Source organism: Prunus avium, chromosome 3, assembly GCF_965620075.1.
Source record: "Prunus avium chromosome 3, drPruAviu1.hap1.1, whole genome shotgun sequence".
NCBI lineage: Eukaryota > Viridiplantae > Streptophyta > Magnoliopsida > Rosales > Rosaceae > Prunus > Prunus avium.
Window position 1 is genome coordinate 36,408,527 of NC_142286.1, and position 70,393 is coordinate 36,478,919.

Consider the following 70,393-nt stretch of genomic DNA (forward strand, 5'->3'; position numbering starts at 1 on the left):
GTAAGTTACTGTTATTTTGTTATGCAAGCATGAAATCATGATGTCTAGCTCAATTTCATCTATTTACCGAAAGAAAATACTAAATAAAATTGTTTTTTACTTATTAGTTGGTACAACTGAGGTAGCAGTAGGTTGTAGTAAGGTGAGCAGGGAAGATAGTTCTTCAAGTTTACTCGTTGCTAATTTTCTCAACAATAATGTATTGTGTATGAGTGTTTGTGCCGCTGTCTCATGTGTCTATATGAACCAATAGTGTGTACATTTGCTGGAAAGAAGAAAGATCAAAAGCCACACATGCGGCTATTTGCCCCCAAAAAAGAAATTACCAGTAAAGCTTCCCAATTATGATGCAGAATGTGTAAGTTATAAGCTATGAAAACCCAACAGCGTGTATGTTGTGCTGGAAAGAAGAAAGATAAACATACAAAGACAAATGCCAACTATGAGTAGTTCTGCCGCAGATGTGCAAGCACAACAGCAAAGCAAATACCAAATATGGGCTGTCCTTCAACTTCAAGAATATTGTAGCACATATAAAAACAGAATCTGTCATTTTAAACAAAATCTGTCTGCAGTTGGATATTGCCCCAGTTTGTAAGAATGAGAAGAATGTTTGGTGTAGTTTTGGAAGTAAAATAAAATGACCAAATGATAAATCTCAGTCACTTCTAACTACATAAACCAAATGATATATCAACAAAACCAAATAAACTTTTTTTTTTTTTAAAGTACAAGCGATAGTCTAAACTATAAGAGAGGGAGATTTCTCTCACACACACACAACCAAGATGCCAAGATGCCAAGATGCCATGGAGTTTCGAACCTGAGACCTCTCGTCTACAAGTCAAGGCCCTTTTTCATTGGGCTAGACCCCGTTGGGAAAACCAAATACATTTAAATGGGAAAGAAGAATAGCTCTTCCTGCAATTAACATCTCTTGTGATAATAGATTATCAGGAGAAGTTAGGAAGCAGATTTACAAATTCTTTGGAGAAATGAGAACTGAATTTAATAGAGAAACTGAAGAACATGTCTCTTAGCCTTGCCTTTTGTCTTATTATTCATCTAGGTCAACACCAAGGATCAGATCTTAAAAAAAGTATCCCCACCAAGAGATTCTTGTGGTACTTTAGGATTTGGGAATATGGTTTGTTACAACTGAAGGCAACATGAATACAAGTTTTGACAGGAGGAATATAGTTCTTTAGCTTAGAGTCAACCAAAGTAGAGCATGGGTGGAAAAATGTTCAGGGTTGACAACCAATTTAGGCTTTCTGGGCCCTAATGCACAGCTGTGGTAGGTAGCTCACCATATTTGGTTCATTTAAAGTGAATTAGCACATGCCAGCCACATTATTCAGATCGTGAAACTCATTTACACCCAAAAAGCAAAGTAAAAAAAGCTGTCAACAACGGAAGGAAAAATTACAAAGAGGAAAAAAAACACCGGCAGAACATTGAGAAATATAAGAAAGTTTCTTCATTGATTTTCATCTTCCAACATTACAGAGTTTCAGAGTGCTACCCCACAGTCCTCCACAATGACTAGAATTATATCTTCCAAAAATGAAAAGGGGCTGTAGGGGGGGCAGATCTGCCAAAAGTACAAGCAAAACAAACCAAATCTAGTGCACACTCCCCGATTTAAAGAAAATTGATAAAAGAGTTGGCAGAAGCTCTGCCCAGCATAAAATCGTCAGCAGAAATTATTGGGATAAAGGAGAGTTCTGCTTAAGTAGAATGCCAAAGAAGATGGACTTAAATCTTTGACTGTTTGGCAATTTTGAACCATTCAGTATGGAAAGCACCTTCTACATCAGTTCTTTCATATGTATGAGCACCAAAGTAGTCTCGCTGAGCTTGGACCAAATTAGCCGGCAGTCTCTCCCTTCTGTAGCTGTCAAAATAAGCAAGACTAGCTGACATACCTGGGGTGCTGATGCCTGAGTTGATAGCAAGGCATACCACCCTTCTCCAGGCAGACTGCCTCTCAATGATCTCCTTCGAAAACTCTGGGTCCACAAGAAGATTTGCAAGATCAGCATTCCTATCATATGCCTGCTTAATTCTGTCCAGGAACACTGCTCGAATGATGCAGCCCCCCTTCCAAATCCTAGCCAACTCCCCCAACTTCAAGTCCCATCCCTGCTCAATACTCTTTGCACGGATAAGATTCATCCCTTGTGCATAACTGCATATCTTGGATGCATAAAGAGCTTGCCTCACATCATCGATCAACTTTGCCTTATCCACCTCTGGGGCAGTCAAGATATCACCAAAACCAGCTGATTTGAACACTTTAGCTGCTTTAACCCTCTCTTCCTTTAAACCACTGAGGAACCTTGCATCCAAAGAAGATTCAATTGTGGGAGCTGCAACTGATAGTTCAGCAGCTTGCTGAACGGTCCATTTACCAGTACCCTTCATGCCAGTCTTGTCCAAAACCTTGTCAACCAAATATCCATCTCCCTTATCATCCTTGATTCCAAATATATCTGCAGTGATTTCAATCAGGAAGCTCAGAAGCTCTCCCTTGTTCCACTCTGAGAAAACGCTTCGGAGTTCCTCATTTGACAGCTTTCCAACTGACTTCAGTACATCATAAGCCTCTGCTATCAGCTGCATATCACCATATTCAATCCCATTATGAATCATCTTAACAAAGTTACCAGACCCACCTTTGCCAATGTAAGTCACACAGGGGCCACTGTCTGGAACTTGAGCTGACACCTTAAGAAGAATGTCTTCAATGTACTTATAGGCCTCAAAGGATCCTCCAGGCATCATAGAGGGCCCATATCGAGCCCCCTCTTCACCACCTGAAACTCCCATTCCAAGGTAAAGAAGACCTAATTCAGCCATGGCTTTCGCCCTCCTCTCAGTATTCTCATACCACTCATTACCCCCATCAATAATGCTGTCACCCTTCTCCAGGTAGACGGAGAGGGTCTTTATGGTCTGGTCAACAGGTGCCCCAGCCTTGACAAGCATGATAATGACCCGAGGTTTCTGGATTGACTTAACAAAAGATTCAGGATCATGGAAGCCATAAAGGGGAAGATTTCCTTCATTTTTAGCTCGCTCAACAGTCTCATCAACTTTGGAGGTAGTTCTATTATACACTGAAATGGGGAAGCCTTTCTCTGCAATGTTGAGGGCCAAATTTTGGCCCATGACAGCCAAACCAGCAAGGCCTATTCTTGTAGGTTTCGGTGGTGCAGCCATGTTTTTCTCTGAATGACATTTGGAATTGTTACTTAGTGTCAGATGAGACAGAAAAATATGAAATACAGATCTAAGAAACCCTAGTCCGGAAAACAAAATGTCAGGATGATTTGATGAAATCCACAAACTGCGAATAGATCTTAAACATAATTTCACAGGGAATCAATATGTATCTGGAGTTCACTGATAAAGAGTAATCATGCATTCCTAGCATTATATATAAGATCAATGATATTAAACAACATATGAAGCTCAGATGGATTATACTAAAATAACAAATCTAAAGAACAAAGATGATACTCCAGTAACAATCCAGTAAACATTCAGTTATACAGTACAATTGTTACGATCGAGTCTACAGAAAAAAAAAACAAAAAACAAAAGGCCAAACTTTACACTAAAGTATATCCAGTAAAGCTAACCAAGTTAAACGAGACTAACTTATTCTTTCATTCTAGAACCCATCAACCAAGTAAAGACAAACACGCAAGTGAGAAGGGCAGAATCTTCAAATTCTAGAACCCATCAACCAAAATGAGTGGACGAACTAAAAAAGCTTGATCTAACAAATCTGAAAAGTCCCAAAAGCCACAGATCAATGCGAAATCATATTCAGAGTTAAGATTAATGAGCAAATCGACAACACAATAGTAAAACTAACATAGATCAACAATGGGAGCAATAAAAAACAAACGCTCTGCTTGATCAGAGAAAACCAATTGAAAATTTAGAAAAGCTAGAGTCTTTAACTGCTGTAATAGAATATAACGATTCAATTGCATTTAGAACGAGTTTTCAGCAACCAAGTAAGTATAGCAGAGTAAGCGACCATTTTGATCAAAACCCAGAAAGCAAAAGGATCCAAACCTGAAAGTTTTCTTCTCTGACGAAAGAACTGGATTGAAAATCTGAGCAAAACCAAGAAAGCGAAGATCTGGGTTAGGCAGACAACAATGATTAATAATTGTGGAAAAAAATATATAACGCAAGAAGGAAAGTATTCACCTTTTATTCCACAAAAGGTTTCGTCTTTGAGAGAGAGTCAAGATTGGCCACTGGTTGGGTAGGTGAGGTGAGGTGGACAAGCCGTCGTTGAAGATGCGTTAGGTGAAGAATTGAAAGTCCAATTACCAATATATCACAACCGTTGGTTTACTGGTGCAAGAGCAATTTCATTCTTACGTGTATTATTATAACTTCATTCAACATATGTCACCCATTACATCATTAACCATTGCTAACATATAACTCAAGAGTCTTGATTCAATTAAGATGGGAAATTCTTTTTGGGTGTAATGGTTGCACTACGAGTGTTATAATATTAGTGGATTGATAACATCACGTAATTGTGTGATCATATGAAAAAATTTCTCGAATTCAATACCCTCATTATGGTATGAACATACTTGAGAAAAAATATATTTCCATTTTTAACATAATTTTGGAATTATATAAGAAAATAAAATTATTTTATGAGATTTCTAAAATAAAGAATTTGAAATGGTTCTTGGAAAGCAAGTGCATCTAACCTGGGCATTGTTTGAGTCGATGCCTTTGCTAACTAATTAATAATCCGACTGTAAAGTATATGCATTAAGCATGCACATTTGTCATGTCAACAGGATGTCATTGTCACCAAAACTAATAATAAAGGGCATAACATTCTAACTTTCTATTGCATTCTAAACTCTCAACATTGTAGCTTTTCATGGCTGATTATGTTGTTTTACATATTATTGATGGGAGTGTTTGGTTGGGTAGAGAGAAATTGAGATCTTCAACCAAATAAAACTTTACATGATCGATGAGAGTGTTTGGTTGGGTAGAGAGTGCTTGGTTGGTTATGACTTATGAACTTATGGCTAAAGTAATAAGCAGGTCTGAATCTGTCAAATTACATGTACTGCAAAGTGCCAAAGAATCATTGCTACGTATACATTCCCAATCTGGCTGTTTACAATCCATGGTCGACATGAATAACAGATACAACATTAACACGAGCATAACAGACAGCTTTTCCAAAAGAGAAAACAAAAGGACATGACTTCTCACTGAGCTTCGCTCTGAGGTTGCAACTAAAGAAGGAATTCATAACTTGTGAGAATTAGTAGATAGTGACAGACAGTAGCTGCAGCTGACCGACGAACGAACTTGGAGCAGTGATGATGGTTTGGTTATCTATAAGCCAAAATTGCACATCTGAACAAATTCCATATCGTTGTCCAGATAATACGTCCAGAGTTTCTTGTATTGGTTCATAGCAATGTCCAGCCAAGGTTTCATGTTTCCATTATAGTGAATGACTGCAGCATTTCTAATCTCATCCATGCTAATACTAGGATTGTACCCCAGCCCTAGGACATGCCAAGATTTGTCCAACGACTTTGTCGTTGAGTAGAACGTAATCAGCCCCGGTGGAAGAGTCCCTAACTTCCACAGAGTCCGGTCCTCATTCTGCAAAATTCATCGACAAGAAATATTCACTCATGTATGATGTATCCCACAGTCAAACTAGTAATAGCAAAATTGTACTTCAACTATATATATGGCGCCATTTGGGTAGCAATTTTGAAGCGAAAATCACATATTTTGATATTTAAAGAAAGATTATGTACTTTGAAATGCTAACCCAAATGGCACTTAATCTTTCGAAACACAAGGAATTTGTGCACAAGGAAAAAAAGCACTTACCAAGTTCTGCCAGTAATGGTACTGCTTTGTGCATTTCTCCTGCCTCCAAGCATCAAGATCAAAAATATTCATCCCATATGCCCAAGCACAAGCCCTGGGATTGAACCTCTCTCTAAGAAGAGGGTGTGAAAAATTCAAATATTGGGCGTATCGATGGAAGGACCCAAAGCAGGTCTCAACAGCTCCATTCACCTTCCCATCCAAATCAATCTTCCATAATCCTGTCAAGTCTTTTTGAACCACAACATCATCATCCAAAAAGAGAATTTTGTGCAGTTTTGGATACATCTCGGGCAAATAAAACCGAAGGTGATTCAACATTGACAAGTACTTGGGGTTCCTATATTTCATGTTATGTGTATCCGTGGTAGCATTCTCTGCCCGATTCTCAAAGTAGAACTTCTGCAACTTTGCTGACTCAAGTTGCCTCAATACTGGCACATACGAAGAATTCAAGAAAGTAAAATCTTCTACTGCATTCACCTCCACATATGCACCCCGTTCCACAGGCCTCATCTTAAACCAAACCTTCATCGGTGCAAGATTCATCCTATCTGTGACAACATGGAAAACATGTTTCCACGGTTCATCGGAATTATTCACCACAGATCGTATCACCACCGAGACAGCAATCACATTATCTGAAAAGATCGCATAATGGTACAAACTAGGGTCCTCAAATTCGGGGCTTGGTTCTTCTTCCTTGTACTTCTCTGGATGTGAAATTCTTTCCTCAACAAGCCTCATGGCCAAACAATGCAAGCTTTTCGGTATTGATTTTGCAGCAATCGAGCTTGCAAATGCCCCATTCTTCTTTGCTTTTATAAGTAACTCATTAACAGCAAAAATGGTATCCTTCAACTTCTGAATCTTGAGCTGATTATCATAATTCTCCTTTGACTCCGCAATCATTAACCGAGCAACTTTGACCTTATCCTTTATCTCCTTCTCAAAATGCCTCAAAACATCCTCATCCAAAGGACCGTCTGATTCAAACAACGCAGACCGGTAACTCGGTTTCATTTGAAGATTGGAGAAATTCGACGCCAAATCATCAAACATTCTCATTTGTCTAGATATCTCAAGCTTAAGCTTCCTGGCGTACGCAGCATAGGCATTCACCAGAGTAACATGATCATTCGCTTGCTTATATATCAAATCTAATCTTGTTTTCAGAGGGTCAGAATTTAAAGCTAAAAACGTCCTACGCATGTACGCGTTTCCAGTGGTTGGAAGCGCCTGCATTAATTAAACACCAAGATTAAAACTTGAATTATGTCTAACAATAACAGTAAAAATTGATATGCGGGTTTTGCTTTGTTCTAAAATTTCTAAATGGGAATTTCTTTTCAAACGCTAGAAAATAATGAAATTTGGGTATTGCTTCAATCTGAGATTTGTTCAAAGGTAAAATCAGAATTTGGGTTGTGCTTAATCGGTGAAATTGACATCTGGGTTTTGCTAAAGCTTTAGCATTTCAATCTGAATCTCGCTTAAGTACAAAAACAAAGAAGAGAAAATGGATAGGGAAGAGGACATACAGAGTCGTGATGTGGAGTTGAAGGGTTGGTGGTGAAGAGAACAGAGAGCGTGGCAATGAAGAGCAGAGAGAACATAGCCGACACAAAGATCCGATACGAGAAGAAGCTCCGGAGGCTGAACCCACCAAACCCTGACCCTCCTCCGCCTCGGCTACCTCGCACGGCCACCGCCATTGGAGCAAAGCCGTCGACGTATCCAAGGACCAAGCTTGGATCAGAACGCGCTTGACCTCAAAACTAGTAGCAGAGTTTCTGCTCTCAGCTGATTGGAAAGTGAGTGATGAGAAATCTGAAGCTGATCGGAAGTGTCTGACTGTGTGTTTGCGTGTGAGATCTCTAAGCTGGGTGTGATGTGACGACCATGTGAGAGTGGAAGAAATCAAACTTCCAAGTTCGAAGAGATCTATAATCCGTGTCGGTGTTTGTTAAATTTCTTTAATAAAAATATAATTGTAATAAGATGTTGGAGTGTGACTGTGTGTAGTTAGCGGAACTAGGAAGGAAGTGGGACCACGCCTCCTTCATGGTCCATAGAAGATGAGAGAGCTTCGTAGTTTCCTCCACCAAAAGTAATTTGTCCTCTTTTTTCTCTTACACAAAATAATTTAGACCCAATAATTCCATTTGTTCATGAACACAAAGTAACTTGTAGACAAAGTAATTTAATTTGTTCATGAGTTATATAAAAAAAAATGCATAGTGAAATAATGGAGTTGATAGTTGGGTTGGGCTAGTGGGTTGAGCTGAGCCCAATTGATCGAGTTAATCCAACCTCAATCCGTCGGGTTGAGCTTAGATACATATATTTTCAACTCGACAGTAATTGAAGTCTAGTTTAAGATTAAAAAAAAAATTCAATCAAAAGTTTAAGATCTAAATTGAGGGGAAACATATGTTTTGTGGAATTGTAGCTGCTCATAGGGGGGCCATCTTCGACATGCTTGTGTATTAAGTTATATATGGTCCTTAGGTAAGGTCTTATCTCTTAGTCGTTGGATCAAATTGATTAGTCGTTGGATCAAATTGGTTAGTTTGATTCAACGATTAAGAGATTAGACCTCACCTAAGGGCCTATATTAAGCCCTCACTATAGAATGACTCCACACAACCAATGATTCTGGAATGACCTTCGCTCAAGTTACCACCCTAATAAGAATAAGGTCCATAAGGCTGCTGAGACAAAGCCCATTATCTTTTTTGGTAACAATGTGCCAGGCCCATGCAAATAGGTATCAAGATCATTTTTACCAAAAACCCAATGAGCCGTTGAAGTTTGTAAGGGGCCTGATCCAATGGATCGTCAACCTCGCTACTAAATAATGGTTAATTTATTTTCTCCAATATTCACTGAAAATTAGAAGTATAAGTAACCGAAGTTTGAAATGGAAATCTGGCTAGCCGTTAAAGATAACATGCATTGCTCAAGCCTCTCTCTTCCCGCTCCCGCCAAACTCCCATTGCCACCTTCTCTCAGACCTCAGGAAAGCCCCAATTTTGATTCCCTCAATAACCGGCTGATCAGCCACATCAATGTGGGTCATCTCCGCAAAGCAATCACCACCCTAGATCTCATGGCCCAGCGCGGGACTCACCCAGATCTCCCCATCTACTCCCTCCTCCTCAAGTCCTGCATCAGGTCCCGGAATTTCGACCTGGGCAGACTCGTCCACGCCCGGCTGGTTCACTCACAGCTCGAACTCGACCCGGTCGTTCTGAACTCATTGATTAGCTTGTACTCAAAATCTAGGGACTGGAAAAAGGCAAATTCAATTTTCGAAAATATGGGAAATAAGAGAAATTTGGTTTCTTGGAGTGCCATGGTGTCTTGTTTTGCGAACAATGATATGGGATTGGAAGCTATTTTGACATTTCTTGATATGCTTGAAAACGGGTTTTACCCGAATGAGTATTGCTTTGCATCGGTGATTCGGGCATGTTCGAATGCCCAGAATATTCGGATTGGGAATATAATTTTTGGGTCAGTAATCAAAAGTGGGTATCTTGGGTCTGATGTGTGTGTTGGGTGCTCATTGATCGATATGTTTGCAAAGGGTAGTGGAGAGTTGGATGACGCATATAAGGTGTTTGAGACAATGCCTGAGACGGATGCTGTGACTTGGACTTTGATGATTACTAGGCTTACACAAATGAGTTGCCCAGGAAAGGCTATTGATTTGTATGTGGATATGTTATGGAGTGGGCTCATGCCTGACCAGTTTACACTAAGTGGCGTTATATCAGCTTGTACAAAGTTGGACTCATTGTCCTTAGGGCAGCAATTGCATTCATGGGTTATACGGTCTGGGTTGGCTTTGGGTCATTGTGTTGGGTGTTGTTTGGTGGACATGTATGCCAAGTGTGCGGCTGATGGATCGATGGATGATGCAAGGAAGGTATTTGATCGGATGCCAAACCATAATGTTAAGTCATGGACTTCAATCATCAATGGATATGTGCAGAGTGGAGAGGGTGATGAGGAGGCAATCCAACTCTTTGTTGGAATGATGACGGGTCATGTTCCACCAAACCATTTCACGTTTTCTAGCATTTTGAAGGCTTGTGCAAATCTTTCTGATCTGCGTAAGGGTGATCAGGTTCACTCCCTGGCAGTGAAACTAGGCCTTGCATCAGTTAATTGTGTGGGAAATTCACTTATTAGCATGTACTCAAGGTCTGGCCAGGTGGAAGATGCCCGGAAAGCTTTTGATATTTTGTATGAGAAAAATTTGATATCTTATAACACAATCGTTGATGCATATGCCAAGCATTCAGACACAGAAGAAGCCTTTGGACTTTTTCATGAAATTCAGGATACAGGATTTGGGGCTAGTGCTTTCACATTTTCTAGTCTCTTGAGTGGAGCTGCAAGCATTTGTGCAGTTGGTAAGGGTGAGCAAATCCATGCCCGGATTATAAAATCAGGATTTGAGTCAAACCAAGGCATTTGTAATGCTTTGGTTTCCATGTATTCCAGGTGTGGAAACATAGATGCTGCTTTTGCAGTGTTCAATGAGATGGAAGATTGGAATGTTATATCATGGACTTCAATGATCACAGGTTTTGCAAAACATGGATATGCAGCTGCAGCTGTGGAAATGTTCAACAAAATGCTTGAGGCTGGATTAAAACCGAATGAGATCACGTATATTGCTGTTTTGTCAGCTTGTAGCCATGCTGGTTTGGTTGCTGAGGGATGGAAACACTTCAATGCAATGCAGAAGAAACATGGTATCGTCCCAAGAATGGAACATTATGCATGCATGGTAGATTTATTAGGCCGCTCAGGATCCCTTGTAGAAGCCATTGAGTTTATTAACTCAATGCCTTTTACAGCTGATGAACTAATCTGGCGAACATTTCTTGGAGCCTGCCGAGTACATGGTCACATAGAGCTCGGGAAACATGCTGCAAAGATAATTATTGAGCAGAACCCACATGATTCGGCAGCATATAGTTTACTGTCAAATTTGTATGCTTCCAGTGGTCTTTGGGAAGAAGTAGCCAAAGTAAGAAAAGATATGAAAGAGAAGTTTTTGATAAAAGAAGCAGGTTCTAGCTGGATAGAGGTGAAAAATAAGATCCACAAGTTTCATGTTGGAGATACTTCACACCCTAAATCACGGGAGATTTATGATGAACTGGACAAACTGGGTTCAAAGATAAAGAAAATAGGCTTTGTCCCCGATACAGATTTTGTACTTCATGATGTGGAAGAGGAGCAAAAAGAGTATTATTTGTTTCAACACAGTGAGAAAATAGCAGTGGCGTTTGGTCTTATTAGCACATCGAAATCGAAACCCATTAGAGTATTTAAGAATCTCCGTGTCTGTGGAGACTGCCACACTGCGATTAAGTATATTTCAAAAGCCACTGGGAGAGAAATAGTGGTAAGGGATTCAAATCGGTTTCATCATTTCAAGGGTGGGACATGCTCTTGCAATGATTACTGGTGATGGTGTGGTATATTTCAAGCTGTAAATGATAGAATAATCTTTTAGAGGGAGATCTAAATTATTTGAGAAATCAAATTTACGGTTTCCAACATTCAGTTCATAGCCCCTGCTTTGGAAGCTCTTGGTTGCTCATTGAGAATCTTTTAAGATTTGTCTGTAGACTGTACAGTTCAAATTTTCCGATCTGTATTACTATTGATGTATAAACTATTTCATGATTGATTTTAATAAAACTGTATGCAGTTTTGTCCTACATCTCACACTCATATTGGCTACAAATGATGAATAATATAGTTCATTAAAATCTCTGGATTAGGGTGAACGGCTAAAGATGAAGAATGGTGACTTGAACAACCTATAGATCATTAAAATATCCAGATTGAGGTGGACTGAAAGAAGAATGAGATGCATTGAGATTAAGATGGCAGCTGCTGATTATTTATTAATAAAACCAACAATTCTATCTGTTGAATAGTTGCAGCACCGCCGTCACACCTATCTGTCCTAACAAGTTAATCTGCAGCTGTTCTGTTGGCTGCTGATGCTGCACACTTAGGGGCCAATTCAAGCTGAGAATAAGATGTTTCTGTAACTACTAAAATTTGAGTTTTTTTCTTCCAGAAGTTTTACAATGGACAAGTTGGAATATAAGATTGGTAAGATAAAAAGGGCTATATACTTGGAGAGGCCCTCTCTCATTTAAAATACTCTTTCGTGGTCTTTTGGTGGTTAATTTGAATGCAGTGTCTGCTGCACAGGACTTCACAATTGAGGACTTAAAACAAAAGGTGGGATTGATTCTTCAAATCAAGAAGAATATAAAAGTACTGCAACCCTTTTATTTTATGCAAAACGGCTATGGAGATTTTTGTTCTCTTTACATTCATTGTATTTAGAAGTAAAATATATTTGAGAAAGAGCATCCTAGGACTTTGAGATGGAACCTTTTGCTAGAGCTTTCCCCATATTCTGCTTTCCGGAAACTTTTTACTGGAACTGAGCCTTGATTTTCTCTTTTCTGCTTTTGTCCTTTATCTTTGACTCCTATTTGTGCACCTCTCTTGGTTTCTATTTCAAATAAATTCAAGAAAAAAGGAAAGTGGATAGACTGTTTGTGTGTGTAATATAATACAGTTCAATTCAGAATTATATTGCTAAACAAAAATCTTGATGATTCACTCTGATGAGATCAAGTTTGAAATACTGTGGATTTGAGCTTCAGTTGGAGTCGGGATCAATTGCGTGGCGATTATATGTTCAGTATCATCAGAAGTCTATAATGCGCATAAAATGTCTAACACCAAAAACATTTGCCATCAAAACCAACTTGAAAAGATAAGAAACAAACAATGATCACTTGAAACGTATATAAATAAAATATCAAGACTCGTACGTTTGCAGATCTTCCTAGGCAAATAACTCATCACAGGGAAAGAGAGAGATGGAGGCTCTGAGCAATAGCCAAAAACAAGAGAGAAAATTACAAACAGTTCCTGGATTGATACGCTAGTGGATAGCTTTTTCTAAATGTCTTTCTTTTTATAGTAATTTTAATATGACGAACCAACTCCCATTTCACCACCTTTATTTCTGTGTCATGTCCAACTCTCCCCCACCATTGCCACTCATTGCTCCACCCATTGCATTGCCACTCTTTTTTTTTTCTCCTCCCTTTGCTCTAGTACACCTGACATAATTGCTACTTTCTACTTTCTGCAATAATCTTATTTTCTTCAAATATATATTTATAAAAGGCCTGATAAATATCTGGTTTGTCAGGGTTTTCTTGGGAATTGTTTGATGATCAAGATTTTCTTGGAAAGTTTCCATGTAAAAACAAACAGTCTTTAACTTCATGCAGCTAGTTAATTAGCATGAGTTTACATGATTAGGAAACTCATTTAACATACAGATAAGAAGAATCTATAGCTAAGAGATTTCCAATTTTATTGAGCAATGGTTAATGAAAATGCTCAAAACATGTTATTGCCAATTTGCTTGGATCCTGATACATATTAAAAGTGAAGCAAGCACTGGTTGACTTCTATACAAACAGAAGATCACCATACATGGAAAATGGGAAAATTGGGAAAATGATAAAATTTCTCCTCCATCAATATTAGCCTAGTAAATCCATTGAACTTGTGATGGACTGGTTCGAGGACTCGGATCTCAGATAAGCTGTGTTGCAAGGAACATCCTCCAGGTCTCTAAGTGATGGATGGTAAGGACTATGCAGTTGCAGATCAGTGAGCATTTGGCGAAGCTCAGAAGCTTGCTCTTTGAGCTGAGCATTCTCTTGCAGAACCTTGTCATGGGACTCTGAAACATGGTTCAGCTTATCCACAAGTTGGTGATTCTCATTTCTGAGCCAAACCACTTGTGACCAGAGTTCATCCAGGTGCTTCTGCTTGCGCATACGTGATCTGCGGGCAGATTCTCTGTTAGATATCATTCTTCTCTGTTTCCTTTCATTGATGAGACTTAGCTGATGCTCATCAGCTTCATCAGAAGTTGAGTTACTGCTGAAGGAAGATGGTTGCTGTGGATTATTAATTTCTTGAAGATGGGAGTTAGGGAATTGTAAGTTGTATAATGGGCTAGAAAACCGGTTGAATTGAAATGGGGTGGTGTTGCTTTGAGTGCTCATGCTAAAATGAGGAGGGTAGGGATATGATGAACTTGAAGGAACTAGATAATGGAGCCCTGTGACCTCACCAGGCTGCATGGCTTCTTGAAGCTTTGAGTGGATAAATTCAAGGTCTTAGTGGTGAAGGTGAGTGGAGAGTACTGAATTTGGTTGTGTTAGAAGGGGGGAGAGAGGCTCGAGGAGAGGAGGTCTTTTATAGGATGAGAAGTGTGGCAAAGTGCCCTTAAAGGCTCAGCTGATTGGAACATCATGCACATCATATCTCTATTTTATGCAGCATGCATCACATTCATCTATGTGTACATGAATGCATGCAAAAGGTTCATTTATGTGTTCCTTAATGCCCAATACGAGCATGAATGAATGGCTTCATGCATGTATGCATGCTATGGTGTTCTTATGTACATATATACACTTGTAACATGGGGGATTACAAGTAGTGTTTGTGGATAATCATTTTTCAAATCAAATCTCTGCTTACATCAGAGAGAGAGAGAGAGAGAGAGAGAGAGAGAGAGAGAGAGAGAGAGAGAGAGAGAGAGATCATATTATATGGGGAGTACAATTATTTTAATGGAGGAATGTTTTGGCAAAAATAATACAGTGCAGAGAAAATGGTTCAATAAGTCAATCTTAAATTTGGTGTGCCATTGTCAAGTCTCTGCGGATGGATACTTGCTATCCAATAGATCCAATAGAGCCCTTGTGACGTAAGGAATGGAAACAAATTAAAGAGGATTTGGAAAGGCAAACTCTTTTATACGTGCTGGCGATATTAAATAAGGAGTTTAGTGACTCATCAGACACTTAAACCCTTTAAAATATTAATTAATCAAAACTGTACTCGAGATTAATTGGTTTGATTGATTGTTAACAACATCTGCCCTCTGAGGCATTTTCAGGTACTAATCCTGTTTGTCTGTTTCATGGTAGAGAATGTCAAATTTCAGAACAGTTGGTTTCATGTTTGTCTCTGTGTCAAAAAGAGATGTACAATTATGGATCTCCTACCTACTCTGGTAAAATACAAAAAAAAATATACGAATAATAATACGTAGAGGACATATAAAGTGAGATAGACAACAATCTTCTTGTCCACTTTTGCAAGCTGAGCCACAAAGGTGTAAGAATATATTCTCCAAGAAGCAAGTGCAATATGCAACTCAATTATTAACAATCTGTGTTAATTACTATATTGGCCAGTTGAGGACAAATTGTCCTGAGCCAAGTTAGGGTTGCCTGGTTAAATATTTAAGCATAGTTAATGGTGCACTTAGGGTCAAATTATGTCATCTGTATCAGAGAACAATGAGAAAAGATTAGCTTTTGAACTAACCATTCAAATAAGTAGAAGTTACTGAGTGGAAAACTCTTGTTGTATAGTGGTGGGAATGGATATAAGGGACTTGTATGGATGTACTTTAAATTGCAGTCTTCCACTAACTGAAAAGCTTTTAATGGATGCAGAACCAAAATCATACTGACCAGCCAAATGCTATTCTCTCTCTCTCTCTCTCTCTCCCTACACCTGAGGGTTGGGTTGGGTTGGGTCAAGTTGAGTGGACTGATTGGTCAACAATGTCATGAGACAGGTTTAGACTGCTCTATCTTTTCCTGTCTTGCAATTGTCCTTCCTCTGTTCCAACTTTTTCTCCATTTCATTTCTTTGAGGATTTTTGGAGTATAAAGGTGGATCAGTAGTTGAAAAACCCCACAGCAATAGTTGTACTTTGTAGTGTACATTGTATACATAAACTGCATTTGGTTGGTCAATGTGTGTTCCTGTTATAATGGGTTGGCTTGTAATTTGCTGATGAGAATAATAAATACTACATCAAAATTTAATTTAAGTGAACCTGTCTAAGGGGTCAACTTAATTTCCCATCATTTCCCATCACACCTCTATGATTGAGTTTTCTACCCTTATTTCTAACCTTGAAAATTTCTCAGTCAAGGATGCCAGGAAAAAGCAGCAAATTTTAACTATAAGCATGCCAGGCAATGTGTAATGCGAACATCTAGCTTACATCCATGCGTTTCACCAATTTTGGTATAGTGAAGGTAGATGCATGTTTGAATTCTGCTTTAGAAAAGAGCAAAGGACAACTGTTTATGGATGCGTGCGTGTGAGTTTCATAATAGGGTCTACAACGGCTTATAGTTCTTCACATGTGCGTGAGCGTGTGAGCTAATATCCCTAACAAAACTCTTTTACTTTAAGTATTATAAACATATTAAGCAATGTGTATAATATGCATATACAATCAAATTATGGGAATACACCCTAAACGAAACTTTCCAGCGAAAGCGCATGTGAATGAATGTACGCCTAACAAAACTCTTTTGCTTTAAGTACTCTAAGCATACTAGGTAATGTGTGTACTCTATGTATACAACTAAATTAAGGGAATACATCCTTAAAGAAACTTTCCGATCGACCTCAATTTTGATTGCCACTTTGCCCTTCAAAGCAAAACATGAATGAAAGTGATGATAGAATCCCTTTTTTCCCCTCACTCAACTTACATATCTTATCTACTTCTCAAAATCGTTCCCCGTATCTCGCCATTGTTTCCATATTACCCTTGTACTTTGTTGAAGATTCAACACAATCCAAGAAGGCCACAAGGGCATTTTGAGAATCTAATGTCCCAACTTGGGACACTTGCCCTACAATGGCGGTCAGGGTTGTGCATGGACGGGTACTTGATTTAACTGCTGCCCTTTTCCTTTTCGTACCAAGCAGAAAAGAAACACTCAAATGAAAAGAAAAAAAAAAGGTAAAATCAAAATCAAAATCAAAATCAAAATATATTTACAAGAAACAATGATACAAGGACATGAACAAAGATAAAGACTAAAGTAGGGCAGACGAGAAAAACGAGAGCGCACGATAGATGTCATACGTGGGCCCTAGCTAACAAGCGCGCGTGGGTGCTTAGTGCACCACCCCCTATCCCTATTGCTTGGCTTGTCAAACTCAAAAACAAAACAAAACAAAAGGCCTCTCTCTCTCTCTCTCTCTCTCTCTCTCTCTCTCTCTCTCTCTCTCTCTCTCTCTCTCTCTCTCTCTCTCTCTCTCTCTCTCTGAGATTTGTGTGCCTAAAATTACAGTCCATCGATCTATGTGACTCTCCATATGGGATTTTTGTGTCTAGGTCCCTCTAAATTTGGTGGCTTTTTCAGGTTGCTCAACCAATCAAGGGGGGTTACAAGTTTTTGAGCATTGTCCTTTGATACCCATATAAACCATATGTGCACCCCACTGAGGCAACCTTTGTCATTGCAAGTTTTGTTTTTGTTAAATGGTGATTGCATGATGAAGTGGCTAGCTAGGGTATAGGGTGTGGAGGGTTTCATCCAACCAGGCCAATTCATCAAATGCGGTGGCTAAATTTGTTTGCTTTTTCAACCCCTTTCTCATATGTCTGCATTATAATTGTACTATAATTGCTTGCTTTGATGCATGGTGGTGGTTTATTTCCTAAATACTATTGGAGTCTAGTGGTTGTCGACATAGTATCGAAGTCTTGGTTTGCAGGAACTCATGTGTTTGAAACCTACGCGAGTCTAATATTTTAGAGATATACTCATTCACAGTTTTCCCATTCAAAATCATGTTCTTCTTTTGATACATGTCATTTTTAAAATAAAATAAAAAAAATCAAGTTTTGTACTTTTTTATAGACCAATGAAAACAATTGAATCTCTCACAATAACATCTTCCTTTTCATACATTTTTTTCTTTCTTGAAATTCAATTCCTAATAATGCATATTCATCCCAATTGTTGTTAACTATAATATGTTAATGCATACATGAACTTAGCCAAATTGGTTAGAGCGGACGTGCTCCCCACTCTGCACCCAAGTGCGAATCCCCCTCCCCGTAGTTTAGATTAGATTGAAATAGAATATCACTTATATAAATAAAAAAAATCCTATAATATGTTAATGCCTATGAAATGAATTGTTAAGAAGGGAGGAGTCAAACATTCTTCCCTTTGCATGAGTTTAATAATCTTTCGAATTTGTACGCTTGTCAGATTCTTAACCCAAGAGCACGCATATTCTGTACCACCTATCCTCCTCCTTTTTTCTAATGAGATCATCTGATCTCAAGAGATTGGTTAATAGAGGATAAACCCATCATGAGCTTATATTAAACGCGCTTAATTATTTCTTCTTTCCAATTCCACTTTTGTTTAAGCAATTAAACTAATCTCTCTCTCTCTCTCTCTCTCTCTAGACTAGTTAGTCCATCAAATAATCTTTGTTTAACTAATACTTTAACAAGATTTGGCATCTATGGTGCAATGCATGTATGCATTTACTTAATTCTTGGTGGTGCATTTTTGAGTAAGACTGACTCACACGCCTAATAGCTACATGTGCTTACGTACTTGTAATAATAAAGCTGCAGGTTTATTTTAAGCAAATGACATTTGTTTTCGGATTAATTTAATTTGAGTGCTTAATTACCTCCTCAATATTGTTTGTTTTCTTTGCTGTTGGTTGATTCTGCTACTAATTATATATGGTGATTTCGTAGTACAAATGTCTTAGATTATCCAAGCACTCTTCAAACTTTTGGATGGTGCCCAATTATGCTAAGCCATAAAAAAAAAATAAACAAAATGCTGGTCTATTTTGTTATAATTTTTATAATGGTTTTGGTGGCTGGTCTGATTTTGAATTAAATTTTATATAATTATTGGGTATCTCTGTCATCAATTAGTGGTGCTTAAACATTGCGTTTTGTTTTTGAATTAATAGCTTTTAAGCCCTGCCTAACTCAATTGGATGGTGAACCTAAGGTGGTGATATTGGAAATGAGGGGAAAGTTTTTTGTTTTTTGTTTTTTTAGAAAGTTAAGAAAGTAACTCCACCTTCATGCATATCACAGTTTGACATATGCAAAATTAATTCATAAAAAACATAAAAAGAAAAACTTCTGCACATATGTTACACTGCTATTGGCAAGAATGTAAGAGCTCATACTTACCTGGTAAGGAGGGAAGTATTTTCCTAAAAGTAAAAGGTGATTTAAAGCATTTCGTATTTTAAAATTAAACAAGTTGGCCTTTGAGTTTTTTGTTTTTTCGGGGTCTGAAAAGTTGGCTTATGAGTTTCGTTTCTGGTAATGCTTGTCCTTATAGCTAGACTTGGCTTTTATGCCTACAAGATTCTCAAGTTCTAAAACTTTTCCTTAATAAATTAAAGCCCATCTGGATAATTTTTAGAGCCTTTAAACCTCTAGCCACAAATTCAAGGAACTTTCCTGTTTTCTTACCCTCCTCAAACATTATGTGTATAATCTTTTGCCATTGTCTCACCAAATTGTACATAATCCATTGCTGCTTGACCAATATTTCTTATCAATTTACATATACCAACACACAATATGATGGCCATATCTAGCAGAAAAGAGAGGAAGAGATTGGTTTTTGGTTGTATTCTTTGAAAAAGCCAAAACTGCTTGCATAGGCATTCATAATTAAGCCATTGGATAGGGTTGCAATTTGTTGTAGGCTAATCAATACATCATCCTTGTTTTGCCTATAAATTCATGATCAACCAGATTTTTTAGCACACAAATTGAAAATAAAAAGGGGAGTTGCTGGTATAGGTTCTGAAACAAAAGCATATATATAATGCATGTTTGGTGGGCTAATTGGTTGGGCCAGCAACAACAAATGGTAACTAAAAATGACCAAGAAGGCAAATCATAATGGAAAGTGAAAACCATAATAAAATCAGAACAAAGAGGCAGGCAAAAATATTGCTAGCTGCAATATTATCCTCTTATGACATCATTTTCAAAGCCAAAATGATTGAAGTAATAATTCCAAAGTCCCCACTCCTTAAAAAAAAAATAAAAAAATCCTCTCTGAATGAGAAGGTGACCTTCAATTTGAAGAATATTGAACCAATGGCACTCCCAAAGGCCACATAAATTGTAAAGTTTTTCTAGAGGGATTGAGTGCTCTTTTTGTCTCTGTGGACACTACAAGAGCCACACAAGGTTATCCCCATTAGTGAAAATGACTGGTTTGTTTTGTTGAGCTTCTCTTTTTGTTATGTGTTTTGATAATGATGTAACTCCAATTCATGCATAGTTCAAACAGATGGGTTTGGAAGTGGGGTGAATTAATTTATTACCCTATGGTTTAGAGGACCCATTAACTCATTTGGAGAAGCAATCAAATCCAAATTGACAGATTAACTGCTGCTATAATCTTTGAAACTCTATATATTCAAAAGGAAATTTTGAGATTATACTTGAACTCAATAAACAAAACAATACAAGAATAGAGATCTTGATCATAAAGGTGAATGAATGAAGTAAGCTGTTACTTTAATTCATTTAGAGTTAAAGTAATAGTAGTTCATGATGTCACAAGTGACTTGGGGTGATTTGGGTGTTAAAAAGTGCATGCCATTTTCTATTAGACAAATACATATTGATGGACAAGCACATGAAATTTATTTTTGGATTTTTTGGGGCTGAAATATGTGATTACTATATCCTAGGTAGGAGCTAATTAGTTTATGCCAAGTTCCTAAAAGACCAAAGCATATGGTTGAATTGTTCTAGGCAAGTGTAGCAATGTGTGGTATAGCTTGCTTGTCTTGTCTAGGGAACCTTTAATTTTGGATATGGTTTATGTCCTGGGCTCGTTTGGTGGCTAGGATTAGATTGATTACGTAATACACTAGATTATGAATTAGAAATAAATGGAGAAAATGAATTACTCATGAAGGAAACTTATCATATCTAACCCCAACAAAATGATATCCACACCTTTTAACTTTTCCTCCTACTCCCCAAAATTGAGAAATCAACATCTACCTTCATTTTCTCCTTCAACATACCTTAATGGCATGTTTACTATAATCAGATTATGTGGAATTGAATTGAGGATGAATTGAATTGAGGATGAGTTGGATTGAGGAGAATTAGATTCTGGATTCTTATTGAAGTTGTTTACTAAATCATATGGATTGAGGAGAGTTAGATTTCGAATTCCTATTGAAGTTGTTTACTATAAACTATATGGAATTGAGGTAGGAGTGATGATAATTACTAAAATGTCCTCGTTGTTGGGTTAAAGTAGATGACAAATTTTAAAATTTTAAAATTGTGTGAGGATATAATGGGTAAAAAGATGGATTTCTAATGAGTTAGTTCTACAGGAATTAGAATACTACCTCTCACCCAAGAATTGAATTCCTCCAAAATCAGGAATTCACCCCACTTACTTTTCTTCCTTGATGTGAAGTAGACACATGAATTCTCTATAATTGAAATTCAATTCTTGATTTCAATTGCAATTTCTGATTAGTAAACAAACCATAAAATAAATTCAATCAAATCCAATTCTAGACACCAAACGAGCCCAATAATGCGTATGAACATCGGAGGAGACCTAGAGGATAAGAAGGCCCAAACAGGAAAACATATCAATGCGAAAATGTTGTGGAATCCTCAACCAAAAGTCTTCTATAATGTGGACTTTTCAAATATGCATTGGCCAAAGAAAATCCCCCAATCTTAGTTTTTACTTTATTTTATTTTATCAAATAGCAAGTTTTTCATTAAACAAATCCCAAAAGTAAAACCAATACGTCAATTACTACAATTACATTGACCATGTCTTGTTGAACAAGTTCAAACTCGTTGTGGCACTCCTCTGACGGGGAAGTGTGTAGGAACTGGGGTTGGCCACAGAGGGTGCAAAATCAATGGTAAGAAGGGAGCACCACTTCGTTTCCAAGTTTTTTTGGCTATCTTTGACCACGTTTTTGTACGGATGTTGCACTTGACAAATATATGTCTACTTTGATAGAAATACAAAATATCCGTATTATTTGGGTCCAAACCATACAGTATCCGGTCCATGTATAATTTATTTCTTGGATCCATGGGAACCCTGTGTTTCAAAATCAAACAGTTGCTACCTCCATTGACCATCTGATCATCAGCTGGTTCTGGTAATTTGAAATCCCAAACTAACAGAGAACCTGTCCTCAATTCGAAGTTGAACATCCGCAGACAGCCTTCGCACACACCTAGACACTCAATTTCCGACACATCACCACCTAGGCCCTCAATTGCCGGCTGCTCAACAAATTCAATGAAACATTTCTTATCAATTGTTTCGTGATTATTCTTCTTCGTGTCGAATGGATCGAACCCAATAAGAAAGGCACAACCACCTTTGTCTCTATGACGGCCCAACCAAAACAACATTCCCTTGTACGCAAAGCCAGTACTGGGATTGACTCTATGGAATGCAAATTTTTTGGGGAACGAAATATACATCGCTCTCCATTCACCAGTCTCGGAAGAGAAGATCTCCACGTAGTATTTGAAGGTATGGTCCTGACAATGTGAAAATTGAGGAATTCTTACAACCCTATGTCTATATATATACTCGGCAGCATTACGCTGCTGGGTTGCTTCTTTTCTATGAAACTCAGCTTCTTCCCCATAGTAGCTATAGTAGGGAGGATCACAGATGAACCCTAGTGCCACTACTCTTTTGTGGCATTGAGGCGAGGGAGGAAGAGCCACCCATTTCTGGGTGTATGGATTGCAAATGTAGTAATCGCGTTGATAATACTTGCCTGCACAACACAAAACTAAGTCATTATACGTCTCTAATACAACTGCTTTTAGATCTTCGTGGCCAAAGACGGGTAGTTTATCCTCGAGTGGTCTCTCAATAACCAAATCAGTTAACTTGGAGGACAAGGTAGGGAGGAAACCCCTCAAAGACTGGAGTGACCTCTCCGCCACTGGATCAGTAAACTCGGACGGCGCCGTCAACGCCATCTCAATGTTGTAGTTTATCAGGGTACGTGCGATTGGCATATACTTATTGTTGTGAAAAATGGACAAAAAACACTTTCACTCACTCCCCTAATGATCTTGTTGTTGATGGACTTTGTGACACACACAATGATGGATGAATCACACACACACGCTTGAGACAACAACCAAGCACAAAGTGACACAAGAATTTATAGAGGTTCAGCAATTGCCTACATCCTCTTGGTGATCCCCTTGAGAAATTCACTTCATGAAAGAATAAGTTACAACTTTGGTTTTACACAAAAAAACCCCTTTAGAACTCTATTCTCTCCCCAAGCTCTCTTTTCTCTCACACCCCTTGCTCAACACTTTGATGCACTTGTGAACACTCTCACAACCCTTGGTGTTTCCCTCCTTGGTGTCTAGACTCTCAAGACCCCAACTCAGCTCCTAACTTGAACTGATTGCTCTCCCTCACGTTCTCCCTTGGTAAGTTAACCTCCCTTGAACACAATAGCCCCCAGCTACTTGGCCACCTTGAGATTAACCACACCTAACTTCTGCTGCAGCCACTTACTCTTATTTAACTTGTTTTCTCTTCTTGTGTTATCTTACTTCACCCCATTACCTACACAAGCCAATGGACAAGAGATAAGATATCAGCTTGTCCTCCACGTTCTTCCCTTTAGTCATCACTTAGACTAAATGTCAGATCAAGTAGGTAAATAGAATCAAACTCAGCCACCTCCAATAAACCAGAAAATTGAGAGAAGATAATCCAAAATAAGATAACCAATTAGCCATGAGTGCTCTCCCAACTATCCAGCAGGTAGTCAACCTTCATTTAACTCAGAAGTGACCCACTAAGCCTCTGAGATCATGTGGAAAGCGATAGCCCTCGAAAACACAGTTGAAAACACGTAAGAAAACGTCACAGCACGATTTGGGCGACCGGTCGCCAGGAACTAGCGACCGGTCGCTTTTGGGCAGAGTCAAAACACACTGAGTCTGTGCTAGGGCGACCGGTCGCAAATATCTGGCGACCGGTCGTAACTCTGGTGACCGGTCGCACATACCTAGCGACCGGTCGCTTCCTGCGATTTCTCCAGACTTCGAATCTGCCTTGAAACGACCGGTCGCAAATACCCAGCGACCGGTCGCTTCCTCCTTCACTTGCAACCTTAATGTGAGCCAATTTTCCAACACTTATCACTTTGGAGACACAAAAAGTGGCGAATAAAGAGAGGATCAGAGATGGTAGCGTACCAGCGCTTGGACACACACTTGCATCGAAAAGCAAATTTATTACAAGGAAGGCGACATAAAATATCAACCAACACAAGGTCTGGGAGATCATCAATATTGATATTCTTCAACTTTGATGATGATCTTTTCGATCTTTTGCGGCGAGGAATATCGTCACCGTCCCGTATTTCTCCGAGAGAGATAGTGCTTCTGTCACTAACTTGCCACCATCTGGCCATGGCGGCAGATTTGGATATTGAGAGCTAACTGATCGATATATAGGGTTTGTATTTAGATTGGTTCACCCCAAACAGCTAGCATTATAATAAATAATAAATAAAATAGACGACATTAGTTCTTAGTGTTTGCACACGAAAGAAGTCTACTAATTAAGAAAGAACCCTAATACAAGTAAAAAAGAAAGTAAATCAGACTGAAGCAGGAAACTAACCTCTCTTTTTTTTGGGTATTCAGCGTTTTGCAGTTTGAAAGATCTCGTTAATGTCAATAAGTACACGACCTGTGAAAAATGAGGAAATTCAATATGCAGCCTCAACAAAATATATATATATATATATATATATATATATATATATATATATTCCAAAATTGAACAAAAAAAAGTTAAGAAATTGTGAGTGCCAAGGACCTTGTGTCGTAATTGAACAATAACCAAGGATCCTTGTACCAGTAACTTTTGATGTTTGATCACAATATAATACGCGAATTCACTATAATTAGAGTTTGCATATCATAAAGGCTTGTGTTACTTGTCCTTTGATAAGCGTATATTTTTTTATATATTTTGTACTTCTTTTACTTATTTATTTGTTGATTTCCTTGGATTAAATTAGTTGTTTTAATTTATTTTGTAAGAATTGTACATGTGAAGAAATTGTGGAAATGGGAGAAATTGAACTGAAAAGGGCAAGAGGATATTGGAGATTTAATTGGAAAGAAGCCAAATCGTTCATTTTATCACAAGGAGTGTTATCAAAGTTCCTAGTGCATGATGGTTCAAGTCTTATCCAAGTCAAATAAAGAGAAACAAAGAATACCCTAGATTAGTAGGAATACTATTTTTATAACAATTGTAATTATACCTTAGATAGGTAGGATTTCTAGTAATATAAATAGGAAGATTCGGCTACTATAAAAATAACAATGCTACACTTACCACATTTCTATACCACATGATGTGGCATGCCATATCATATACCACATCAATTAAATCAAAGAAGTGTATTTTAATAAAGAAAGTTAGAAAAAACAAAAACTGGAATAAATAAAAATAAAACCCTAGCAACCACCCCCACACAGCCACAAGCCACCAGCCATCACCACTAGCCACTCCCGTCGTTCTCTCTCTCTCTCTCCATTATTTTCAATTACTAAACAAACTCACATCATCCCCAATCTAACATTTTCCATCAAACCCATAAATAAAAACATATCCAACTTTAAAAAAAAAAAAGGATTCTATTGGCCCAAACATACTTTAATAAATTATATATATATATATATATATATATATATATATAAATGTTAAATGAATTTTAATTAATGTGGTTATCCACTTCATCTACGAGAAATTATAGAGTGATACGGTATCGCCACGTCAGCTGGTGATACTCCCACTCAAAATCTAACACGTATCAATTTTAAAAGAAAATTAAAAAAGAATTACACCTAGACTTTGTCTTCCAAGCTTACCCTTCAACATTAATTAGACCTAACCCCTCTCCCACCGTCTTCCCTATGCTTCACTTCTCCCTCGCCACCAAGTTGTCTTCTCTTTTCCCTCGCCACCCACCCCAGCCTTTCGCTCCCTTCTCATCCAACATCCCCAACCCCTCTTTCCCTCCCTCTCATTCTCGGTAAAAAAGTTAAACGCATTAAGAAAAAGCCAAAAATCTTGAATATATATAAGTGCAAATCAGAAATCTTCAAAAGCATCTCCTGTGATGATAAGTTGACAACCCACTTTCAGAAAGGTAATGATGGATGATATGGGCAACCAAGTAAATCCGTTATTTTTTTCATTTTTCTGTTAATTTTATCAACCACTTTTTGGGTGGTGTTGTTTGATGTTGTTATTCATGGAGGGGGACTGCAGCCAAGGGGCGGCAGTGCGTGGTGGGCAGATTGCCGATGGGATCTGGGTGGGACACTGCTACAATCTTGTTTTCTTTTTCATGTTTTTCAAAAAAAATTTAAATAAAATTTATTCAGGGTAAAGTTGGAAGACAAGGTACAACTATGAAAAAAAAATATAGAAAATTAGTGAAATACCCATTTCTAGACATAATTCTATAAATAAACCCTACATCATTCAATATATATAAACACACCAAAAAAAAGCCCAAAATTGACAGCTGTTATAATTTTTTAGTTTAATTAGTTAAATGAAATACCTTTATCATCCTTTTAGTATTAAATTAGTTTTTTTGAAAAATTCTGGGACTCTCTCTCTCGTCTCTCTCCCTTCGCAGAAACCAAGTTGACCAGTTTTGGCCAGCGATCTTGGTGCTTCGGCCACGGCTAGATGCGTGACTAGTCGGAAAATGACTAGAGGAGGTCGGTAAACCACGCTTGAGCCCATTCCCGGAGAGCCTAGCCTCCTTTCGCCGTCGCGAGCTCTAGGAACCTTTGAGGGTTTCAAGTTTTCCGACACCTTTTTTGGTGGTTCCAACGACTGTTGTCGCAGATCTAGGTATGGATTTCGATCCTCTCCTCATGCTCTTGCTGATAGTATAGTTATTTGGAATCAATTTTAGCTTTTGAGAGCGTGAAAATGCTGTTGTTTCACTCCCTCCCTTGCATTCAGCTCTTTGGTTGCTGGACTCTGTATTCTGAAATGGTGTGAGAGCTTGTTGAGCTGCAGTTGATTGTTTGAGCTTTAGCTTCAATCAAAAGGTACATAGCAAAATAGCTATCTACGGTTTGATCTCGAACCGGAATTTTGATTCTTTTATCGGCTTAGGTACTGTTGCGTTACTACCTTATCCAGATGTGCATTGAAAGACTGCAATCATTATATGCATTGATGGGATGATATAATTCTAGTCTTCTATCATCCCAACTAAGTTGTATTGACTGTTATTTTTACAAACCTAGGAGGTCTATTTGACTAGAAATTCAAAGTTTGTATAGTTTCAGAAATCCTTTTAGGCGTTTTAAGACCTAGATTAGGTTAGCTCTTCATCTGGTGGCGGAGATGAAGAAATAGGATTTAGGATTTCTTTTGTCTTAAAGCAACACAGTTTTTTGTCCACCAGTTTCTGTTAGTAGAGAAATTTCTGATTAGTTCCACTGACATTTATCTGTTTGTGATATTTTTATGTTCTGTCATCTTGTCTCAAATATCTATGTTTGCAGGATCTTTACTTGAGGGGATTCTGGTTGAAGAATTGGATGAGTACAGAGAAGGCAAAAGAGTGTAGAGTTTTGATAGATTCCCTCCTGGACCTAGCACGGGAAGGGAAGTTAAAATATGAGTAAGTTCTCCATTAACTATACACTTGGCTGCTTCTTTTTAGTTTTTTAACCCTACTTTTTTTAATTTGAATTGTTGTATGTTTAACATCAGAGGATTCCCTATTTGTAGGATGGAGCTGGTTCCTTTTGACAATTTCAATGCTGCATTAGATGAGGCCCTTGGGAAGCAAGGGAGCCAACCAAAACAAGTTATCAACTTTCATTTGAGCATGGCTGAAGTAAGTCTTTTGTTTTGGTGATATAATAATCTTTCGGAGTTTTATTGTATTGCATTAGGATGTGAAGTAACATTTTGGATCTCCTATTATATAATGTAATTACTACATATGGATCTCAATGCATATAATGAGTGGTATGGAGTTGTACACTTTTATCGTACCTATTATGTGAATGAAATGATGTAGTTGTTAACTTCCAGTAAGTGGTGTGAACAGTTGTTATACTATTCATACCCTGCAATTGAGTTGATTTTGAGTGGTATGGACCTGCAACTATTGTTGAGATGGAGTTATTCTCTATATTTTTATCATTGTTGAGTATTGATTTTGAGTGGTATGGAGTTTTACACTTTTATCGTACCTATTATGCAAATAAAATGATGTAGTTATTGTTAACTTCCAGTAAGTGGTATGAATAGTTGTTATACTGTTCATACCCTGCAATTGCTGGTTTTGATATTTGGGTTAAATTTGGCTTATGTTCTAGTTTGATCACTCTGTGGTTCCTTTTCATTTTGCTGGTTTTGCTTTTGGTAATTTTGGTTAGGCTTTCTTTTTTATGAGTTTCTTATTTTCTATGTTAGGAATCTGTGATTGATCTACAATGGTAATTTGTTTATGAGCAAGACTGGTAATTTGGATTTCGTCGCAAGTTAACTCAAGGCTTTGGCTTTGGAGACAGAGGAACCAACCAACCAAGCTATGGCTACATATTTCCAAAATTTAAGCAACCAAAACTTGTTGAACCCCTCCTATGCAAGGGATGAGAAACTTGCTTCTTATCCTGAACCCCCCGCCAACATGATGATGTATCTGAATCAAGCTTCATATGTTGCTGGATTGTAGTTGTTAGCTTCCAGTAAGTGGTATGAACAGTTGTTATACTGTTCATACCCTGCAACTGAGTTAATTTCTATGACATAGTATTAACAGTATACTTCTATGACATAGTTTTAACAGATTTTCAGTAACAAAACATGCTCTATATTTTGCTCATATAGATGTGCACTTGAAGTTTATGATATGCATAATGTGATTTTTACTAGGAAGATAGTTCTACGACATAGTATTAACAGTGTACTTTTTTTCTTCTTCTTGTAGATGTATTTCCTTTTGCCTTTGCGATTGTTTATAGTGAAATTGTGGACAATTGGAGGTGATTTTTGCAAAGGATATCGGATGTCTTGCTGGGGTTTTTTTCTGTTTTTTTTGTAGTTTTTTTGTATGAAATGGTATTAACAATGTTTTTCTATGAAATGATATTAACATTGTACTTCTATTACATGGTATTAACAATGTATTTCTATGACATGGTATTAACAATGTCTTGCTGGGGTTTTTTTCCCTCTTTTTTTTAGTTTTTTTGTATGAAATGGTATTAACAATGTTTTTCTATGAAATGATATTAACATTGTACTTCCATTACATGGTATTAACAATGTATTTCTATGACATGGTATTAACAATGTATTTTTATGACGTGGTATTAACAATGTATTTCGGGCTTGCAGGGCTTTTTTTGTGTGGTCAAATCTGGGCTGGGCTTATTTTGGGTCTTTTTTGAGTTTTTGTATTAGGCTTGTTTTAAGTTAATGAATGGCAGAGATGTAATTTATAGGAACTTTAACACTCATTTTTTAGTTTGTAAATGGTTTTTGGGTGTGTTTCTAAAGTGAATTCCATATGAGGTTTTTTTTATAATTTCATGTCCTATTTTGGGTATATTACTAAAGCTCCCAAAAATATAATTATTTTTTAAAAATAGACACGTGTTAGATTTTGAGTGGGAGTATCACCCGCTGACGTGGTGATACCGTTTCACTCTATAATTTATCCTCATCTGCCACATAAGGTGATATGAGAATGTGGTATACAAATGTGGTAAATTTAGCATAAAATTCCTACACACTCATACTCATAGCCGAAAAACCCTAAAGAGAATACAAAGAGAGCTCGCGCAACCTTTGAGTTCTACTTGGAGAATTCGGTGTCTTCCATGTCTTCATCAATCATCATGATTCTCAATAAATCTTTCATGAACTAATTTCTTTTTATTAAGGCTACGACGTAGCCTAGCTATGAATATTCAAATTCTTTGATATTGTTAATTCTATTTATCTATACATGTTGAATGCTTGTTACCGTTCTTTGATATTGTTAATTCTATTTATCTTTTTGATCTTTTAGAACAATATTCATCGCTCTAAAAGATTAAAAAGATCAAAAATACCGGACGATAATGATAACGATATTCTTAGTGTTTGCATAGGAAAGAAGTCTACTAATTAAGAAAGAACCCTAATACGATTAAAACAGAAAGTAAATTAGACTGAAGCAGGAAACTACCATTGATTTTGCACCCTCGCTGGCCAACTCCAGTTCCTCGTACAGTACGTACTTCCCCGTCTGTTGCGTAGATTCAGCTGCACCAAAATGGATTAAGCTGCATCCTCAACTTGTGATACTCGCAAGTGCACGAGCCGTTCGGTAGTATAGCGTATGTAAGTGCGAAGTCGATCCCACGAGGATTGGTGATTGAATGATCCCATTTATTTCTCCTACACAAAACAGAAATGAAAAAAGGAAATAAATAAAACAAGAAAAAGGAAATACCTCAAGCAAATAAGTTCCCAAGTTCAATTAGATTAATGGATTGATTCTAGCTAAAGTATGATTAAGCCATGGTGTATGGTCATAACCTTGTGTTCCTAATTCCCTAATTTGATCATTTGTTGTCTAACCTAAAATTAAGCATTAGGAACCCATTAAGCATAGAAGAACAATTTAAACAACCAAGCATGTATCTAATCTCTGTTGTTGAATGTCCATACATACTCTTCCTATTCATAGTTCAATTCGAATTAAAGCATGGTGTATACTCTTAATTCAAACCAAGATAGCTAACATGCAAGCCTAAATGGTGATCAATCATTCAAACTAGCATATTAACTTATAAGCATAATGAATAAGAACAAAAACCATAATTGAAACTTGGAAACTAATTAAACTTGAAAACTTAAGAAAAGAATTTACATTACAAAGAAAAATAAATTACAACTAAGAAGCAAAAGGAAAGCTAGAATTGAGAACTAGAAAGCAAAATTAAGAGAATTTGAGGGAGAGAAGGGAAGGGAGCTCTAGAGAAGTGTTTGAGAGCTCCCCCCCTTGGGGTGTGTTTACAAGCTTAGAGAACATCCCTATTTATAGGCCTAGGGGAAGTGAAAATCTGAATTCAATATGGCTAATGCATACAACACTTGTATTATAAAATCTTGAATTGGTTGATGCACTTGTATTAGAAAATTTGAATTGGTTGATGCACTTGTATTAGAAAATCAGAATTGGTTGATGCACTTCACCAATAAATCCCACCAGCAGCCCTAGCTCATCTTCATGTCACCATGACCAAGCTTCCAACCAGAAACAATAGCTCATCCTGAGGTCAGCATGACCAGCAACTTCAAGGGCTTACAAATTGGGCTTCTCTTAAGCAAATGACAACTTTAAGCACTCCAAATTGAAGTTCAGAATGTGTCTGATCCAACCACACAAGTATTGGCCCAATCCGAGCTCGGATGAAGAAGTTAAGGCCAAAACAAATTGCTAACTCGTTTTTGCTCGCTGACAAAATCCATCCTGAGCATGGTTCTGTGTTTGCTAGGTAACAGACTCCATATTTATCCAATGGGGCTGAATTTTGGATATGTTATAGTATACACCCATTGGAACAACTTTCATGAAGAATATTGCCTCATCCGAGCTATGTAGGTTGCTGAAACAAAGCTTGCAATATGACCTACGAAACTGGACTGGCAGGGGGCTGTAGCCAAAATGAGTTTGTCTTTAAGCTCTTCATCGATTCATCCAAATTAGGCCTTAACATGCTTGAATTGCATGAATTATGCTCTCTTGCTCTTTTTGCCTACAAAACACACAAAGAGAGGCAAATAACATAGAAATTTAGGAAACTAAGCAAAAGAAGTAAGTAAATTTGGGCATGTATATGTATGAAATTATGAGCTTAACACCGTCACAGGAGAGGTAATTGATGATGATATTCGCAGCAAATAGATTGCTTGTTCATTTTACTTAGTAGTGTTTATCAAGAGATATTGAAACTTGTAAAATTATCAGGGGTTTTTTTTTCTGTGTTTGTGGGATTAGGATTTGGTATGATTGGCCATGTAGTTTGGTATTCTTTTAATTTTAACTTTCTCATTCTTGTGTAGAGTTAGTTAGTCCCTGTAAATTATTCACAAAGTCAGTGAGTGAGTGAGTGATTGGTGGTATCATATTGGGTTTCCAATTTTGTGGTTGCCCTGCCCTTCTTTGATAGATAAATAATGAAACCATGAGTAATTTTTGCATGTTTCGGGTATACCACGTGGCTGGTGTACCATCCAATACACATGGGACATGTGGAAATATTTTATTTTTATGTCCTACGTGTATTTGACAATATTTCCACATGTCCCATGTGTATTGGATGGTACACTAGCCACGTGGTGTACCCTGAATATACAAAAATTTCTCTGAAAGCACATGATGAGTCGTTGTGAATATTCTTGATGATATCATAAATGGGTTTCCATTCGTTTTTGTTTAGCAACAGTTTGAACAAGGAATACTTCTTTTGTTCTGGTTCCAGATTTTCTGGCGGTAAATAAATAATACGCACTTTGTTTCGGTTGAATAAAGTTGTTCTTGTTGGGCAGGGCTTTGAGGAGAGATCCTTGTGGGATTTATTCAATTCAAAAGGTTGCTTGGCTTTGAGATCACATCCTCATAATACCATTACCACCCATCAAATTAGTCATAAAAACTGAAGCCTAAACAAGTTACTTCCCTTCCCTTCCCTTCCCCCATATAAAGTCTGGAATAGGAAGCAAGAGATTTCAGGCGTTTTGGAATTTGTTTGTGAGCCTTTATTTTTCTCACCAAAGACTGCGGATCCAATTCAATGTAACGACTTTCATAATGTTGTTCAATCTTCTTGTTGATGCTGACCATCATGAATGGATCCAACCCAATAAGAAAGTTGTGTGTCATGTTAGCACCAACCGAGTACAGCATTCCATTGTATAAGCAAAGCGAAAATGCCTGGAAGCAATGCTGACCATCATGATGTCTTTTTCCGTCAGGGGTGTAGACTGTGCAACACCAATGCCCCGAGTGTATCTGTACGTTGAAACCGCTAGTTTCTGCAGTGAGTGAACCTCCAAGTGATCCAATTGAAAGTTGGATTAGGCTTGAACAAGAGCAACGGGCCCGACCCCTGCTGATGGGTGAAAATCGAGCTGCTTCTCTGGGTTCTGAGTTGTTGGATTGCATAGGCGTACCACTGTTGGGATTGAAAGCGACCCAATAGAAATGTGTGTATTTGCATGATTACGTGTTGGATGTGCACTAATCTCGACCTCTAATCAAACCATTGTGCTCCAAGGGGATATTGGCTTGGATTAGTTCTTTTCTATGCCTCAATTAAGAGGACTTCAATATTCTTTCACTTGTGCATTGACGGTACAATAGGTGTAACATCCCGGACCAAAAATAAGACTATTCACTAATTTATTTAAATTAAAAATGGAATTTCCAATTTTGCCCTTGAAGTGGGGGCAAAAAGGTCAATTTTTATCCGGAGTGATTTTGGGACGACAAGTGGTATTTTTAGATAGGTGGTACTGAGCCGAGTCCGTAGACACGGAGTAGGCTCGATTCGAACTTGGAACGAGAAAGTTACGATCGAAAAATATAGAGGACATATTTGGAATTATTTTTCGGAAATTATTTTTGGATAAAATCAGTTTTTTTCAGAAATAATATCTCATTTCTCTCTCCTCACTCTCTCTCTCCCGTGCGTCTCTCTCTCTCCCGTCGACTCTCTCCCTCTGCGACTAACCTAGCCACCATCACAGACCACCCTAGCCCACGACACCGGTACCAAAACATCCGGCCAGACCTCGCCGACGCACCCAGGCCGTCCTCCGCCCTCAGCCGTCGTCCAGCCGCCGGAAAACGCAAGGAAACAGTCGGAAACAGTCGCGATTTTTCAGCCGCTCGTTCTCCGTCGTCCGACCACCATTTCCGACGCACGAGGTATGGTTTCTCATCTACTCTGCGTGCTCTAGCTGACTGATGGTTAGGTTTTTAACGATTCGTAGCTTAAGCAACCCGATTTTCGAATTAGGTTTTGACAGAATTTGAGAACCCGATTCCGGCCACTTCCGGCCATTTTCTGGCCTTCACCCAAGAAGAAAGGTGACTCCAAATTAGGTGTTCTACCTAGGTTAGGAGTTTGGAGTCAAGATACTAAATTTTTCCGGTCACCGGAACAGTAACCGCGCCACCACGCGCTGCCGACGCGTGGGCAGACCGGCAGAAATCCCATTTTATCTTAGAATGATCCCTACGTTGTCACGAGCGCGTAAGAGTTTACGGATCTTAATTTGGATATCGTATGGACCTCGAACCAATTATACCTATTCTGTGATTTTTGGGTTTGATGTGTTTGGACCGTTGGATCAAACCCAATTTCACGTATGTTATTCCAGGCATTCCTAGGATCGTATAGGAATTTGCGGATCGTGAATCGGAGCCCCGGATGTTCCGATTCATCAACTTAAAGTTTTGACCGTCCGGTTGACCAAGCGTCTTCCGAGACTTTTACAGCGCTTGGAACCCTTAGATTGGATTTTAGGGACGTCTCGATCCTTGTAATTAAGAGAAACCCGGGAAATTAGGATTTTTCTTTAAAGTCTCATTTTTGAAGAGTTGGATTTTAATATCGTATTCCTATTCTGAAATAGGTGATCCGACTCCGCCTTCAGAGCAGGCAGGACCCTCTCGGGGTCGCGCAGCTTGGGACTACTTGTGAGTGGACTTTGTTTTCAAATAAATTGCATGGATTTATCTTGGAAATTGCATGCATGAGAATTTAAGGATTTACTGACAGTTAATTTGGGCTTTAAAGTGAAACTAATATGTTCGTAAGTATTTGGTATATATTTTCTGGGTTTTGATATTCTAAGTATCTTGAGTATATAAAATTTGATATTGAGAAATTGTTACCTATCTTTGAGGGCTATGTGTGGGAAGTACGGGGTGTTTTATGAGTTGTGGAAAGATGTGGTATAGATTGTCAGTTTGGAGTGCTATAAGCACTACCCAGTGTACCTTCCCCTGGATTTGTGAATGGTTTATGGATTGAGATACTTGGAAATGTCGGAACCCGGGGCATACCTTAACGGGGTGTCGCTGTAGACCCTTAATTGGGTAGTCTGCGCGCGTAGGACTGTTTACAGACGTACGGGTCTTGATTCTTCGTCCGTACGTGCTGGCTGAGAGTTAGTCCCCCAGTTGGACGGCTCGTCCCTAGCCACATGTCGTTTGAGGGCTGTAAAATGTGGACTAGTCAACAATCCCCTGTTGGATTGTTTCCCCGGTACAATTAGGTGTGTCTTATATATATATATATATATATATATATAGAGTATATCTCTTATATTATTAGTAATATGCAATTGTTCTTATTTTTGAGTGAGGATACTTCCCCGCTCGTCGTGCCGGTGGGCACGTGTTTCGAGAGTTGATTTGAGATTTGTAAGGAAAGGTTTGGATGGGTTGATTTGTAAGTTTTCATTGGATTTCGGATTTGGCTCGGGTTTGAGCAATCTATTTATATATGTATATGATGGATTTAATGCATTGTTTTCATGCATGGTTTTACAACGGTGGGGTTATACTACTTTGATTTAAATTGAACTAAACTTTGTTTTGTCCACTCACAATTTTCTGTTTTTCGCCCCACAGCCAGTAGTGACTGGAACGAGCTGCAGTGCCGTGTTTTGTACCCTGCTATCACGAGCCGCAGTACTTGAGCTTGTCTCGGAGCCTCAGTGCTATGTAAATACGTAAACTACATTTTTGCTAGTGTGTTGAATTATGTTAGATGCTCTGTTATTGCCCTGTTAGGATTTGGTATTTTGAGGCCGTAGGCCATGTTCTATAACACTATACTTTGTGTAATGCATGCTGGCTGTTGGGTTGTAAATATCTGTGTTTCTGACAGGTTGAAATTTTGGGGATATGTCCTGTTTGCAGGGGAGACTCTGCCAAAATTTTTGGTAGAAAGTCTCGGGTTTTAGTAAGTGGGCCCGGCATCTGCGGAATGCCGGACATAAAGACGGGATCCGATCCGGTTCCCGAGGGAATCTGATCGGTTCGTAATTGTATATCATTTTGTACCCTTCTAGCTTATGATTTGGTTATGTTTTTGAGTTAAACTTGTGCTTTTAATCCTTTTTGTGTTTATCTTTCAGTTCATTGAGCTTTAGGTAATAATGATGGCTTTAGAGAGCATAATTCATGCAATTCAAGCATGTTAAGGCCTAATTTGGATGAATGGATGAAGAGCTTAAAGACAAACTCATTTTGGCTACAGCCCCCTGCGAGTCCAGTTCCGTAGGTCATATTGCAAGCTTTGTTTCAGCAACCTACACAACTTGGATGAGGCCGCATTCTTCATGAAAGTTGTTCCAATGGGTGTGTACTATAACATATCCAAAATTCAGCCCCATTGGATAAAGCTGGAGTCCGTTACCTAGCAAACACAGAACCATGCTCAGGATGGATCTTATCAGCGCGGAAAATGAGTTAGCAATTTGTTTTGGCCTTAACTTCCTCCTCCGACCTTGGATTGGCCCAAATGATATATGGCTGGAAAGAAGACTTTCTGAACTTCAATTTCGAGTGCTTAAAGTCCTAATTTGATTAAGAGAAGCCCAAGTTGTAAGCCCTTGAATTTGCTGGTCATGCTGACCTCAGCATGTGCTGGTTGGATGCTTGGTCATGGTGAGCTAGGTATGAGCTATCATTTCTGGTTGGAAGCTTGGTCATGGTGACATGAAGATGAGCTAGGGCTGCTGGTGGGATCTATTGGTGAAGTGCATCAACCAATTCAAGATTTTCTAATACAAGTGCATCACCCAATTTAGATTTTCTAATACAAGTGCATCAACCATTTCAGATTTTATAAAACAAGTGTTGTATGCATTAGCCATATTGAATTCAGATTTTCACTTCCCCTAGGCCTATAAATAGGGAAGTTCTCTAAGCTTGTAAACACACCCCAAGGGGGGGAGCTCTCAAACACTTCTCTAGAGCTCCCTTCCCTTCTCTCCCTCAAATTCTCTTAATTTTGCTTTCTAGTTCTCAATTCTAGCTTTCCTTTTGCTTCTTAGTTGTAGTTATTTTTCTTTGTAATGTAAATTCTTTTTTTAAGTTTTCAAGTTGAATTAGTTTCCAAGTTTCAATTATGGTTTTTGTTCTTATTCATTATGCTTATAAGTTAATATGCTAGTTTGAATGATTGATCACCATTTAGGCTTGCATGTTAGCTATCTTGGTTTGAATTAAGAGTATACACCATGCTTTAATTCGAATTGAACTATGAATAGGAAGAGTATGTATGGACATTCGACAACAGGGATTAGATACATACTTGGTTGTTTAAAATGTTCTTCTATGCTTAATGGGTTCCTAATGCTTAATTTTAGGTTAGACAACAAATGATCAAATTAGGGAATTAGGAACACAAGGTTATGACCACACACCATGGCTTAATCATACTTTAGCTAGAATCAATCCATTAATCTAAATTGAACTTGGGAACTTATTTGCTTCAGTTACTTATTTCTTTCTTCCTTGTTTTATGTTCTTTGTTTTTGTTTCTATTTTGTGTAGGGAAACTAAATTGGATCATTCAATCACCAATCCCTGTGGAATCGACCTCGCACTTACATATGCTATACTACCAACGGCTCGTGCACTTGCGAGTATCACAAGTTGAGGATGCAGCTTGATCCATTTTGGTGTAGCTGAAATCCACACAACAGAATCCGGGGCGGGTCCTGTCAGCTTGGTATCAGAGCATTAGGTTTCTTTTCTTGTGACTTTCATGCTTCTTATGCGTGTTGGTACTAATTATTTTTGTGGTAGCTTTTGTTAGAATCATGCCTCCTCGTGGTGCTCGAATAAGAGGTCGTGGTCGTGCTCAGAGGTATGGACCGAATCCTCCACCTCCATCTCCATCTCCACCACCACCACCTGTTGGAGAGCAAGCCGGTGAGAATATGTTGGATTGTCAACAAGTGATGAACCAGTTCACTAATCAGTTTACCACACAGCTCGCCCAAAATATGGCTACCGCCATGCAAGGGAGACGAGACTTGGAAGGTTCAGATATAAAGAAAGTGAAAGATATGGGAGCTAAAGAGTTCTTTGGTAGCTCTGATCCTACGGAAGCCGAGGCTTGGCTCACGGATGTGGAAAGAGTTTTTGAGGTTCTGCAATGTCCGGATGGGGATAAAGTGAGATTGGCGGCCTTTCTACTGAAAGGGAATGCGTATCATTGGTGGAAAACGGTTAGGAGAGCTGATATGACTTGGGAGGATTTCCAGCGCGTGTATTGATAGATCCCGGGGCTACCCATTCGTTCATTGCCAGTAGCTTTGTGCCTTATGCCAGTGTTAGACCCACACCCATGGCAGGAAGTTTTAGTATTTCTTTACCTACTGGGGACGTCCTGTTTGCGGATATGGTATTTAAAGGTTGTTATGCCCAAGTAGGAGATGCAATGTTGGATGCGGATTTGATTCCCTTGGATTTGGTGGATCTTGACATTATTTTGGGAATGGATTGGTTAGAAAAGCATCGTGCATCTGTGGATTGTTTCAGGAAGGAGGTAGTGTTTAGAAGTCCGGGACAACCTGAAGTCATGTTCTGTGGAGAGCGTAGAGTTCTTCCTTCTTGTCTTATCTCCGCCATCACGGCAAAAAGGTTGCTTAAGAAAGGATGCGTGGGGTACTTAGCCCACATCATTGATACTCAGGAGATCACTTTGAATCTGGAAGATGTTCCTATTGTTCGTGAGTTTCCAGATGTCTTTCCGGATGATCTTCCTGGTTTGCCTCCTCAGAGAGAAACCGAGTTCACTATCGAACTCCTTCCAGGCACGAATCCAATTTATCAAGCTCCTTATAGGATGACACCGGCAGAATTGCGGGAGTTGAAGATTCAATTGCAGGAGTTGGTTGATCTTGGATTTATTCGACCTAGTGTTTCCCCTTGGGGTGCACCGGTGTTGTTTGTAAAGAAGAAGGATGGAACCATGAGGCTGTGTATTGATTACAGACAATTGAACAAGGTGACAGTGCGTAATCGATATCCTTTGCCTCGAATCGATGATTTGTTTGATCAATTAAAGGGTGCCAAGTATTTCTCTAAGATCGATTTGAGATCGGGTTATCACCAACTGAGAGTACGAGAGGAGGATGTTCCGAAGACAGCATTCAGGACTCGTTACGGCCATTATGAGTTCTTAGTGATGCCTTTCGGATTGACTAATGCTCCAGCAGCGTTTATGGATCTCATGAACAGAGTGTTCCGACCTTACTTGGATCGCTTTGTGATTGTATTCATAGATGAAATCCTTGTCTATTCCAAAACTTTGGAGGGTCACAAGAAGCATCTGAGGTCGGTATTGAGGACTTTGAGAAGGACGGAGCTGTATGCCAAGTTTAGTAAGTGTCAGTTTTGGTTGGACAGAGTGGAATTTCTCGGGCATGTAATATCAACAGAAGGAATCTATGTGGACCCTCGGAAAATAGAAGCAGTTGTAAATTGGGTGCAACCCACTAATGTGACAGAAGTACGGAGTTTTCTGGGGTTAGCAGGTTATTATTGTCGGTTTGTGGAAGGATTTTCTGTGATAGCAGCACCTCTTTCACGGTTAACAAGGAAAGACGTTCAGTTTGTGTGGACGGAAGAGTGTGAACAGAGTTTCCAAGAGTTGAAGAAGCGGTTGACCACCGCACCTGTTTTAGCTCTTCCAGACAATTCAGGGAATTTTGTGATCTACAGTGATGCATCATTACAAGGCTTGGGATGTGTTTTGATGCAGCATGATCGGGTGATTGCTTATGCCTCAAGGCAACTCAAGAAGCATGAGCAGAATTATCTTACGCATGATCTGGAACTTGCTGCAGTGGTGTTCGCTCTCAAAATATGGCGACACTACCTGTATGGTGAGACGTGTCAAATCTTCACTGATCATAAGAGCCTCAAGTATATTTTCACACAGAAGGAGTTGAACCTGAGACAACGACGTTGGATGGAGTTGATCAAGGATTATGATTGCACAATTGAGTATCATCCCGGTCGAGCTAATGTAGTAGCTGATGCTCTGAGCAGGAGCATTAATGTGAGTGTAGCTCATTTTAAAGGAGTTTACATTCCATTGATGGGGGAACTACGGAAGGAAGAGGTAGGTTTGGAATGGAGTCAACAGGGTGCAATACTTGCTAGTTTGTATGTGAGGCCTATCCTGATTGAAAGGGTGATTGCAGCACAACTGGAAGATCCTAATCTGTGTGTGATAAGATCAGAAGTAGAAAGTGGTATACGGAGGGATTATGCAATAAGAGAAGACGGAGCTTTGGTAGTTGGAACTCGTCTTTGCGTACCTAAGAAAGGAGATGACCTGAAGAGAGAAATCTTGGAGGAAGCTCACTGTTCAACTTATTCTATGCATCCAGGTAGTACTAAGATGTATCGGACTCTACGGGAGTACTACACTTGGCCGCATATGAAGGGTGACATCGCTAAGTATGTGAGCAGGTGTTTGGTGTGCCAACAAGTGAAAGCGGAGCGACAGAAGCCTTCTGGACTTTTGCAGCCACTCCCGATCCCTGAATGGAAGTGGGAGCATATTACAATGGACTTTGTCTTCAAACTTCCACGTTCTGCTAATGGGTATGACGGAATTTGGGTGATAGTTGATCGACTCACCAAATCAGCTCACTTCCTACCTGTGAAGGAAACCTATTCTTTGTCAAAGCTAGCGAAACTCTTCGTGGGTGAGATAGTGAGATTGCATGGAGCTCCTGTGTCCATTGTGTCGGACAGGGATGCTAGGTTTACCTCTCGATTCTGGAAATGTCTACATGAGGCTATGGGCACCAGGTTACGTTTCAGTACTGCTTTCCACCCACAGACTGATGGACAGTCAGAAAGAACCATTCAGACTCTGGAGGACATGTTGAGATCTTGTGTGTTACAGTTGAAAGGTAGTTGGGATACTCACCTTGCTTTGGTGGAGTTTGCGTATAATAATAGTTACCATTCGAGCATTGAGATGGCTCCGTATGAGGCTTTATATGGGAGGATGTGCAGAACTCCAGTCTGTTGGAATGAGGTGGGTGACAGGAAAGTGGAAAAAGTGGACAGTATTCGGGATACAACTGAGCAAGTGAAGATGATCCGAGAGAAGCTGAAGACCGCACAAGACAGACAGAAGAGTTATGCGGACAACCGGTCCAAGGATCTTGAGTTTGCAGTTGGAGATTGGGTATTCTTGAAGCTATCTCCTTGGAAGGGTGTGATGAGGTTTGGTAAACGGGGAAAGTTAAGTCCTCGTTATATTGGGCCGTATGAGATCACAGAACGTGTCGGACCAGTTGCCTACAGACTTGCCTTACCTTCGGAACTATCTCGGATCCATGACGTTTTCCATGTGTCCATGTTGAGGAAGTACTTGCCTGATCCTTCTCATGTTTTGGAACAGCAACCCATGGAGTTGAGAGAAGATTTGTCATATGATGAGAAGCCTGTACAAATACTGGACAGAAAAGAACAAGTGTTGCGCTCCAGATCTATCCCTATGGTGAAAGTGTTATAGAGGAGTCAGACTGTAGAGGAAGCTACTTGGGAACCCGAGGAGCAGATGCGGGCCCAGTACCCTTACCTCTTCTATTGACAGGTACGTAAATTTCGAGGACGAAATTCTTTAAGGGGGGTAGATTGTAACATCCCGGACCAAAAATAAGACTATTCACTAATTTATTTAAATTAAAAATGGAATTTCCAATTTTGCCCTTGAAGTGGGGGCAAAAAGGTCAATTTTTATCCGGAGTGATTTTGGGACGACAAGTGGTATTTTTAGATAGGTGGTACTGAGCCGAGTCCGTAGACACGGAGTAGGCTCGATTCGAACTTGGAACGAGAAAGTTACGATCGAAAAATATCGAGGACATATTTGGAATTATTTTTCGGAAATTATTTTTGGATAAAATCAGTTTTTTTCAGAAATAATATCTCATTTCTCTCTCCTCACTCTCTCTCTCCCGTGCGTCTCTCTCTCTCCCGTCGACTCTCTCCCTCTGCGACTAACCTAGCCACCATCACAGACCACCCTAGCCCACGGCACCGGTACCAAAACATCCGGCCAGACCTCCCCGACGCAACCCAGGCCGTCCTCCGCCCTCAGCCGTCGTCCAGCCGCCGGAAAACGCAAGGAAACAGTCGGAAACAGTCGCGATTTTTCAGCCGCTCGTTCTCCGTCGTCCGGCCACCATTTCCGACGCACGAGGTATGGTTTCTCATCTACTCTGCGTGCTCTAGCTGACTGATGGTTAGGTTTTTAACGATTCGTAGCTTAAGCAACCCGATTTTCGAATTAGGTTTTGACAGAATTTGAGAACCCGATTCCGGCCACTTCCGGCCATTTTCTGGCCTTCACCCAAGAAGAAAGGTGACTCCAAATTAGGTGTTCTACCTAGGTTAGGAGTTTGGAGTCAAGATACTAAATTTTTCTGGTCACCGGAACAGTAATCGCGCCACCACGCGCTGCCGGCGCGTGGGGCGGCGCGTGGGCAGACCGGCAGAAATCCCATTTTATCTTAGAATGATCCCTACGTTGTCACGAGCGCGTAAGAGTTTACGGATCTTAATTTGGATATCGTATGGACCTCGAACCAATTATACCTATTCTGTGATTTTTGGGTTTGATGTGTTTGGACCGTTGGATCAAACCCAATTTCACGTATGTTATTCCTGGCATTCCTAGGATCGTATAGGAATTTGCGGATCGTGAATCGGAGCCCCGGATGTTCCGATTCATCAACTTAAAGTTTTGACCGTCCGGTTGACCAAGCGTCTTCCGAGACTTTTACAGCGCTTGGAACCCTTAGATTGGATTTTAGGGACGTCTCGATCCTTGTAATTAAGAGAAACCCGGGAAATTAGGATTTTTCTTTAAAGTCTCATTTTTGAAGAGTTGGATTTTAATATCGTATTCCTATTCTGAAATAGGTGATCCGACTCCGCCTTCAGAGCAGGCAGGACCCTCTCGGGGTCGCGCAGCTTGGGACTACTTGTGAGTGGACTTTGTTTTCAAATAAATTGCATGGATTTATCTTGGAAATTGCATGCATGAGAATTTAAGGATTTACTGACAGTTAATTTGGGCTTTAAAGTGAAACTAATATGTTCGTAAGTATTTGGTATATATTTTCTGGGTTTTGATATTCTAAGTATCTTGAGTATATAAAATTTGATATTGAGAAATTGTTACCTATCTTTGAGGGCTATGTGTAGACATGGCATTCGTGTCGTGTTATCAGTATTCGTGTCGTTTTCGTGTCAACCCGTTTTTTTTAACGGGTTGACACGACACGACACGATAAGAAAACGGGTGAGAAATATCAAACACGAACACGACCCGCTCTAATTCGCGAATCACACGACACGACCCGTTTCACCCGTTAAGAAAATAAACTTTTTAATAAAAATTTAATAAACCTATATTTTTACATGCCCAAAAAATCAAAATCATTCCAACAAAAGCTAATATTCTTGAATTTAATCCAAACTTCAACATCAACATCCGTGAATATGATCCATCATAACAAAAGGAAAAGGAAAAACAAATATGAAGTAATCCATGAAGATCTGCACACCAAAAAATCCATTAACATGATCCAAACTTCAACATTTCACCATTGCAATTTTCCTGGAAGAAAAAAAAACACATAAATTGTTAGACAGCAGTTAGTATGAAAATTCCAAACTCACAGAAATTGTTGTGAACTGCACATAAAAATTCTTCTCTAATATTGCTTTTAATATCAATTCTATACATAAAAATAAATAATATTAATACAACCCAAAACCATACAAAGATCAAATTGTTTGAAACTGTAACACTAAATCAAAATACAAGGTTGATTCTTCTTCATGCTTTATTGTTGGTTTGAAACTGCAACATTAAACATATATATATATATATATATATATGGAGGGCCAGAGCAAGGGGAAAAGCAAGGCCCCAGACAAAGAAGAAATGTGAAGAGCAAAAACACCATGAATTATGGAGGGCCAGGGAGGCGTCCAACTCCAATGAATGGGAATAATCTGAACATTTGTTAATGTTTCTCTCTCTCTCTCTCTCTCTCTCTCCTCCCGTGCACTCTGTGTCTCCAGCAAATACCAAGTCAGAAGCCTCTATATCTCTAATTGACAGCAGAGTAAATTAAGAAAAATCAAACATGTCCAGTACATCAATATATAATTTCCAAAGTCCACATAAATATATAATTTCCATATTGAAAATCAAATAAATTTACCGAATCAATTAAGAAAAACATTCATACCTTAAGATAGGATTTAACAGCAGAAAAGATCTTCAAAGACATAGAGAGGAGAGATCGCAAGAAGAAGGAGAAGATGAGAACTTGAGAGAGAAAGAAAGAAAATTGCAGAGCAGAGAAAGAAAAGAAAGCGGCTGAATGAATGAAGAGAAAGAGATGCTAGGGTTTTTTTTTAAAAAAATAGAAAATTACAAAATTACCCCCTCTTAACGGGTTGGTTCGTGTATTCGCGAATGGACACCGAAACGACCCGTTAGCTTAACGGGTGGCTAACGGGTCAACACGATAGCAACACGACACGATAACTCCAACCCGAATACTGAATTTTTCGTGCGAATTCGTGTCGTGTTATCGTGTCGTATGGGATTTTGCCATGTCTAGCTATGTGTGGGAAGTACGGGGTGTTTTATGAGTTGTGGAAAGATGTGGTATAGATTGTCAGTTTGGAGTGCTATAAGCACTACCCCGTGTACCTTCCCCTGGATTTGTGAATGGTTTATGGATTGAGATACTTGGAAATGTCGGAACCCGGGGCATACCTTAACGGGGTGTCGCTGTAGACCCTTAATTGGGTAGTCTGCGCGCGTAGGACTGTTTACAGACGTACGGGTCTTGATTCTTCGTCCGTACGTGCTGGCTGAGAGTTAGTCCCCCAGTTGGACGGCTCATCCCTAGCCACATGTCGTTTGAGGGCTGTAAAATGTGGACTAGTCAACAATCCCCTGTTGGATTGTTTCCCCGGTACAATTAGGTGTGTCTTATATATATATATATATATATATATATATATATATATATATATATATATATATATATATAGTATATCTCTTATATTATTAGTAATATGCAATTGTTCTTATTTTTGAGTGAGGATACTTCCCCGCTCGTCGTGCCGGTGGGCACGTGTTTCGAGAGTTGATTTGAGATTTGTAAGGAAAGGTTTGGATGGGTTGATTTGTAAGTTTTCATTGGATTTCGGATTTGGCTCGGGTTTGAGCAATCTATTTATATATGTATATGATGGATTTAATGCATTGTTTTCATGCATGGTTTTACAACAGTGGGGTTATACTACTTTGATTTAAATTGAACTAAACTTTGTTTTGTCCACTCACAATTTTCTGTTTTTCGCCCCACAGCCAGTAGTGACTGGAACGAGCTGCAGTGCCGTGTTTTGTACCCTGCTATCACGAGCCGCAGTACTTGAGCTTGTCTCGGAGCCTCAGTGCTATGTAAATACGTAAACTACATTTTTGCTAGTGTGTTGAATTATGTTAGATGCTCTGTTATTGCCCTGTTAGGATTTGGTATTTTGAGGCCGTAGGCCATGTTCTATAACACTATACTTTGTGTAATGCATGCTGGCTGTTGAGTTGTAAATATCTGTGTTTCTGACAGGTTGAAATTTTGGGGATATGTCCTGTTTGCAGGGGAGACTCTGCCAAAATTTTTGGTAGAAAGTCTCGGGTTTTAGTAAGTGGGCCCGGCATCTGCGGAATGCCGGACATAAAGACGGGATCCAATCCGGTTCCCGAGGGAATCCGGGGCGGGTCCTGTCAATAGGCACATGACGTACCTAATCAAACAAAAAAAACCATATTTTGGTAAGAGAATCCCTTGATCGGGCACAAAAAAACCTTTACGGTAGGCTCGTTTATGCTAATATCAGGTCTAATAGTATTAATCATACCTTAATTATCCTTTATTGGGCAGTGTATATTTTGACGGGCAATATGTATTTTGATCGGGCAAGAAGAAAACCCTTGATCAGGCAAAATATGTATTTTGATAGGGCAAGACGAAAGCCCTGATTAGGCTAAGTATTGTTTATCAGGCAAGAAGAAAACCCTTAATAGGGCTGCCCCTGTCGGATAAACCTTGTATGCCCTTGATAGGATCTAAAATAAATATTGAAATAAACTACTCTCTAAATGCAAATAACCGAATACTTGGAAATGAAAACCTCTTAATTCATCAATTATAATACAATTGTAAATAAATGAAAACGCAAGATCATTTATCTTAATATAATACAATTACACTAAAAAAGGAATGAAAGCTGTAGATGTCTTCATCCAATTTGAATATTTTAGTTGTTTGGGAAATATTTAGCAGTTATACTAGTGAATCATACCAAGTATTTGGCAGAGCAATAAAGGAGATGATCATAGGAGTTGTCAACTTGATGATCTTTGAGAGTGAGATTGGTTTAAACTGAGAATTCAATTTAAGATCAAGTGTTGATCGAGTTGAAGTCTGTAGTGTTTAAAGACATTGCGTTTGATTTAGAGAGAGAGAGTCGTCAAGTGCTGCTGCTGAGCTTCCTATTTATAGGCTGAAAATTTGAACCCGATGATGATGAACAGATAATGAAATTCTGGGTTCAAACAGCATCATTACAAATTCTGTCTTTTTGGTAATCAATCTCGAGTGGATAAGGAAAAGCAATGGTCGCCGGTAGTGCATCACCGAAAGCTCCTGTTTGAGCTTTGTTTAAGATTTGGATCGAGCCCGACTGCCTTGCTTTTGCTCTGAGTGCTGATAAAAATAGTTTATCTTGGTCTCCTCTCTAATCAGCATGTGCCAACTGTGAAAAGACCATTACGCTTTGACCCCTTGACAGGTCAAAGTCATATATGGATATGAATATGAATAATGGACTTGCGAATTAAACCAAATTATGGCCCAATTATGAAATGAAGAAGCCCTATATTGTAAAAACATACAGGTTTGGGTCTGGGCATCTTTGAGGAAATAAATTAAATCCTTATTGGGCTTTTTCCATTTTTGGTACAAACACCTCTCTCTCCGTTCACCGCCATCCGGAACCAAAGAGAAGATCTATGCGATGAATTCATATCCAATTTGTAACGAGTAAAAACTAATCCCAATCGTCTAGACTCTAAACATACTCCTTCAAACTTCTAAGACGTCAAGTCTCAATCGCACTACTAAGACCTCAAGTAACACTAACAATCAATTTATTACACTTAGAAACTCCACCAAATTAACCAAAGCTATAAAATGTATTACAAGCTTCATTTCATCATTGGATATAAGACTACCTGAAAAACCCAGAGATCAGAGCACAGAAGCGGAAGAGACTAGGATCGAAGAGTGCCATGAGGCAGTGGCGATTGATACCATAAAGAAAATAGAGATACAAAGGAAAACAGAAGAATAGTTTTACTGAATAATCCTCTTCTCATTTACTAAACTTGTTAATTACAATTACATTTGAGGTGTATATATATAATCAAGGCTATACAAAAAACTATCTCTAACAACCTGCTGTAACAACATAACTGCTTAACAAACTAAATGAGCTGTCATGAGTCATGACTTGGCATCTTTGTCTTTAAAACGCCTATTTGCACTTTTTACACTTAGCAAACCAAAGAGTATATTTACCTATATAAACATCTCACACAAATTACTCAAACCTGACCTCTGAATCGCAGGAAACACCACGAGCAGCCCTTTCACACTTGCTCCTTTCATAATCAGGATCATCCGTCTGCAGCTCATACTTGCAAACCGGGCATGTATTTCGAATGCCCAACCAGGGCACAATGCAGTCCTGTTGGTAGTAATGGCAACATGGTAAGCTCCTGACCTTATCCCCCGACGCAATGCCGTCTTTACAAACAGCATAGACCACTTCTTCATTCAACTTCTCCTTTGTGAACTTAACAAAGAGAAGATCCTTGACAATAATTGAAGCCGCCGGTGGATACTACCTTTCACGGCATTACGCATCCTCCACGAATTGCCCGAAAATCGTGTTGATGTACTCTGCAGTCTCTAAGTCAACATCTCCGGAAATTGTTGACTGTCAATAGAATTTCCCACTCCAGACTTCTTGTTTAATTAATGCTTTAATAAGATTTGATATCTCTGGTGCAATGCATGTATGATGTATGCATTTACTTAATTCTGGGTGGTGCATTTTTAAGTAGGACTGACTCACACACCTAATAAATTTTTATAATTACTGCCATTCTTAGTGATGACTATGAATTTCAAATATATATATCCCATTACCTTCTAATTATACTTGGTAAAATTCCCATTACTTTCTGATGTTTAAATTAAAGACTTGCATGTAAAAAATTTAGCATTCTGTCACTCCAAGTAATTTATTTGCATTCAATATTATTGGTTTCAAATACAAATACAGTTTTTGGGTACTTCAAAAATGTTGTCCATTATCGCCCATTTGGATCATTAATCTCAGAAAAGATCGTCTCAGATATACATTGGATGGATTCATCTGTAGCGCAACCTGGCTCAGCACTTCTAATTTCCGCGGCGGTACTGTCATAGACGAAGGCACCCTCATTGTTCCTTTCAATGCAGTTGCGGTGGAGCTGCAATGCAAGCTCAAGCGCCCTCACAACATCATTCATTGACGGCCGTTCGATCCCACTGTCATTCATGCAACTCATTGCAATCTCAACAAACTGATTCAGACAATGAATTTCAATCTTACCCCTTATGCTTGGATCAATAATTTGATCAAGTTCCCCGTCGTGATGACAGCTCCTGACCCACTCAGCCAAGTTCATTTGCCTCAGCTCCACCGTATGCATCACAGCCGGCCTTGCACACAGTACCTCACACAATACTACACCGAACGAATACACGTCCGACTTCTCAGTTAGCCGTTGACGTCGGTAGTATTCCGGGTCCAAATATCCGAAACTACCTTTCACCATTGTACTGATGTGAGTCTTGGACGTGTTGGTAGTGCCCATTTTTGACAATCCAAAGTCCGATACTTTGGCCACCCATTTCTCATCCAATAAAATGTTTGTGCTCTTCACGTCACGGTGGATGATGGTCTCCTTGGCACCGGTATGAAGGTAGCTCAACCCTCGTGCCGCGCCAATACAAATTTGAAGTCGTTGCTCCCAAGAAAGAGGGGGGTTCTCATTGTGGTAGAGATGGTCGGCGAGGGACCCACGTGCCATGTAATCGTACACCAAGATCATCTCATTGTCGTCTGTACAATATCCAATGAGAGACACTAAATGGCGGTGGCGGAGCTGGGAGAGCAGCTCTATTTCCGTCTTGAACTCATGGGCACCCTGTGATGACTCGGGTTTCAGCCGTTTGATAGCTACAGGGGTAGCCCCACCGTCGTCGATATAGCCTTTGTACACGTTACCAAACCCGCCAACTCCAATGATGAAACTATCATTGAAGTTTTGGGTGGCGGCTTTGATCTCAGCCAGTGGAAAGTAACAACATAAATAAGGGGGTAAAGATGACCCGGGAGTCTCTGTTGACTTGGTCGCCCCATGGATGGAGACAAAGGACTTGGCTTTCAGTCGACGCCTGAAAATCAGGAATCCAAAAAGGACAGAGAGCAAGAGTAGGCCGGAAGCTACACCGGCAGCAATGGCAAGTATACGATTGGACTTGGTGTTGTGTTTTACTAAACTTGACGGCATCAAATCGGTGGGTCCAGCAAGATTGCCATTTGGTTCACTTAGCTTGAAGATTTCGAGCCCATTCAAGATTCCAGCATTTGGAATTGCTTGCAGTGCGAGAGAGAGGTTAACTTTCTTCCGGGTTCCACCACGGTCGGTAGACATGGAGACCAAATAGTCTCTGTACACTGGTCTCTCGTTTCCACCACTCCAGTCAATTACGTCGGCTCCTTGTTCTACGGTTTGATCGGCTATTTGGATTGTAAACATTCTGTCTCTAACCTTGGTGATTTCAAGTTGAAACTCACAAAAATGAAGCCTAACCAAGTAAAAAAACTTGGAATCCACCGGAAATTGCCAGGTGAGATTAGTGTCCGCACCCATTGACCGACCACTTTGGTAAACTTCTTTTGGCGCAGTGTAGTTTGCAATTGTGGTAAAGTTGAGTTCAATACTAGTATTTTGTTGTAGAAGGTGGCTCGAACTTAAACTTGAAGTGTCTAAGTAACTTTGCTCCTCAACATAACTATCCCATTTGCGGTACATGCCAGTATCTTTCTTTGGAAAGAGTAAGGGTCCCCCGACATTCAATCGATACACCATCTCTAGAGCAGTCGTGTTTTGAATGGGGACTTTGGTTTGGAAGCCAACAAGGTCAACACCATCATCGCTTTGCGCTGGAGTGTAGTAAAGAGTGCTAGGCATGGATACAATTTCAATGCCGTTGATAAAGGCATATGCATTTGGGCTTGGAGTGAATGTGATGTTCAAACTCTCCTCTCCCTCCTCAATGCTTACACAGAATTCTCTGTATATCGTCTTCATCCTAGACGCATCGGCAGTGAGAGAAGTGTTGAAGTCGTGGAGAAGAGTAAAGCCACCAGTTTTGACGGAGAAGAGGGTGTTGGATCGGTCAAAGTCGTCACCATATGAAGCTGGGTAGAAATACAAACGAATGAACTTGTGGCCGGTGGTGAGTGGAAATGTGTATGTAAATTCAGAGCGAGACAGCCGTGCTCTTTTGTAAGGCACAGTTGGCACTCCGCTGTTAAAGGAGGACGACAGAGATGCTTCTCTTGCTAGGGATGTGTACCTTGAAGCAGCTTGAGCCTGGTGTACTTCAAAGGGAGAAAATGTTGAATTTATGTCTCCAAAGTCTCCAGTCCAATATCGGCCGTCATCCCGATTGACTAGCTTGCCGGTATAGCCGCATTGAAGGGTGATATCACTGACAGGATTGTATGTATTACTGTTTGTAGTGTATGGAGGTGGATCGGGGTTGGGTCCTGCCAGATTGCTATTAGAGTCATTTATTTTGAAGATTTCGAGACCATTCAAGATTGCATCGGTGTATCTAGTGTTCCAATCATTTGGGTTTGCTTGCAGCTTGAGAAAGAGATTTACTTTCTTCTGGCTTTCAGGGTCTGCAGGCATGAACACAACGTAGTCTCTGTATACTGGTTTCCCATTTCCTCCACTCCATGAGATTACATCTGCATTTTTTTCAGCTGTTTGATTGGCTATGTAGATTAGAAAATCTCGATCTCCGATTTGGGTAACTTCTGATTGAAATTCACAAAAATGAAGCCTAACCAGGTAATAAAACATGGAATCTACAGGAAATTCCCAGGTGAGATTGTAGCTCTTGTTTATGGTTTCACTCGTACCCATAGACCGGCCCGTTTGGTATACTTCTGACGGGGCAGAGTACTCTGGTACTGTGGAAAAGTTGAGTTGAATACTCGAGTTTTGTGGTAAAACACTGAACCTTAAACTCTGATCGTCTAAGTACTGGTACTCCTCTAGAGAACTGTCCCAATTGCGATACATTCCAGTGTCCTCACGAAAGAACAGTGAGGATCCACCGATATTGATTCGGTACACCATTTCCAAAGCAGAGTTGTTCTCGATGCGAGTGGTGCCTATATAATTAACTCCATGGCTTTCGGATGCATTGTAGTAAAGATTGGTGGGCATGGATACAATTTCAATGCCGTTGATAAACGCATACGCATCTGGGATTGCTCTGCTTGGACTGAACGTGATGTTCAAGCTCTCTTCTTCTTCTTCCCCCCCAATGTTCATACAGAATTCTCTGTACACCGTCTCCTCCGACCCAGAAGCAGCAGCAGTGACTGACGTATTGAAGTCGTGGAGAAGGGTAAAACCACCGGCTTTGACTGAGAAGAGGGCTTTGGATTGGTCAAAGTCAGGGCCATAGGAAACTGGGTTGAAATACAAGCGGATGAACTTCTGGCCGCTACTGAGTTTAAAACTGTAAGTAAATTCAGAGCGAGAAAGCCGCACTGTGGTGTAAGGCACTCGCATTTGTTGGACGTTGTACGAATGAGGTGCTTCTTTGAATTTGGATTTGTTACCAACTGCTTGGTTTTCAAACGGTGAAAATTTTGAGTTGATATCTCCAAACCAATTTCGGCCATCGTCTTCACTGATCGTGTTGCCGGAATAGCCACAATTAACGGTGATATCTTCAACCGGAGGGTAGATGGGTTGCGGATCGCTGGCTGTGAGCACGGTGACAATGATCAGGTGCACAAACAAGGAAAAGTAGAGGGGTTTGCTGAGAATTGGTTTCATCATGGTAATTGTATAAAGGTGTCTGTTTGATGCTTGGGTTATTAGCAAAGAGAAGTAAAGGGGGGGAGAGTTATATGGATATGTTATGTGTGTGGATCTCTGAGTGGAATATCTTTTGCACATTCCAAGTCAAGCTTTTGGCTGCATATATATACTCTCCATTCAAGATTCTTAATCAACATCGGTCAATTTAATAGAGAATTTGATATGAAGAATTAACAAGTCGTTTGATTACAATTTGCACAAGATAATAAGAAAACAGACTTGGGACTGTAATGTACACGTTGTCTTATTTTCAAGCATGCGCCCATCCAAAATGTGCCTAGTTAGTACTCTTGAGGCATGATCTTGTCCAAATTAATCTGTTTGCAAAGTATCAATTAAGCACTTGTGTATGACTAAGAAACAGAAAAGCATTTGCATACGGATCCACAATAGGATGGTATTCCCATATATATTCTTGGAAATAAATGCACTCATTTCAAATTTTTATTTTTGTTGACCTAAAATCGCAAGTTATAGTTGATAAGAATAAATTATCCTACGAAATTGCACATGATGATTGATAATTTGAATTCCAAACTAGTGCACTGCAAAATATAATCAGTCATATATTTATTCAAAGGACAAAAATCAAAATTCTAGTTTAATTAAAATATATATTAATTTTTTTTAAAAGCTGAAAATCTAACAACCCAAAGAAAATTTAAGTTCAATTCATATTCAACTATATAACAAATGCTGATTTTGTTCAAATTGATCTATTTGCCAGAAGCAATTAAATCCCTAGCAGCCATCCGCCCCACTGGGGGTGTAAGGCACTTGGCTAACAGAAGAGGAGGGAAGTGCTTCATGGACTTGGGATGAGGTGTTGGTGTTAGCTTGGGGTAAAGGGGGAGAATTTTGAGTTGATATATCCAGCCCAATATCGGTTGTCATATATGTTGAGTGAGGTTCCAGAAGAGCCACAGTTGATGGTGATGTCTTCTATCGGAGTGTAGATAGGTGCAGAGAGTAGGGTGGCGACTTGCAGAAACAGGGGAAGGAGGTAAAGAGGCAGAGGAGGGAGAAGGAGTTTCTTCATGGTTATTGTTTTGGAATGCTGCTAATTGGGTTCTTGATAATAGCAAGAGAAGAGAAAGATCAGATACTAATTGGGTTCTTCATGCATATAAATAAAATTAATCACATGTGAAAAGTAATTGCATTTAGGTTGCTACGGCAATGGGTGAAAAAGCCAAAAAAGATTGCTAGGGCAAATACTATCACTTATCTTTTGCCATTGCAAATGAGTGGAAGTACTCTAAAGGAGACGGTCAACGTGTGTTTGGATTCTTGCGCCGCTCTCGAATCTGGAAAAGCTTTTTGTGTCAATTGACTCTCAGCTCTCTATCGATGAAGACCACAAATCATCCACATCCACATGACAAACATCCAGTGGAGAAGTTGACGGGTGTGGTAGACTGACTATATAGAATTTGTACAGAGATTAACTAGAGATGTGAAAGGAAAATAAACTAGGACCACAAACACTACAATCGATTGAAATAAAATTGATGGGGCAGAGGAATATCTTGGCGAGATATTATTGTGGAACTTGGTTGTGTGTGGGAATTGAGTTACTTGACAGCGGAATGGCTGTCTCGTTTGATATTTTTGGCAGATTACTGATGAGGAAGTCGAACTTTGGGTGGTCAAAGCGATAACTGCTAAGTTAATGGACTGTAAAATGGACCAGATGAATCAAGTGGTGATTGTGAGGTAAGTTTGTGTTTCATAGCTTGTGCGCACACACAAACAAACATATATTTATTTATTCGTTCTTTTATGCTTCTTTGTTCTTGAACTGATTTAGCCTTTGATCTGCAGCCGCTGTACTGAGAGAGTATTTGGGCAGCAACAATGGCTTACACTTAGATCAAAGTTAGCAACTTGGAGGGTAAGTAACTGCCTACATCTAGTGCTTCATGCTTTATTTGTCATTCTTGTTTAATAATTGCCAAAGAAACGAGAATTGATTCATTGTACTGTATGAAGACCCACTCTTTTTGTTGCGTAGTCCATAAATCTCATTATTGAATTTGTATATTGACAAAGTTCTCATTGGCAGGGTAATGTTGCAAATGTTATCAGCACAATTCGAGCTAACAGGATAGCTGAAGATGGCTCGCAGGCAGTGCAAGGCTTAGTTATTCGTTAGAAATTTTTTGGTTATGTAGGTTCTTGGCTGACTTATGAAAGCTTGAAGTAGTATTTATGATTCCCAATTATTTTCCCTTTGGACTTTGGATCCAAATGTTTTGGAAATTTTGACAGGAAAAAGGTTTCTTGTTATTTACAAATCTTATGATTATACGCGTGCTAAATGATGAATGACTGCTTATATATCATCACCAACTTCTGTTGCGTTTGACAGGAAAACTCTCTTGTTCTGAAATTCGAATATGTTGGTGATGAATAATATATTTCTGAGAGCAATTGCAGCGTAACAGGTGATCTTTCTCGACCGCGATAGGATTCATTTTGCAATTGTTAGGAGTGGACAGGAAAACTCCTTTTTAGTTTCTTTCCACAAGATTTGGATCTATGACCTTACTATCCATCCGAATCCATCGTTAGCATCACTGGGATATTATCCCATTGAATAATTAAACAAAAGTGGCTGTAATCTGTTGGTTGTGCCTATCATGATTGAGAGGAGGTCTAGTGCCAAATGTTTGAATGAAGTGGGAAAAGCTGCACAGTGTAAATGCAAAGAAATTGCCTGGATACTATACGCAAGTTTATTGCTTTCTGTCAACCCAGTTAACTTTTTGTCTGATTACGTGGTTTAGTTCCCATTACTTTCTGATGACTAAATCAAAGACTTTCATTGCATGTTATATATTTGGCACTAATCTAAATGAAAGATTTTCCACAAATAGAAGATAGTAGACTTTGACTATCATAGGGTAGGCTGTAGACTAAGTGTCAACACTGTTTTGTGGGGTCTCTTTCTTTGTGGTTCTTGTATCTTGCATCGACTGGGCAGAGGGATCTGGGCAAGTTTGTTGTTTTGTGTTAATTTAGTCAGCATTTACTTGGTAATTTGCTCATTGTTTTCTCATGTTTGAATCAAAGACTTTGCTTGCATCTCAAATTTGAGCAGTTTGTCTAAGCACCCACTTTGCTTAATTCCTTTTAGGGTAGACGCAGTGGACTTGAGTAGTTAGTTAATCCTTAGTTATATTACTTACTGGTAGACATGAACCGTAAAAATATATACCGTCGTTAATCATAATTGAAAGATTTTTTCTTCAAAATTTGTAAGTTCTTGTTCTAACTACCATTCTTCTTCTTTTTTCCTTTTTTTTTAGGGGTCAAATTCTAACTACCATTCTTAGGCGTAGTTATGAATTTGTAAGGGAGTCGGTCGTACGCATGTTTGGATTCTTACACCGCTCTCGAATTTGGAAAAGTTTTTTGTTTCAATTGACTCTCAGCTCTCTATCGATGAACACCACAAATCATCCACATCCACATGACAAACATCCCGTGGAGTATTTGACGGGTGTTGTAGACTGACTATATAGAATTTGTACAGAGATTAACTAGAGATGTGAAAGGAAAACAAACTAGGACCACAAACACTACAGTCGATTGAAATAAAATTGATGGGGCAGAGGAATATCTTGGCGAGATATTATTGTGGAACTTGGTTGTGTGTGGGAATTGAGTTACTAGACAGCGGAATGGCTGTCTCGTTTGATATTTTCCATGATTTGGCGAAATGGCACAAAAGACTTTTAGTTTTAGACTCGTCCAAACAAGCTGCGACCCCCCTCGCATTTGCATGCTCGCTTGCTTCTTCATGTTTGAATGTTTCATGATTTTATGTGCATGATGTAGCCAGGAAAAAAAGTTAAAGAAAGACAAAAAACAAACAGCAAGAACCCTCTCACTAGCTAGGGTGGACATTCCCGAAAAATTCTAGTACTATGAGCATTTGGCATGAAAATTCTCTTATGTGATGAATATTTCTAGGAGCAATTACCAGGTGATCTTTCTTCACCCTATAGCAAATGTTTAGAGTGGATACAACTCACTCCTAATTAGTTCTTTCCACGAGATTTTGGATGTAATATTCAACTATCCATGACCTGTCTCTATTTGCATTGTTCTTGTGTAAGGAATGTAACTTGACTCGAGTTTTATCTCAAAAGGTAACGGTGCAATATAAGGAGAACTACCCCTTATCCTTTTATGCACAACTTATTCTCCAACATAGGACAATTGTATTTGATTCATAATTCCTAACAAAGTTGCAATTTATTAAAATTTTACAATACGAAATCTTCTAGAATGATCATGGGACAAACAACTACAATAAACGTAACCCGAGTAAACGACTCATTGCCCCTAATTTTTCATTCAATTAATTTGGTTCAGATACAACTGATATGAAACATTGATGCAACATATTTACTATCAGGGAATAACCTGGGCTATAGCCCAAGTGAGTTTTTATTATTGTTTGCATGCACAACTTGACTTGCTTTTGGGTATACTGATCCTATAATATAAAAACATATCACAACCTTTTCTTTCCTCTTTTAATCTTAGCCGTCCGATTTTGTTAAAATAAATTCAATGGCTGACAATATAATTTCTTTTTCACTTAAAACAAAATATATATATAGAAAATGACACCCATCGAAAGGAATCTCCTGTCTAAAATGTTGGGCTCCCTTTCATCATGTATGGGGTTAATGTTAATGCAAAGCCAAAGAAAATGAGTTTAAACTCACAAATAATAACACGAGTCCTCACAATTTGCCTTTGCCAGCAGCAGCAGCTCCACCTCCACTTCGTTCATAGAAGAACATTACAGAAGAACATTTAAAATTCACCAACTTTGGATCTCCTATTTTGCTTTCCCCCAAGTCGTTCATTGCCTTCAAATTCATTGCAGCAGAGACAAAAAAACCCAACTTTGGATCTTCTACTTTGGATCCTAAATCCCAGAAACAAAAAAACCCAATATTTACAAGGTTATATCTCTCTTTATTAAATATTTTGGTGCAAAGTTCTAGACTCTAAACATACTTCTTCAAACTTCTAAGACCTCAAGTCTCAATTTTGCTGCATAAACACTACTAAGACCTCAAGTAACACCAACAAGAAGCAATTTATTAAACTTAGAAATTCCACCAAATTAACCAAAGCTATAAAATGTTCACAACCAATACAAGCTTCATTTCATCATTGGATATGAGACTGCCCGAAAAACGCCTATTTACAATTTTTACACTCAGCAAACCAAGAGTATATATAGCTATATAAACATCTCACACAAATTGCTCAAACCCGAACTCAAACCTGACCTCTGAATCGCCGGGCTCGCCACGGGTAGCCCTTTCACACTTGCTCCTTTCATAATCAGGATCATCTGTCGGCAGCCCTCACCGGCAAACCGGGCATGTATTTCGAATGCCCAACCAGGGCACAATGCAGTCCTGATGGTAGTAATGGCAACAGGGTAAGCTCCTGACATTATCCTCCGACGGACCGACGCAATGCTGTCTTTACAAACAGCACAGACCACTTCTTCATTCTTCAACTTCTCCTTTGTGAACTTAACAAAGGGAAGATCCTCGACAACACTTGAAGCCGCAGGAGGATACTACCTTTCATGGCATTACGCATCCTCCACTAATTGCCCAAAAATCATGTGGATGTACTCTGCAGTCTCTAAGTCAACATCTCCGGAAATTGTTGACTGTCAACAGAATTTCCCACTCCAGGCTTCTTGTTTGATTAATGCTTTAACAAGATTTGGCATCTTTGGTGCAATGCATGTATGCATTTACTTAATTCTGGGTGGTGCATTTTGAGTAAGACTGACTCACACACCTAATAAATTTTTATAATTACTCCCATTCTTAGCGATGACTATGAATTTCAAAGAAAAATTTATATATATCCCATTACCTTCTAATTACTTGGTAAAATTCCCATTACTTTCCGATGTTTAAATAAAAGACTTGCTTGTAAAAAATTTAGCATTCTGTCACTCCAAGTAATTTATTTGCATTCAACATTATTGGTTTCAAATACAAATACATTTTTTGGGTAATTCAAAAATGCTGTCCATTATCTCCCATTTGGATCATTAATCTCAGAAAAGATCGTCTCAGATATACATTTGATGGATTCATCTGTAGCGCAACCTGGCTCAGCACTTCTAATTTCCGCGGCGGAACTGTCATTGACGAAGGCACCCTCATTGTTACTTTCAATGCAGTTGCGGTGGAGCTGCAATGCAAGCTCAAGCGCCCTCACAACATCATTCATTGACGGCCGTTCGATCCCACTATCATTCATGCAACTCATTGCAATCTCAACAAACTGATTCAGACACTGAATTTCAATCTTACCCCTTATGCTTGGATCAATAATTTGATCAAGTTCCCCGTCGCGATGACAATTCCTGGCCCACTCAGCCAAGTTTATTTGCTTCAGCTCCACTGTATGCATCACAGCCGGCCTTGCACACAGTACCTCACACAATACTACACCAAAAGAATACACGTCCGACTTCTCAGTTAGCCGTTGACGTCGGTAGTATTCCGGGTCCAAATATCCGAAACTACCCTTCACCATTGTACTAATGTGAGTCTTGGACGTGTTGGTAGTGCTCATTTTTGACAATCCAAAGTCTGATACTTTGGCCACCCATTTCTCATCCAATAAAATGTTTGTGCTCTTCACGTCACGGTGGATGATGGTCCCCTTGGCCCCGGTATGAAGGTAGCTCAACCCTCGTGCCGCACCAATACAAATTTGAAGCCGCTGCTCCCAAGAAAGAGGCGGGTTCTCATTGTGGTAGAGATGGTCGGCGAGGGTCCCATGTGCCATGTAATCGTACACCAAGATCATCTCATTGTCGTCCGTACAATATCCAATGAGAGACACTAAATGGCGGTGGCGGAGCTGGGAGAGCAGCTCGATTTCCGTCTTGAACTCATGGGCACCCTGTGATGACTCGGGTTTCAGCCGTTTGATAGCTACAGGGGTAGCCCCACCGTCGTTGATATAGCCTTTGTACACGTTCCCAAACCCGCCAACTCCAATGATGAAATTATCATTGAAGTTTTGGGTGGCGGCTTTGATCTCAGCCAGTGGAAAGTAACGACATAAATAAGGGGGTAAAGATGACCCGCAAGTCTCTGTTGACTTGGCTGGCCCGTGGATGGAGACAAAGGACTTGGCTTTCCATCGTTGTCTGAAAATCAGGAATCCAAAAAGGACAGAGAGCACAAGTACCCCGGAAGCTACACCGGCAGCAATGGCCTTGGTGTTGTGTTTTACTGAACTTGACGGAGTCAAATCGGTAGGTCCAGCAAGATTGCCATTTGAGTCGCTTAGCTTGAAGATTTCGAGCCCATTCAAGATTCCAGCATTTGGATTTGCTTGCAGTGCGAGAGAGAGGTTAACTTTCTTTCGGGTTCCGCCAGGGTCGGTAGGCATGGAAACCAAATAGTCTCTGTACACTGGTCTCTCATTTCCACCACTCCATTCAATTATGTCGGCTCCTTGTTCTGCGGTTAGATTGGCTATTTGGATTGTAAAAATTCGGTCTCTAACCTTGGTGATTTTAGGCTGAAACTCACAAAAATGAAGCCTAACCAAGTATAAAAACTTGGAATCCACCGGAAATTGCCAGGTGAGATTAGTGCCCGCACCCATTGACCGACCGGTTTGGTAAACTTCTTTTGGCGCAGTGTAGTCTTTAATTGTGGTAAAGTTGAGTTCAATACTAGTATTTTGTTGAACGTGGCTTGAACTTAAACTTGAAGTGTCTAAGTAACTTCGCTCCTCAACATCACTATCCCATTTGCGGTACATGCCAGTATCTTTCTTGGGAAAGAGTGCAGGTCCCCCGACATTCAATCGGTAGACCATCTCTAGAGCAGTCGTGTTTTTAATGCGGAAGTTGACTTGGTTGCCAACAAAATCAGCCCCATCTGGGTTTTCAGGAGAAGTGTAGTAAAGATTGCTGGCATGGATACAATTTCAATGCCGTTGATAAAGGCATATGCATTTGGACTTGCCTCGCTTGGAGTGAATGTGATGTTCAGACTCTCCTCTCCCTCCTCAATGCTTACACAAAATTCTCTGTATATCGTCCCCATCCTAGACGCATCGGCAGTGAGAGAAGTGTTGAAGTCGTGGAGAAGAGTAAAGCCACCAGTTTTGACGGAGAAGAGGGTGTTGGAGCGGTCAAAGTCGTCACCATATGAAGCTGGGTAGAAATACAAACGAATGAACTTTTGGCCAGTGGTGAGTGGAAATGTGTATGTAAATTCAGAGAGAGACAGCCGTGCTCTTTTGTAAGGCACAATTGGCACTCCACCGGGAAAGGAGGACAACAGAGATGCTTCTCTTACTAGGGATGTGTAACTTGAAGCAGCTTGAGCTTGGTGTACTTCAAGGGGAGAAAATGTTGAATTTATGTCTCCAGTCCAATTTCGGCCGTCATCCCGATTGACTAGCATGCCGGAATAGCCGCATTGAAGGGTGATATTTGTAACATCCCGGTCCGAAAAAGAATTAAAATAATTAAATTAAGAGAAAATAAATTTGGATGAGAAAATAAATTGAAATAAACAATAAAAGTAAAATGATTTGAATTAATTAAGGGTTTTGAAATTAATAAATATTTACTTAATTTTAAAAGGGGGCCAAAAGGTCATTTTAAGTTCGGGAAGGAATTTGGGAATTCCGATTGTACCGATGCGTAGAGCACGTCGAAACGAGTCCGTAGACACGTAGTGGGCTCAGATCGGAGTTATAACGAGGAAAGTACGATCTAAATACTCCGAGGGGTAAAATCGTAATTGAGGAAAATCAGATTTTAAAAATCTGATTCTCCTCTCTCCTCTCTCACGATCTCTCCCTCCCTCTCTCTGCAAAACAGACCCCCCCCCTTGTGATGGCAGCGACTTCTCTCCTCCACCGCCACCACCACACGCCGCCACTTGGGGTGGCATCGGTCCCAAAAGGACCACCACCGTTCCCTCTTCCAGTTCCGGCCCATCGCCGACCCGATCCGCCGTCGTGATCGCCGGAAACAGCCACGAAACTGGCGGTTTTGGACAGATTTTTCGTGAACTTTCGGCCGCTCGTTCTCCCACTTCCGGCCACCAAATCTTGCGATCCAGGTATGGATCTTGAAACTCTCGAGCTGTTCTAGCTGCTAGTTGGGTTAGATTTGAGAAATTTATGCGTTTTGGTAGTTATTTAAGCGATAGAAAATCTGCCGGTTTCGGCTTCCGGTTCCGGCCACTTCCGGCCACTTTTTGGGGTATGTCCAAGAACAAAAGTGACTCCAAATTAGGTGTATTACCTAGGGTAGGAGTTTGGAGCCAAGATGTTAAGTTTTTCCGGCGAGTGGTTATCGCTTTGGACACCCACGCGCTGCCAGCGCGTGTGCCGGCGCGTGGGCACTGTAGCAGGGAGACATTTTATTCTGAAATGATCTCCTGGTTGTCACGAGCGCGTAGAATTTTACGGATATGAATTCGGATAACGTTTGAACCCCGAACGGATTTTACATATTGTGTGATTTCCGGGTTCGGTAGGTTAGAACCGTTGGATCACTTCCAAATTAATATATGTTGATCTAGGTATTCCTAGGATCGTGCAGGATTCGACGGATCATGAATCGGAGCCCCGGATGTTCCGATTTAATAACTTAAAGTTTGTGTTTTACGATAACCGTCCGATCGTGCGATCATGAGCGATCCGACCGTCCGATCTGAACTAAACTCGTAGGATATGTTTCCTAGATCTTGTGGAACCCATAGGAACTTTCGGATTGTAAAATGGAGGTCGTGGGCCCTGCGGGCCCAGTTGACTAAGTTTGGGTTGTTTGACCCTCGATTGACCATGAGTCTTCCGAAGTAGTCCCACTCTTCGAAGAGTATTAGAACGACCTGTTTGGACGAGGCTTGACCGTCATTTGCTTTATGTTGATTACGTAGGTCTATGAGTTTATTTGTATGGTTTTGTGATGGAAATCTTATGTTTGTGATTTTAATGGTTTAGTTAAACGCTTTATACATTTAATAGTTGAATTCCTCATTTTTGTAAAGTAATTGTGATACATGTGGGTTTGACATATTCGAGTGTCTTGAGTTTATATATAATAATTGAGAAAGTGCTATGTTTGTTGCTTTTGTGTGGGGTACTTAGAATGTTAACTTGTGTGTTATTAGTACTACCTTAGGTACCTCCCCGGTTATGGGTTTTATGTTTGAGAGTTTATTTTGCCCAGGCCCGTCGGAGTTTGTCCAGGCCCTTCGGAGATTTATTTATTTTGCCCAGGCCCGTCGGAGTTTGCCCAGGCCCCTCGGAGATTGATTTATTTTGCCCAGGCCCGTCGGAGTTTGCCCAGGCCCTTCGGAGATTTATTTATTTTGCCCAGGCCCGTCGGAGTTTGCCCAGGCCCCTCGGAGATTGATTTATTTTGCCCAGGCCCGTCGGAGTTTGCCCAGGCCCTTCGGAGATTGATTTATTTTGCCCAGGCCCGTCGGAGTTTGTCCAAGCCTTTCGGATGATTTATTTTGCCCAGGCCCGTCGGAGTTTGTCCAAGCCTTTCGGAGATTGATTTATTTTGCCCAGGCCCGTCGGAGTTTGCCCAGGCCCTTCGGAGATTGATTTATTTTGCCCAGGCCCGTCGGAGTTTGTCCAAGCCTTTCGGATGATTTATTTTGCCCAGGCCCGTCGGAGTTTGTCCAAGCCTTTCGGAGATTGATTTATTTTGCCCAGGCCCGTCGGAGTTTGTCCAAGCCTTTCGGATGATTTATTTTGCCCAGGCCCGTCGGAGTTTGTCCAAGCCTTTCGGATGATTTATTTTGCCCAGGCCCGTCGGAGTTTGTCCAAGCCTGTGATGTCTTCTTAATACGATGCAGTGGGAAAAAAGTGATAATGTTTCAATGTGTTTTTATCGGATTTAAAATTGTAATTGATCTGAAATGTATAGTTGGTTCGGTTGTAAATAATTGTCTATTATCGGAGTTGTGACTATTGATGATGAGAACTACGTGTGGCTTGATCCCTTGCCCAAGGGTACGTAGGCAGCCTGGGGTCTCACCAGGTGTAGCCGCGGAATATTATTGTGTTTAAAAGGTTTGATCGATTCTGTGTATGTGATTGGATTTCTGATGTGGTTTTCGATGTGATTGTTGGATTTGAATCCGGTATAATGATTTTCTGTGGTATTTGTAAAGTTGTTGAGGTCATTGATTTCATGGTTTATATATTACTTGACTTAAGAACATTATGGGTTCTGTTTTGAATTATCTGAAGGCCGAAGGCCTATTATGTGATTGCATGTTGATAACTTGTGCATGCTGGCTGTTGGGATATTAAAATGTGAATTTTGTGCAGGTTGAAATTTTGGGGAAAGCCAAATTTTAGGGCAGACTCTGCCGAAATTTCGGCAGAAAGTCTCGGTTCTTAGTAAGTGGGCCCGGCATCAGTGTGATGTCGAAAATTTCCACAGGATTCGTCTCGGGTTCCGAGGAATTCGGGGCGGGTCTTGTCAATATTACTGACAGGATTGTGTGTAGTACTGCTTGGAGTGTATGGAGGTGGATCGGGTTGGGTCCTGCCAGATTGCTATTAGAGTCATTTATTTTGAAGATTTCGTGACCATTCAAGATTGCATCGTTGTATCTAGTGTTCCAATCATTTGGGTTTGCTTGCAGCGTGAGAAAGAGATTTACTTTCTTCTGGCTTTCAGGGTCTGCAAGCATGAACACAACGTAGTCTCTGTATACTGGTTTCCCATTTCCGCCACTCCATGAGATTACGTCTGCATTTTTTTCAGCTGTTTGATTGGCTATGTAGATTAGAAAATCTCGATCTCTGATTTCGGTAATATCTGGTTCAAATTCACAAAAATGAAGCCTAACGAGGTAATAAAACATGGAATCTACAGGAAAATCCCATGTGAGATTGTAGCTCTTGTTTATGGTTTTATTCATACCCATAGACCGGCCCGTTTGGTAAACTTCTGATGGGGCAGAGTACTGTGGTACTGTGGAAAAGTTGAGCTGAATACTTGCGTTTTGTGGTAAAACACTGAACCTTAAACTCTGATCGTCTAAGTACTGGTACTCCAATTCTTCATTATACCAATTGCGATACATTCCAGTGTCCTGATCAAAGAACAGAGCGGATCCACCGATATTGATTCTGTCAAACTTTCCAGGTTAACGGGCCGAGGGCCCACTCCAACAACACCGATACTGTCCCCACTTTACCACCTGCACAATCCTCAGGTGTGGGGTTTTATCACAAAAGGTCTCGGTATTAGTTAGAGTGGGGTAATTCTATTTAAAGTACTATTTCTCCTTCCCTCTCTCCGATGTGGGACACAATTGGTTTCAACACTCCCCCGCACGTGAGACCCCATTTTATGGGTCACACGTGGAGATCCACACATTGGCAACCATGTGGAGCCATGTAGGGACTCACCTATCGCGCGGGGCCAAACGGGGACCCACCCATCACGTGGCACCTTTGGCCTACATGGAGCCAAATGGGGACTCACCCATCGCGCGGGGCCAAATGGGGACCCACCCATCACGTGGCAAGTACGGGCCCGTAACCTGGCTCTGATACCATGTCAAACTTTCCAGGTTAACGGGCCGAGGGCCCACTCCAACAACACCGATACTGTCCCCACTTCTCTGATACCAAGTCAAATAATATGGATAGAATATTTTCAGATGTATTTCATTCTCCGAAAGGAGGTATTTATAATACAGGTTACAAACCCTAGTAGGGTTTAATTAGGAAATAAGTGGAATCCTAATTACATAATATCTACACAAAAGGAAAAATAAATAAAACCCAAATAGAATAGGATATGCTCTACTCGCCAACACTCCCCCTCAAGTTGGAGCAAAGATGTCACGCATGCCCAACTTGTCAAGCGAGTTGAGAAAGATACTCGTAGAAACAGCTTTCGTAAGAACATCAGCTAACTGATACTCTGAACGGATGAAGGGGAAGGACACAATCTTCGCATCCAACTTTTCCTTAATGAAATTTCGATCAACCTCCACATGCTTTGTACGGTCATGTTGTACAGGATTATGAGCAATTGCAATCGCAGCCGTATTGTCACAATATAACTCCATGGGTTTATTAGGCCCAAAATCAAGGTCTTTCAACAATCTTCTCAACCATAGTAACTCAGATACACCATGGGCCATTCCCCGATACTCGGCCTCAGCACTAGATCTAAACACCACCTTTTGTTTCTTGCTCCTCCACGTAACAAGATTGCCACCCACAAATATAAAATACCCAGATGTCGAAAGCCTATCTGTGGCTGAACCTGCCCAATCAGCATCTGTATACCCTTCTACATTTGTATGGCCATACTTTGAGAAAATTAACCCCTTGCCAGGAGTTACTTTCAGATACCTTAAAATACGAGTCACAGCCCCCATATGATCTACACTAGGAGAGTGCATAAACTGACTCACTATATTTACAGCATATGCAATATCTGGACGAGTATGAGCCAAATAAATCAACTTCCCCACAAGTCGTTGATAATGTTCTTTATCAGTTGGAACTTGATCAGGATACAACCCCAACTTGTGATTCTGTTCACTAGGAGTATCAATGGGTTTACAATCCAACATTCCAGTTTCTGCAAGCAAATCCAAAACATACTTTCTTTGGGACAAAAAAATACCATGCTTAGATCTGGAACTTCAATCCCAAGAAAGTATTTCAAGTCACCTAATGATTTCATCTCAAATTCAGACGCAAGATATTTCTGAAGACTCTGTATTTCCACCTGATCATCTCCAGTTACAATCATATCATCAACATAAATTATTAAAGCTGTCAATTTACCTCTGCGACGTTTCAGAAACAAGGTATGATCTGAGTTACTTTGTACATACCTAGACTTCCTCATAGCTGCAGCAAACCTCCCGAACCAAGCTCTTGGAGACTGCTTTAGTCCATATAATGATTTCCGTAACTTACACACCATACCCTCCTTAGAGGTTACAAGGATACCCGGTGGAGGATCCATGTATATTTCTTCTTTGAGGTCACCATGGAGGAATGCATTCTTGACATCAAATTGTAATAGCGGCCAATCATGATTAGCAGCTAAGGACAAGAGTACGCGTACAGTGTTGAGCTTGGCTACTGGAGCGAAAGTCTCCGTGTAATCCACTCCATAAGTCTGAGTTTACCCTTTTGCTACCAATCTTGCCTTGTAACGGTCAATAGAACCATCAGCATTATGCTTCAAAGTAAACACCCATCTGCAGCCAACTGCCTTTTTTCCTTTTGGCAAAGGAACTAACTCCCAAGTAGCATTCTTGTTCAAGGCTTCCATCTCAATATGCATTGCATCTACCCAGTTTTGATCAGATAGAGCATCCTGCAACTTAGTTGGCACACATACACTAGACAATTGACACAAATATGATGCATATGACTTAGATAAACGATCAGTTGACATATAATGGTTAATGGGAAATTTGGACTTGGCATGTATATCAGGAGAATATTGTATTTTAGGTTTCCCACGGGTAGTGCGTGGGGGCAATGAATAAGTAGGCACATCACTAGAAAGTACCTCATTATCATGAGTTGATTGGGGCAGTGGCAGGGCAGAGGGGGGTCTTGTATCAATTTCATCTGTACGAGAGTCGCTAGTATCACTGTTATGTCCTTCTGAGAGAGGCTCGAAAAATTCCAAAATATCACCTGGCGACCGGTCGTGACATTCCTGGCGACTGGTCGCTTCACTCGTATCGTCATTGTCGTCGCTCGTCGAGGCAGGCGACCGGTCGTTTCCTATGTGCGACCGGTCGTTCACTTCTATGCGACCGGTCGTATCTAGGCAGATTCGTTCACGACCGGTCGCTTCCTCCATGCGACCGGTCCCTTCCTGTTCTTCAAAAAATCCTTCTTCATGTTCTTCAGAAATTCCTTCTTCATGTCCAACATCTTCCATATTTTTCACTCCGAAACTCTTCAATTCACTCCCCCTCTCCCCCTGAATTGGAGAGGAGGGAGATACATAATAAGGCACTTCTTCATGGAAAGTCACATCCAAAGTAACATGCACCTTCTGGGTAGGTAGATGATAACACTTATAACCCTTCTGAGTAGAAGAATAACCAATAAAGACACATCGCAGAGCACAAGGATCAAGTTTACTCCGTTGATGAGAGTAGACATGAACATAAGCAACACACCCAAAAACTTTAGGGGGCAACTTGGAAACGGAGACAGGGGAAACATGGTCACCAAACACATCATGTGGAGTCTTGAAATCAAGAACCCGGCTAGGAGTACGATTAATCAAATAGGCAGCAGATAGAACAGCATGCCCCCAAAGGTGATGGGGAACAGACATATCCAACATGAGTGAGCGGGCAACTTCAAGCAAGTGTCGGTTCTTTCTTTCAGACACACCATTTTGTTGAGGAGTAAAAGGGGTTGTTGTTTGGTGAATAATCCCTTGAGTACGGAAGAAAGACGCTAAAGTATTATTCACATATTCACCTCCGTTGTCTGTCCGAAATACTTTGACCCGAGCATGAAACTGAGTAGACACCATAGTACAAAACTCTGGAATGATGGAAACAACATCATGTTTATTTTTCAGCAAGAAAACCCAAGTAAGTCGGGTACAATCATCAATAAATGTGACGAACCAACGAAATCCGTTCGAAGTAACGCGAGCCGGACCCCACACATCAGAATGCATTAAATCAAAAGGCTTTGCAGCTTTACTGTCACTTAAAGGAAATACAGTGCGATGGCTCTTGGCCAAAATACATGTCTCACACTTAAAACTGGACTCATCACAGGAGCGGAATAAAGATGGAAACAGACGCTTAAGGTAGCCAAATGACGGGTGTCCCAAGCGACGATGCCATAACCAAATTTGTTGTTTGTCTTTGACACTGCAACTTTGAACAGTATTAACGACACGATCACGAACTGGTGCAGAGGGCAATGTCAAATAATATAACCCCCCCTATCCGTTTACCATGCCCAATCATCTCGTGAGTCCTAAGATCCTGAAAAGAGCAATGGGTAGGATAGAAAGTAGCAGAAGCATTAAGTGTATCAAGTAAGCGACCAACAGATAACAAGTTACAATGGATATTGGGAACTAATAACGCATGAGACAAGGACAGAGTTGGGGTGAGAGAAATGGTGCCCTCGCCAATAATTGGAGAGGGCAAGCCATTAGCACTAGTTATGTATGGGTTACGGGTGTTACTAGACAACTCATCAAAAAATTTAGCATCATAAGTCATATGATCAGAAGCACCAGTGTCAATTATCCAAGTATTAGAGCCAGTACCTGGAATAGAGTCAGAAACACGCAAATTCGCATAAGCAGCAGCAGCACCAACAATGGAATTATCACCCATGATTGTAGCAGAAACCCAACAAATCACGCAGAGTATACAACAGAACACAGCACAGACACAAATCCGGCAGATGTACGAAGACAGTAGAGGCACGAACACAGTAGAGGCAGATGCACGAAGACAGTAGAGGCACGAACACAGTAAAGGCAGATGCACACAGCGGAACACGGCAAAAGCACAGGAAATAGAGGCACGAACACGACAGAGCACACAGCGGAACACGACAAAGGCGCAAGCACAAGAACCCTAAAGAAATTAGGGCACACAGTAGAACACGGGTGGGCACAACACACACACTTGACATGGTTAACGGGCCGAGGGCCCACTCCAACAACACCGATACTGTCCCCACTTTACCACCTGCACAATCCTCAGGTGTGGGGTTTTATCACAAAAGGCCTCGGTATTAGTTAGAGTGGGGTAATTCTATTTAAAGTACTATTTCTCCTTCCCTCTCTCCGATGTGGGACACAATTGGTTTCAACAGATTCGGTACACCATTTCCAAAGCAGAGTTGTTCTCGATGCGAGTGGTGCCTATATAATTAACTCCATGGCTTTCGGATGCAGTGTAGTAAAGATTGGCGGGCATGGATACAATTTCAATGTCGTTGATAAACGCATACGCATCTGGGCTTGCTAGGCTCGGACTCGGAGTGAAGGTGATGTTCAAGCTTTGTTCTGATGACTCCATGTTGAGACAGAACTCTCTGTATATCGTCTCTGTTCCGTACGCATCTGCAGTGACTGAAGTGTTGAAGTGGTGGAGGAGGGTAAAGCCACTGGCTTTGACTGAGAAGAGGGCTTTGGATCGGTCAAAGTCAGGACCATATGAAACTGGGTTGAAATACAAGCGGATGAACTTTTGGCCAGAAGTGAGTTTAAAACTGTAAGTAAATTCAGAGAGCGAAAGGCGCGCTGTGGTGTAAGACACTTGGTGGACGGTGTACGAATGAGGTGCTTCTCTGAACATGGATGTGTCACTGCCAATTGTGGGGGAAAAGTTTGAGTTGATATCTCCGTGCCAATATCGTTCATCATATTCATTTAATAAGTTGCCGGAATAGCCACATTTAACGGTGATATCTTCCACCGGAGTGTAGATAGGTGGCGAATCTCTAGCGGCCACGAGTAGGAGGGTGATAATTTGGAGAAACAAGGAAAGGTAAAGTTGAGTAGTAAGAATTGGGACGTTCTTATTCATGGTAAGAAAGACAGGGTGGTTTCAGGTGTGTTGTGTTGGTGGTGGATGAAGTGGGAAGGCTGCTGCTCTGCTTAATAACAAGCTGGTTGGGTTGGGTTCTTTTCAATCAAAGAATTATTATTAGGTGGCTGGCTGGCTACGGACTTCAAATTATTAAAGATTACTTTGGATCAACATATCAGTCAAGATAAAGTAAGTCTTGTGCATGAAAAATTTGTGTCACTGCTGATAAGTCCATAAAATTACATATTTATGTACTCTTTATACTTAGTTTTTGTAGGAGAATTTGGTTTAAAAAGGACTTATTACTTTATTTTCTCAATTTTCAGCTTTCCAGAGCAAGTAATTTGTTTTCAAC

The 70,393-nt window shown here is 40.0% G+C and overlaps 8 protein-coding genes and 2 long non-coding RNA genes across 15 annotated transcripts in view; 3 read left to right on the forward strand and 7 right to left on the reverse strand.

Moving 5' to 3' along the window:
* Positions 1-1,457: 1,457 nt before the first annotated feature.
* On the reverse strand, positions 1,458-4,346 carry LOC110759612 (6-phosphogluconate dehydrogenase family protein). 2 transcript variants are annotated; one of them, XM_021961700.2, is made up of 3 exons: positions 4,231-4,346; positions 4,093-4,133; positions 1,458-3,233 (listed from the first exon to the last, which is right to left on the reverse strand). In XM_021961700.2, exon 3 carries the CDS (start codon positions 3,223-3,225, stop codon positions 1,759-1,761), a length of 1,467 nt encoding a protein of 488 aa, XP_021817392.1. In that variant the 5' UTR covers positions 3,226-3,233; positions 4,093-4,133; positions 4,231-4,346; the 3' UTR covers positions 1,458-1,758. The 2 variants fall into 2 exon arrangements, with proteins under 2 accessions (XP_021817392.1, XP_088106938.1); XM_088250812.1 differs by lacking the exon at positions 4,231-4,346 and having other exon boundaries at positions 4,093-4,224.
* A 790-nt stretch (positions 4,347-5,136) lies between these two features.
* On the reverse strand, positions 5,137-7,979 carry GAUT9 (galacturonosyltransferase 9). The gene is made up of 3 exons (XM_021961844.2): positions 7,458-7,979; positions 5,917-7,155; positions 5,137-5,679 (listed from the first exon to the last, which is right to left on the reverse strand). Exons 1-3 carry the CDS (start codon positions 7,629-7,631, stop codon positions 5,404-5,406), a joined length of 1,689 nt encoding a protein of 562 aa, XP_021817536.2. The 5' UTR covers positions 7,632-7,979; the 3' UTR covers positions 5,137-5,403.
* An 859-nt stretch (positions 7,980-8,838) lies between these two features.
* Positions 8,839-11,663, forward strand: EMB2261 (Tetratricopeptide repeat (TPR)-like superfamily protein). Its single transcript, XM_021961755.2, has one exon. It carries the CDS (start codon positions 8,840-8,842, stop codon positions 11,408-11,410), a length of 2,571 nt encoding a protein of 856 aa, XP_021817447.2. The 5' UTR covers position 8,839; the 3' UTR covers positions 11,411-11,663.
* A 1,671-nt stretch (positions 11,664-13,334) lies between these two features.
* LOC110748315 (basic leucine zipper 43-like) lies at positions 13,335-14,243 on the reverse strand. The gene has a single exon (XM_021948308.2). It carries the CDS (start codon positions 14,136-14,138, stop codon positions 13,530-13,532), a length of 609 nt encoding a protein of 202 aa, XP_021804000.2. The 5' UTR covers positions 14,139-14,243; the 3' UTR covers positions 13,335-13,529.
* A 7,487-nt stretch (positions 14,244-21,730) lies between these two features.
* Positions 21,731-24,360, reverse strand: LOC148296068 (F-box protein At5g07610-like). The gene is made up of 2 exons (XM_088250689.1): positions 24,090-24,360; positions 21,731-22,860 (listed from the first exon to the last, which is right to left on the reverse strand). The coding sequence occupies exons 1-2, from the start codon at positions 24,358-24,360 to the stop codon at positions 21,731-21,733; spliced, it is 1,401 nt and encodes a 466-aa protein (XP_088106815.1).
* A 2,192-nt stretch (positions 24,361-26,552) lies between these two features.
* Positions 26,553-29,559, forward strand: LOC110773050 (uncharacterized). Of its 5 annotated transcripts, none has more exons than XR_002529223.2 (6): positions 26,553-26,834; positions 26,949-27,037; positions 27,500-27,618; positions 27,729-27,837; positions 28,422-28,703; positions 28,939-29,116. It is a non-coding gene; the product is annotated as an uncharacterized LOC110773050 (long non-coding RNA). The 5 variants fall into 5 exon arrangements; XR_002529224.2 differs by having other exon boundaries at positions 28,422-28,696; XR_002529226.2 differs by lacking the exons at positions 28,422-28,703; positions 28,939-29,116 and adding an exon at positions 29,349-29,559 and having other exon boundaries at positions 26,555-26,834.
* A 13,877-nt stretch (positions 29,560-43,436) lies between these two features.
* Positions 43,437-44,696, reverse strand: LOC110746950 (uncharacterized). Its single transcript, XR_002525089.2, has 2 exons — positions 44,325-44,696; positions 43,437-43,684 (listed from the first exon to the last, which is right to left on the reverse strand). It is a non-coding gene; the product is annotated as an uncharacterized LOC110746950 (long non-coding RNA).
* A 3,724-nt stretch (positions 44,697-48,420) lies between these two features.
* LOC110746216 (receptor-like protein kinase FERONIA) lies at positions 48,421-52,530 on the reverse strand. Its single transcript, XM_021946424.2, has one exon. The coding sequence runs from the start codon at positions 52,475-52,477 to the stop codon at positions 48,530-48,532; it is 3,948 nt and encodes a 1,315-aa protein (XP_021802116.2). The 5' UTR covers positions 52,478-52,530; the 3' UTR covers positions 48,421-48,529.
* Positions 52,531-54,005: 1,475 nt separating this feature from the next.
* LOC148296069 (eukaryotic translation initiation factor 3 subunit M-like) lies at positions 54,006-54,721 on the forward strand (the record flags this gene model as incomplete). The annotated part of the gene is made up of 3 exons (XM_088250690.1): positions 54,006-54,115; positions 54,224-54,293; positions 54,465-54,721. Coding segments are annotated over 3 exons (270 nt in total), but the record flags the coding sequence as incomplete, so codon positions are not given.
* Positions 54,722-58,384: 3,663 nt separating this feature from the next.
* LOC148296070 (receptor-like protein kinase FERONIA) overlaps positions 58,385-70,393 on the reverse strand; it is a 13,673-nt gene continuing 1,664 nt past the window's right edge. The window contains exons 2-4 of the mRNA XM_088250874.1: positions 69,331-70,026; positions 63,999-64,605; positions 58,385-59,751 (exon numbers count right to left, since the gene is read on the reverse strand). Coding sequence (XP_088107000.1) covers positions 58,487-59,751; positions 63,999-64,605; positions 69,331-70,026 — 2,568 coding nt within the window. The 3' untranslated portion in view covers positions 58,385-58,486. The remainder of the gene's footprint in view (positions 59,752-63,998; positions 64,606-69,330; positions 70,027-70,393) is intronic.

What these genes read in the sequence shown, in the direction of transcription:
- LOC110759612 (XM_021961700.2), bottom strand. Translation starts at nt 3,225, where the DNA reads ATGGCTGCACCACCGAAACCTACAAGAATAGGCCTTGCTGGTTTGGCT.
- GAUT9 (XM_021961844.2), bottom strand. Translation starts at nt 7,631, where the DNA reads ATGGCGGTGGCCGTGCGAGGTAGCCGAGGCGGAGGAGGGTCAGGGTTT. An exon ending in CAACTCCACATCACGACTCT is followed by an intron (nt 7,156 to 7,457) that starts GTATGTCCTCTT and finishes TAATTAATGCAG; the next exon opens with GCGCTTCCAACCACTGGAAA. An exon ending in ACCATTACTGGCAGAACTTG is followed by an intron (nt 5,680 to 5,916) that starts GTAAGTGCTTTT and finishes TGAATTTTGCAG; the next exon opens with AATGAGGACCGGACTCTGTG.
- EMB2261 (XM_021961755.2), top strand. Translation starts at nt 8,840, where the DNA reads ATGGAAATCTGGCTAGCCGTTAAAGATAACATGCATTGCTCAAGCCTC.
- LOC110748315 (XM_021948308.2), bottom strand. Translation starts at nt 14,138, where the DNA reads ATGCAGCCTGGTGAGGTCACAGGGCTCCATTATCTAGTTCCTTCAAGT.
- LOC148296068 (XM_088250689.1), bottom strand. Translation starts at nt 24,360, where the DNA reads ATGGCCAGATGGTGGCAAGTTAGTGACAGAAGCACTATCTCTCTCGGA. An exon ending in CCACTTTTTGTGTCTCCAAA is followed by an intron (nt 22,861 to 24,089) that starts GTGATAAGTGTT and finishes TTACTGATCCAG; the next exon opens with TGGCGGAGAGGTCACTCCAG.
- LOC110746216 (XM_021946424.2), bottom strand. Translation starts at nt 52,477, where the DNA reads ATGTGCAAAAGATATTCCACTCAGAGATCCACACACATAACATATCCA.